This window comes from Anomaloglossus baeobatrachus, chromosome 4, assembly GCF_048569485.1.
Source record: "Anomaloglossus baeobatrachus isolate aAnoBae1 chromosome 4, aAnoBae1.hap1, whole genome shotgun sequence".
In the NCBI taxonomy this organism is placed as follows: Eukaryota; Metazoa; Chordata; class Amphibia; order Anura; family Aromobatidae; genus Anomaloglossus; species Anomaloglossus baeobatrachus.
Genome location: NC_134356.1, coordinates 436,505,660 through 436,577,748, shown reverse-complemented (window position 1 = coordinate 436,577,748; position 72,089 = coordinate 436,505,660). Strand labels below are relative to the sequence as shown.

At 43.8% G+C, this 72,089-nt stretch overlaps 1 protein-coding gene across 1 annotated transcript; it reads left to right on the top strand.

Annotated features, from left to right (window-relative positions):
• The first annotated feature begins 17,637 nt into the window (after positions 1–17,637).
• Positions 17,638–69,278, top strand: NMB (neuromedin B). Its single transcript, XM_075342651.1, has 3 exons — positions 17,638–17,871; positions 65,164–65,327; positions 68,945–69,278. Exons 1-3 carry the CDS (start codon positions 17,709–17,711, stop codon positions 68,993–68,995), a joined length of 378 nt encoding a protein of 125 aa, XP_075198766.1. The 5' UTR covers positions 17,638–17,708; the 3' UTR covers positions 68,996–69,278.
• Positions 69,279–72,089: the final 2,811 nt, after the last annotated feature.

The following is a 72,089-nucleotide window of genomic DNA, read 5'->3' as shown; positions in this document are numbered from 1 at the left end:
CATGGCTCCTGCACCTTCCTCAACAATTTTTGCTGATACTATGCGCCCTTGTTAATCCCTATCCCCCACCATAACTGCTGCCTAGGTGCCGCTTACCGTATGGACCTTGTAGATCTTATTATCCCTTCTGCATATGACTCCTCCTGTACTTCCTCACCTTCCTCTTGGACCAATACCTGACTCCGAATAATGCTTACAGTGTGCTCCATCATGTAGATGACCAGAATTGTCACGCTGAGAATGGCATTGCCAGTGCTAAACATCTTCGTCGACATTTGGAAACTGTGTAGAAGGGTGCATAGGTCCTTGATCTGACACCACTCCAGCAGCGTGATCTGCACCACCTCTGGATCAAGTTAGCCCAGGGTATACGTCATACCGTATTTCAGCAGGGCTCTGCGGTGCTGCCACACACGCTGCAACATGTGCAGATTCCAATTCCTGCGTGTCGGAACATCGCATTTCCGTCGTTTAACCGCCAGACCCTAAAACTTCCGGAGCGATGACAGTTGTTGAGCTGCTGGGTGCGAAGGATGAAAGTGAGCACACAGCAGCGTGCCCGCTGCACAAGGCCATGTAGGCCGGGATGGTATTTTAAAAATTGCTGGACAACCAGGTTCAACACGTGAGCCATACAAGGCACGTGTGTCACATTGCCCTGAAGAAGGGTCGCAGACTGGTTTGCATCATTGTCGCACCCGACCTTCCCTGACTGCTGGTTGACTGTAGACAACCATTGATGAAACTCGGTCTCACTCTCCAGAGCTAACCGTCCACAATTCCTCAGCGGTGTCTCACATTTCCCCTACATTTCAAAGTAAACATTTGACCGCCTGATGGCCTTGAGCTCTGCTGCCAGCATAGTAAGGAGGTGTGTGGGATTCCTTGGGCGCAGTTACAAGGAAGGGTGGCCTGACCACACAGGGTTTGGGCCGAGGTGGAGGACCCACACGAGGTTGAGGAGGCAGAAGCAGTGGAGGAACTTGTACATACAGAGGAAGGATTGACAAACAAGTCGTGGGGACGGCAAGACTTGTACAGCAAACCTTTCTCCATCTCTCACCATAGTTACCCAGTGCCCAGTCAGCAACATGTAACTCCCCTGTCCATGCTTACTGGTCCAAGTATCTGTGTTGAAATGCACCCTGTCACACACAGAGTTTCTCAAGGAATTGGTGAGGTTGTGTGCGACCTACTGTGGTAGCGCGGGCACGCCTTTCTTGGAGAAGGAGTGACGACTGGCCATCGGCTCTTGGGGCACTGCAATGGGCATAAGGTCTCGAAAATCCTCGGTCTCAAAAGGGTGTAAAGGCAGCCTTTCTGTTGCCAACAAGTTGCAGATGATGAAACTGAACCTCTTAGGCATGTCATGCCCTTCGAAAATCATGTCAAACATAGCGAGGGGACTCCAACCACAGTCTCCCTCGTTGCCACTAATTGGGCCACACACACCCCACTTGACTGGCATCAGTTGACCCCCCTTTTGAAAAAGAAAAAGATGCTTTGCATGAAGCACTCTCAAAAATACGCGTGCCTTTCCCGTCCCCTGGCTGACCCAGGGGAAAAAAAGTCCTCTGAGAGCCATGACTTGTTCATCTTGGTTCTTTTCGGAAACACAGCGAGGGGACTCCAACCACAGTCTCCCTCATTGCCACTAATTGGGCCACACACACCCCACTTGACTGACATCAGTTGACCCCCCTTTTGAAAAAGAAAAAGATGCTTTGCATGAAGCACTCTCAAAAATACGCGTGCCTTTCCCGTCCCCTGGCTGACCCAGGGGAAGAAAAGTCCTCTGAGAGCCATGACTTGTTCATCTTGGTTCTTTTCGGAAACACAGCGAGGGGACTCCAACCACAGTCTCCCTCATTGCCACTAATTGGGCCACACACACCCCACTTGACTGGCATCAGTTGACCCCCCTTTTGAAAAAGAAAAAGATGCTTTGCATGAAGCACTCTCAAAAATACGCGTGCCTTTCCCGTCCCCTGGCTGACCCAGGGGAAGAAAAGTCCTCTGAGAGCCATGACTTGTTCATCTTGGTTCTTTTCGGAAACACAGCGAGGGGACTCCAACCACAGTCTCCCTCGTTGCCACTAATTGGGCCACACACACCCCACTTGACTGGCATCAGTTGACCCCCCCTTTTGAAAAAGAAAAAGATGCTTGGCATGAAGCACTCTCAAAAATACGCGTGCCTTTCCCGTCCCCTGGATGACCCAGGGGAAGAAAAGTCCTCTGAGAGCCATGACTTGTTCATCTTGGTTCTTTTAGAAACACAGTGAGGGGACTCCAACCACAGTCTCTCTCGTTGCCACTAATTGGGCCACACACACCCCACTTGACTGGCATCAGTTGACCCCCCCTTTTGAAAAAGAAAAAGATGCTTGGCATGAAGCACTCTCAAAAATACGCGTGCCTTTCCCGTCCCCTGGATGACCCAGGGGAAGAAAAGTCCTCTGAGAGCCATGACTTGTTCATCTTGGTTCTTTTAGAAACACAGCGAGGGGACTCCAACCACAGTCTCTCTCGTTGCCACTAATTGGGCCACACACACCCTACTTGACTGGCATCAGTTGACCCCCCTTTTCAAAATGAAACAGATGCTTTGCATGAAGCACTCTCAAAAATACGTGTGCCTTTCGCCTCCCCTGGATGACCCAGGGGAAGAAAAGTCCTCTGAGAGCTATGACTTGTTCATCTTGGTTCTTTTTTCAAAAGCGAGGGGACTCCAACAACAGTCTCCCTCGTTTCCACTAATTGGGCCACACGCACCCCACTTGACTGGCATCACTTGATCCCCCTTTTCAAAATGAAACATGCTTTGTATGAAGCACTCTCAAAAATACGCGTGCCTTTCACCTCCCCTGGCTGACCCAGGGGAAGAAAAGTCCTCTGAGAGCCATGTCCACATTGTCAGTGGACAGACACGTGTGCTTATCTGCCAGCAGACCCCCAGCAGCACTGAAGACAGGTTCCGAGAGAACGCTGGCTGCAGGACACGACAAGATCCCCAAGGCGTACGTGGCGAGCTCAGGCAATTTATCCAGATTGGAAGCCTAAAATGAGCAGGGCTCAAGTTGCACAATAATGGCATCGATGTTTCCTTGCATATACTCATATATCTGTGTGTCCTCCTCTTTTTCCTTGTCCAGCTCTTTTGTTTTCGCATGAGTATATGTCCTTGTCACTTTCCCATGTGTTTGTGTTGTGTTGTGAGTTGTTTGTCACCTTTTGGACACCTTTGAGGGTGTTTTCTAGGTATTTTTATGTGTTTGTGAATGCCTGCCATTGTTTCCTATGCGGTTCGAGTTCGGTTCGTCGAACGTTCGATGAACCGAACTCGAACTAGACCTCCGTTCGGCGAACCGACCTCGAGCCGAACCGGGACCGGTTCGCTCATCTCTATTCACAAGTTTCTCACAATAGTTGGTAGGAATTTGGGCCCATTCCTCCTGACAGAACTGGTTTAACTGAGCCATGTTTGTAGGTCGCCTTGTTCACACCGGCCTTTTCATCTTTGCTCAAACATTTTCAATAGGATTGAGATCAAGGCTTTGTGATGGCCACTCCAAAAGATTGACTTTGTTATTCTTAAAGGAACCTGACAGGTGATACATGCTGCCGAAACCATGGGCAGCATGTATCAAACACTGACTACGATCACAGCCATGTTTGTTTTTCTCTGAAATGCCTTGGTGTTTCAGAAAAAAACATACTTTTAATAGCCAAAGGGGACAGAGCCATGCTATTAACTTGTCATACAGGCGGGTTCTCGGCAGCTTCTCCCTGCCTGCTGACAGTGACTGACAAATCTCTGGCTATACGCGTGTCAGTCACGCGTCAGGATCCACCTGTATAACTAGTGTCAGCTATACTTGTCTTCAAGGATGTAAAAGGGGTTTCTGTAGCATTCTTTGTGGTTGAAGTTATCAAATGTGTGTAAGGCGCTAATTAAATCTTAGAGGAAAAAAGAATCATACAGGTTAAAAGACAATCTGTCAAATGGTTTCCTCCTAGAGCAATAGCTCAAGCCATTGTTTAAATGGGTTGTCCAACCTTGAATAATTTTTTAACAATCTGTGGAAGGGTAATGTACACAGTGATGGGATTCAACTCCCTTTGACGATTCCAGCGAAGTGGTAGAAAATGTGGTAGATTGCATGTGACCACAAGTATGTGTGCCGCCCCCGTGTCAGCAGCCGAGCTGTTCGGATCCGGATCTGTGGTGGCTCGAGGGTCTCCAGACCCGGAGGTCGTGCGGCCACTCAAATGAAGGGGGGTATTTACAGGGGATGTATTAGAGTTCGTGACGCCACCCGTGGTATGTGGTAATTAGGAGTACCACCGCTGCAGTTGGGAGTACCCGGGGGTGATGGAATGGGGCAGCCAGGTGATGTGACTCTCCACGGGTAGGGGGGAGATTAACCCGGGACTCGGTGATGGTGATGGGGAGGTGCCATTGGGACGGTAAGGGGTCGTTTGTGTACTCACTCAGTCCAATAACACTGACACCGACAACTGTGGTAAACCAAAGTTCTGGACACCGCTGCCGCTTGGAGGGAGCACGCCTGCATCCCGTGCCAGTTGGTGTTGCCTGTTAGTCTGCGGCCCTTTACCCTGTCACCTAGTTTCTCTGGTTGGTCCCTTGAGTATAAAACTGTCCGGGTCTCGCTCACCAGTATGGCTAACTGGGTGAGCTTGCTCTCAGGGTTCACGCTTGGGATTTTCTGGACCGTGTAAGTTATGGTTAAGTTACGGTTATGGTGAGTGGGAGTGCCGTCGGTTGCAAAGGGGGTCACTTGCGTACTCACTCAGTCCATTAAGCTGACATCGACAACTGGATAAGCCAAAGTTCTGGATACCGCTGCCGATGAGGGGAGCTTAGTTTGGGTCCCGTCCCCAATGGTGCTGCCTGGTGATCCGTGACCTGCCCCCTGACACTACACTTTACACTTTACACTACACGTGGGCTTTACACGCTACGATATTTCTAGTAATTGCTAGCGATATCGTACGCAAAAGCACCCGCCCCCGTCGTGCATGTGATATCATGTGATCGCTGCCGCAACGAACATTATCGCTACGGCAGTATCACACGCACTTACCTGGTCGTCGTCGTCGTCGCTGTGACTGATGAAAAATCCCTCCCTCAAGGGGGAGGTGCATTCAGCGTCACGGCGACGTCACCGCGACGTCACTAAGCGGCCAGCCAATCAAAGCGGAGGGGCGGAGATGAGCGGGACGAACATCCTGCCCAACTCCTTCCTTCCTAATTGCGGGTGGGATGCAGATAAGGTGAGGTTCCTCGCTCCTGCGGTGTCACGCACAGCGATGTGTGCTGCCGCAGGAACGAGGAACAACATCTTTAAACAACCATTAACAATTTTTGGTTTTAGGACGACCTCTCCATGGTGAACGATTTTCACCACTTTGGAGGACGTTTAAGGTCGCTGGTAAGTGTTACATGCTGCAATACTGTTAATGACGCCGGATGTGCGTCACTAACGACGTGACCCCGACAATAAAACATTAACGATATCGTAGCGTGTAAAGCCCCCTTTAGTTTACTTCTCTGTTGGTCCCGGTAGTATGAAACTTGCCAGGTCCCGCTCCCCACTATGGCTAAGTGTGGGAGCTTGCTCTCAGGGTTCACGCTTGGGATTTTCTGGACCGTTTTGAGTGGAAAGTCCTATCCCCCTCGTTGCGCTAGTACCCCGATTTTGGAGCGGGTGGGAACAGCTCTTGAAGACTCCGTTCTCCACGGGTAAATTATCTGGGTTGCCTGAAGCTACTCCCCGACCTAGGGTCCACGTTCCACATCATGCCCTTGTCCCAGACCGGTGCAAGGCCGCCGTCTGTCCTCCTCGACAGTTCCGTGCCCCTTGCCATGATCCCCTGCGACCGGGGGTCCACCTCCTCTAGGCCAAGACCACCCTTCTGCGCCTAGAATACTCCTCAGGAGCCCTGATCCTGACCTGCTCTCACTTTCACTTCTCGACCCGACTCTCTCCTTCTGACACCCCTGACCTCTCCCCTCTAACCCCCCAGGTGGGCGACTCTATTCCACTCAAGCTGTGTTTGGTGGGTGTGGTGCAGGGTGTTTCTAGGATTTGATTAGCTGATGTAGGCAACACCATATAGTTAGGGACCCAAAACCGAGCAGGAGGTGGATACTGCACGGGAAGGCAGATTGTGCAATAACCTGTGACGACCTGATAGTCCAGGGGCGTCACATATGCAAATTGCATATTACCAGTTGGTGACGACTGATGGAACCAGCAAGATGTGGAGGCGAATCTGAATAGTGTGTACATTATACACTGTTAGGGGTGCTTTGCACACTACGACATCGCAAGCCGATGCTTGTGATGCCGAGCGCGATAGTCCCCGCCCCTGTCGCAGCAGCGATATCTTGTGATAGCTGCCGTAGCGAACATTATCGCTATGGCAGCTTAACATGGACTTACCTGCCCTGCGACGTCGCTCTGGACGGCGACCAGCCTCCTTCCTAAGGGACGGGTCGTGTGGCGTCACAAAGACGTCACACGGCAGGCGGCCAATAGAAGCGGAGGGGCGGAGATGAGCAAGACGTAAACATCCCGCCCACCTCCTATCTTCCTCATTGCAGGCGTGAGCCGCGGTGACACAGGTAAGCTGATGTTCCTCGCTCCTGCGGCTTCTCACACAGCGATGTGTGCTGCCGTAGGAACGAGGAACAACATTGTACCGTCGCTGCAGCGAAATTATGAAAATGTCGGACACTACACCGATGATACAATTACGACGCTTTTGCGCTCGTTAATCGTATCAAAAAGGATTTACACACTACGATATCGACAGGGAGGCCGGATGTGCGTCACTTTCGATTTGACCCCACCGACATCGCAGCTGCCCTTAGGATTCAATTATGTAGTTAGCGTCTATGTACAGACTAATAGTGGTGGTAAGCACTAGGGAACCAGCTTCACTAACTGTAGGCTTCATTATTATTAAAATTACTGCACACGCCACACAGCCTATGATCCCTCTAATAGTTTCTGGTGTTAAGCACCCTTTTTCATGATATGAGCATAGTGTTTCTAAAATACCCCTGAAGGAGGGGTCGAGTGGATATAAAATAATATGAAGCCAATCATCTCCCGAAGTCCGCTGGGCAGATGACAAGGTTGCTACAGGACTGGAGGACGGTACAGCAACTAAGGAAAACTGAAATGTGAACGAAGGGGATGTTTAACACTAGAAGTCCCAGAAATTTTGAGCTCTCTGGGTTCCAAAGGTAGAAATGTTAAATAACCCCTCTCTGGGACTTCTAGTGTTAAGGGCACAGCCCAATGTATAGCGTGTCACTGTTAGCTTCACATCGGTACTGGTCACGTGTGAAGGGACACGTCAGACCAGGAGAAAATCAAACAGGTATCGGTCACATGTGAAGAGACACGTCAGACCGCGAGGTAACCCAGTTAGCGTCACTGGGAAACCGAGAACTGGTACACACACACACGTCTGCCACTGACACTGCAGACTACCGGTCATGTGCCTAGGCCCTGACCCTCACCATGCCAAGACACAGGTGTACCGAGATACGAATACCTGGTACCAGCGCCTATCCCTGATACACATACACACTAGTAGGACAGGAGCTCACCCTAACTGCGCCGCATTACCAGAGAATTGTGGCGTCCGGCACCGACGACCTAGCCGTGCCTACCACTGTCCTATACAATACACCTGCCACAGACTCTGCAGGATAAGATGGCGCTGGAACCCATGCATACGTGCAGCACAGTCTGCCCACTGAGCTGCAGCCATTGACAATGTAACGCTCGCGCGCCGATGGGCGTGGTTAAGGACCTCTTATAGCCGCCTCCCTGACCCAGGCCACATGGCATGTGTAATGGCGCCAGTTGAGGCCATCCCACGGCCTCCACGTCACCGCTGATGTCACCGCGGCCAATCAGCGGCCACCGCATTACCGTTAACATCACCGCGAGCCAATCAGTGGACGCCGTGTCAGCAATGACGTCACGTGCATGCGCGATAGCGGTATTCCCGCACTTAGTGCCTGGAGAGGCTGCGGGAATCTGCGCATACGCGGTAGCGCTAAATGAGGACTTAGGCTCAGGATGGTACAAGACTCTAGCCACCTCATGCCTGTCATCCAACACCTCGAGCAGCGGACAGGTGGCGCTGCGGACTCAACCAATCCCAATGTGGGAGTCAATGATGGGACTGGACCGGTTCGGGAATCGAAAGGACCCCAAACCATAACACATCTCCTTGAAAAATAACGCACCAAAACCGCATGCGCTTTTGATGAGTCTTTTGCCAGGAGAGGCAGATTTGGTTCAGAAATATCTGCAGTCAAATACTCAATGTGTACACGTAGTCTAATCTAGTAATAAGGCAATGAGTTCCTATAACTTCACCTGAGGTGAGGTCACTGAGTTCAGTGAGTTCACATCGGGTCAGTTCACCTGAGGTCACAGCTGGGGTACCATGGGAACTGCCTTCTGTGATACAATAGCAGGTTCTGCCAAGTAGAAAATATTACCCAATAGTCCAATGTAACAGTAGATAATAGCAGGGACTAAAACATAACTTTTAATCTATACATTAAAAACAGTACCAAAGTGCTTGTGCATAAATTGAGCAAAAACAAAGTAATAGTGGTGCCAAATGGCAACGTATTAGACAAATCTCACCCAGATCTTCTCCATGGGTAAGACTGCACACCGATCCAGGATTGGTCACAGGCTGGAAGGACCAGGGTAAGGCGTCGGGTAATGGTTTAATAAACCCTGTCGTGCCCCGTGAACGGACTTCCGCCCTGACAAGGGCAGCCCAAAATAAGTTGTCTGCCCCGCAACCGCAAACTAGAAAAAAGAACGTCCTCCCGACGCGTTTCCCTCTTAATAACAAGAGTTCCTCAGGGGAGACAGAAAAAAGGGGAGAAATCAGCCTGCAGTGGCAGGGAAAAGAAAAGGAGATCAACCTGCAGTGTATCATTATATCGATGGCTGGACCATATATGACAAGCTTTTCTCCACCCCATTCACCTTTTGTGACTCCCCTATTTCCTCATAGATTGTAAGCTTACGAGCAGGGCCCTCACTCCTCCTGGTATCTTAATTTTGTTATTTTGTATTGTCTCATATTGTCTGTACATATGCCCTCTTATCAACTGCCTTCTGTGGCCTCAGGTGAACTTACTTACGTCACCACTCTCACAGATAGTGTGTCCCTGATGCCGCAGTGATCCTTCATGTTTTCTAATGTGACTGCGCACTGTGACCACAGAGTTGGAATCGGCATGGGACGTTATGTCTATGGATTATGTCGGACCTGCAGGTGTGTTTTGGGGGTTAATAAATTGGAGAAAATATGTGTTTATAAATAAAAGATTTTTTTATCTGTTTTGTGGTTATTGCTTTTTACTTAGCCTATTAGTAATGGGGGTCTCATAGACCCCTCCCCATAACCAACCTTGGGCTTGATGACAGGTGTGATTTTTTTTTTTTTTACAAATCACAGCTGTCATTAACCTTTATATTACCCTGATTGCCATTGCTTCAGAGCAATTGGGATGAGCTGGGTAAAGCGCCAGGACTCGAGCATCTAATGGATGCACAAATTATTTGTGGCTGCAAGCTGCTATTTTTAGGTTGGGGAGGGCCCAATAACCATGGGCCTCCCAAGCCTGAGAATACCAGCTCCCAGCTGTCTGCATTATCTTGGCTCGGTATCAAAATTGGGAGAACTGAATTAAAATTATTTATTTAAATTTATTTAAATATTTTTAAAAAGCTGCATGGGGTCCCTCATATTTTGATACACAGCAAAGAAAATGTAAACATTTGGGGAATGCAACCTCCAGCTGTTTACTTTATCTGCACTGGGTACAAAAATATGGGGGACGCTATGCCATTTGTTTCTAATAATTTATTTTACACTTCTCTTCGGGGACCCAGACAGCTACTAAGAGGGTAATCAATCACAGATGCTGGCACGCTGGCAGTTTGACTGCAACCAATCACAGTCCCAGATGGTGGGAAGCAGTAAATATATGAGATTTAATGAGTAAAGAAGGAAGCAGTGTAACAGTCGCGCGGGAGACTCAATAAGTATAATTGTCCTGCTTTAATCCCCATTTTACCTTTTTTTATCCGGTTGGCCAAACTCGAACAGTGATATGGACTTACCTGAGATATCTGTGTTCGGGGTCCATGCACGAACACTAGGTGTCTGGTATGGACCTCGAACTTTACAGTTCTGGTTCGCCCATCATTAGCTGAGAATAAAGCCAGATAGTGAAGCCGTGTTTGGTCTCCCAACGCAACAAGGGCCCAGCCGGAAGCGATGGCGCCAAAACCACCTCCCTTTTAACCTTATGTTGAAAAGTTATGATCCATCATAGGTTTTGGAGTTTCAGCTACCAGATCTAAATGGAGGGAAACTACATCTATCTCGGGGCGGGAAAGTAAGCGACCGATCAAGGAGTTAATTGCTTGTGCGAAGCAGTGGCCCAGCATTCTCTTCTAAGGCAGGTCACAACATCGTATCGTATTGGAAGAAACCGGAACTCGCTGGCAGCACACACCTCCATCTGGCTGCGCCGCACTAAAGCCTAACATCCAACTGGTAATTGACGTTTGTATCATCTGCATATACATATTGTACTACCACTTGTATATGCATATTTGACCGTAATATATGTATAACCACTATGTATATCGTCTTTTGTTTAGTGTGCCCGTAACATGATTAAATATCTAATTTAACCTTCGGCTGTTCTTTTATCTTGATCCACAAATATACGGTATGTGTCCGTGTTTTAGATTTAACGGTTTCTGGCCCAATATAATCCCATTAACAGACCAGGCTTACGGTATATCTAACAAGGAACTGGTGGCAGTCCTACCTGGTTGGCAGGGCTCTGTTTCACTCGTAGCAGTGAAAGGGCTCTCTCAGCCTGTCAGGGCTGTGAGCAAGTGATGTGCCACACCAGCGGTCGCATGGTCCACCCTCTGTCACTCCATGTCTCCCTGTGCCCATATGGACAGGGGGTGTTATGTAAAACTGTGCCAAGCTGACATTACGTAGCCCCAGGGGGTTTTGGTGAAGGTGGGGAGACTATATCGCGTGACACCAACATGGTGTAGCTAGATATATTAGCTCCCTCTTCGAGATCCAGCATCCTCTCATGAATATCTTAGCTTACAGAAGAGCTAGAAATACTCCATGTAACCATTTACTGCAAGTTAGATCTAAGGGGCACTTTGCACACTACGACATCGCAGGTGCGATGTCGGTGGGGTCAAATTGAAAGTGACGCACATCCGGCGTCGTAGGCGATATCGTAGTTTGTAAATCCTTTATGATACCATTAACGAGCGCAAAAGCGTCGTAATCGTATCATTGGTGTAGCCTCGGTCATTTCCATGAATTGGGAAATACTGATGTTACGATGTTGTTCCTCGTTCCTGCGGCAGCACACATCGCTGTGTATGAAGCCGCAGTAGTGAGGAACATCTCCTACCTGCATCCTGCGGCTCACGCCGGCTATGCGGAAGGACGGAGGTGGGCGGGATGTTTATGTCCCGCTCATCTCCGCCCCTCCGCTTCTATTGGCCGCCTGCCGTGTGGCGTCGCTATGACGCCGCACGACCCGCCCCCCTTAATAAGGAGGCGGTTCGCCGGCCAGAGCGACGTCGCAGGGCAGGTGAGTGCATGTGAAGCTGCTGTAGCGATAATGTTCGCTACGGCAGCTATCACCATGATATCGCAGCTGCGACGGGGGCGGGGACTATCGCGCACGCCATCGCAGCATCGGCTTGCGATGTCGTAGTGTGCAAAGTGCCCCTAAGAATGACAACTTAATCCAAAAACGAAGAGTGGCAAACCAGGAGATCCATCCTAGGGAAGCATTGGTCTATATTACATACCAACGCTTCCATTAATTAACACTAACTAGATACTCCATTGATGACATCGAAGTGATGTAGAAAATTGAAGGATATTTTATTGAAAAGTCACTATCACCTATGCTAAAAACTCATTTGGATCCAAAGGCCCTATTAAAGGATACTTTCCATGTAGCAACTGTCTTACCTGCACCAATATCTCTAGCTGCTCTAATTTTGATACTGCTAGTGGACATCGCCAATTCAAAATGAATCTCCGTATTTTTAGCAACAGCACAAACGTAATTAATTATGCTGTATGCAGTTGTCCCAAAATTTACATAGGACTTCTTGAGAACTGCATGTCAGGGTTAGGGAGTGTGTGAGGAACATTGGCACGGCCAGGAGAGTGGTTTATATCACACAATTAAAAACAATACCACGGCATTCCAGAACCCACTATGATTGTAACCCCAGGTCTTTTAGGGTTTGTGGGATTGATTTGGTTCTTTATTTTCTTCATTTTCATAGTATCATAGTTTCAAAGTATCATAGTTTTTTAAGGTTGAAGGGAGACTCTAAGGGCGGCTTTGCACGTTGCGACATTGCACGTGCGATGTCGGTGGGGTCAAATCGAAAGTGACGCACATCCGGCGTCGCAGTCGATATCGCAACGTGCAAATCCTTTTTGATTCGATGAACGAGCGCAAAAGCGTTGTTATCGTATCATCGCTGCAGCCTCCGACATTTCCATAATGCCGGTGCAGCGACAGGTGCGATGTTGTTCCTCGCTCCTGCGGCAGCACACATCGCTGTGTATGAAGCCGCAGGAGCGAGGAACTTCTCCTTACCTGCCGCCGGCTGCAATGAGAAGGACGGAGGTGCGCGGGATGTTTACATCCTGCTCATCTCCGCCCCTCCGCTTCAATTGGCCGCCTGCCGTGTGACGTCACTGTGACGCCGCACGACCCGCCCCCTAAGGAAGGAGGCGGGTCGCCAGTCAGAGGGACGTCACACGGCAGGTATGTGCGTGTGACACTGCCGTAGCGATAATAATCGCTACGGCAGCTTTCACTATATATCGAACGTGCGACGGGGGCGGGACTATCGCTGCAGCATCGGTAACACATTGTTACTGATGTCGCAGCGTGCAAAGCCCGCCTTAGTCCATCTAGTTCAACATGTAGCCTAACATGTTGATCCAGAGGAAGGCAAAAAAAAACCAATGTGGCAAACAAGTTCCAATGGGGAAAAAATGTCCTTCCTGACTCCACATCCGGCAATCAGACTAGTTCCCTGGATCAATACCCTGTCATAAAATCTAATATACATAACTGGTAATATTAAATTTTCAAGAAAGGCGTCCAGGCTCTGCTTAAATGTTAGTAGTGAATCACTCATTACAAAATCATGCGGCAGAGAGTTCCATAGTCTCACTGCTCGTATAGTAAAGAATCCTCGTCTGTGATTATGATTAAACCTTCTTTCCTCAAGACGTAGCGGATGCCCCCGTGTTCCAGTCGCAGGCCTAGGTGTAAAAAGATCTTTGGAATGGTCTCTGTACTGTCCCCTCATATATTTATACATTGTGATTAGATCCCCCCTAAGCCTTCGTTTTTCCAAACTAAATAACCCCAAGTTTAATAACCTGTCTTGGTATTGCAGCCCACCCATTCCTCTAATAATCTTGGTCGCTCTTCTCTGCACCCTCTCCAGTTCAGCTATGTCCTTCTTATATATCGGTGACCAGAATTGTACACAGTATTCTAAGTGCGGTCGCACTAGTGACTTGTACAGAGGTAGAACTATATTTTTTTCATGAACACTTATACCTCTTTTAATACATCCCATTATTTTATTAGCCCTGGCAGCAGTTGCCTGACACTGTCCACTAAAGTGAAGTTTACCATCTACCCATACACCCAAGTCTTTTTCTGTGTCTGTTTTACCCAGTGTTCTACAATTAAGTACATAATCATAAATGTTATTTCCTCTACCCAAGTGCATGACCTTACATTTATCTACATTAAACTTCAATTGCCACTTCTCAGCCCAATCCTCCAATTTACATAAATCTCCCTGTAATATAAAATTATCCTCCTCTGTATTGATTACCCTGCAGAGTTTAGTATCATCTGCAAATATTGAAATTCTACTCCGCATGCCCCCAACAAGGTCATTTATAAATATGTTGAAAAGAAGCGGGCCCAATACTGACCCCTGTGGTACCCCACTATGAACTGAGACCCAGTCCGAGTACGTACCATTAATAACCACTCTTTGTTTCCTATCACTGAGCCAGTTTTTAACCCAGTTACACACATTTTCCCCTATCCCCATTATTCTCATTTTATGTACCAACCTTTTGTGTGGCACCGTATCAAAAGCTTTTGAAAAGTCCATATACACAACATCCACTGCATTTCCCTGGTCCAGGCTTGAACTTACCTCTTCATAGAAGCTGATCAAATTAGTTTGACAGGATCGATCCCTCATAAACCCATGTTGATACTCTGTCATAAGGTTATTTTTCTTGAGATACTCCAGTATAGCATCTCTCAAGAAACCCTCAAGGAGTTTACCAACCATAGAGGTTAAACTTATTGGCCTATAATTTCCCGGCTCAGTTTTTGTCCCCTTTTTGAATATTGGCACCACATTTGCTATGCGCCAGTCCTGCGGTACCGACCCTGTTATTAAGGAATCTGGGAAGATTAAAAATAATGGTCTATCTATCACAGAACTCAATTCCTGTAGTACTCTGGGGTGTATGCCATCCGGGCCCGGAGATTTGTCAACCTTAGTGATTTCGAGGCGGCGGCGTACTTCCTGCTGGGTTAAGCAGGTAATATTCAAGGGTGAATTTATGGTATCACTGGTCATGTCATCTGCCATGGCATTTTCTTGTATAAAAACCGTAGAAAAAAAGTCATTCAGCAGGTTGGCTTTACCCTCATCCCCTTCCACCATTTCACCAAGACTATTTTTAAGGGGGCCAACACTATCGCTTTTCAGTTTTTTACTGATTCACTGTATGACTATTATTCTAAGGTGTTTATATGGATATTTTATTCTTCTATGCACTGTCACTTTAATTGTCTTATGCTTTTCATTCCTTGGGTCGCCAAATACAGCCAGCCATAAACAGAGCATTTCCAACAGGGGGGCGACAGGGTTTTTTCTTTGGTCACACTACTTCCAAGAACATTGTTTTTGTTCCCCCGAGAGAGCCATTGCGATACTGCCAATGGCTCTCCCTGGGGTGCCTGCACACATCATGCAGTAAAGCCTATGCTTTGTGGTCGTTGTTTCACAAACAAAATATCTGAGCACCCGCGATACTCAGCCGAGCTCCGCAAGTACCCGATGCTTGAAGTAAAAATCAGTACTCCACACGCTTGCTCATCTCTATTAAGGACCTGTAGTGTACTAATTGGCACCTCCCCTTGAAGAAGCGACATAATTGACAAGTGAAACGTGTGTTAGAGCGTTTTTTCTGTGCCTTGCAGCTAGGCGCGTGTATACCTCACGATGGGTAAGATTTGTTGTGCTACTCTTTATAAATGAGGCAGTAATACTGTGGCTAGGCACCTGACATGACCACAAAGGTCCTTTACACTACATAGGGTTGTCATCGTTTCACGGCATACATTATTTGTATGTTTTGAGTGCCATATATTGTTACATACCCATCTTACCTTACTATTATATCACCTTATTGTACGTGTGCTCTATATCTTTCCTTATCACTTCTTTATTGGTATATGTTGATTTTAAGTGTACTTTTGTACCGCCCTGGGGCTCAGCCAGCTGCCGAGCCGCTCGGGTCCGTGCTCGTTGGTGGGTGGCTCGAACTCCTCCTGGACCCGGGGGTCACGTCGCTATGAAGGGGAGTTGACGCTACGTGTAGGGATTTCGGTGGGGAAGGTTCACAGCCGAGGCCGTGGAGTTTAAGGGTGTAAGTTCGTGACGCCACCCACGGGTTGTGGTGAATGCGGACACAACCGCTGCCGTTAACTAGGCTTCCGGGGACGGTGTTAGGCAGCCTGGTGTTGACCCCTCCGTGGGCAGGGACTGATGGTCTCGGGGCCCGGTGGTTGTGAGGTGCGGGCAAGATGCTGTGTTGCGGTGCGCGGCCCGAGGGCACTGTTGTACTCACTATGACAGATACACCGGAGTCTCTGTTAAACCAAAAAGGATGGTGGTCTGTGCCCGCAGCCGACTGTGCTTTGCCCCTTTCTCAGGTTGGTGGTTCCCGCCTTTCTCCTGCACCTCTGTGGTAGAACTTGACTGCCTATGCTTCAGCAACGGTAGTCCGCTCCCCGGCTTGATGTGTGTTGGGGAACCCGTTTGTGCTGGCCTGTGGGATCTCTCTGCCTGTGCGGTGGCTTTCTATCCCCCTCGGTGGGCTGTTGCCGTCTTTCGGGTCTTGGGACGGGAAAGGACCTAAGGTCCAGACCTCAATCAGTGAATTCGATGTGGTCCAGTGGCTTCTGGACCTCGTTCTGGGTCCGAGTATCCCTCCTGGTGCTCCGGTTTCCAGTTGGCTCCCCGGTTCGGTACCGGTGGGCCACTACCCTGTCCCGGTCCCTTACGGTTTCACCAGCCGTCTTCCCGGCTCCTGCAGGCGGCAACCACTGTCTGCCTCCTTGCCACGGTACCAGGGCTACGACCCCGGCACCGGTCAGTGTTGTCGCTGCAGACCTGATGCCACAGGCCTGCTGCACTTGAACTTGAACTCCACTCCACTTCACTGTACTGCCTGCACTGACCGTTTGTTTCCTGTCTCAGGCTCTCTGGACTCCTAGGTTGGCGTGGCCAACCCCCTGGCTCCGCCCCCTGCTGTGACCATTGAACACTGAGAGAGGTGACAAGGGTTTGTAGGTTGGCTGCTGTCACCTTATTAGGGGCTGGTGTTTGTGCAGGGGGTTTACCTGTGACTACCTGGCTAGTCCAGGGCATCACACTTTGATAAAACATTTAGAAATTCCTTTGCTTTTCTTTTCTTTTTTGATTATACACATGGAGTGACTTATGATGATTACTTATTTGTGCCATATTGCCTCATAACTTACTATGAATGTGCCCGTTGGATTTATTGTTGTTCATATTCTGACAATAACCTGACGCTACTTTTTCATTGTTGCTTTGGTCAACAAGGAATCTTTGTACAACCTGTATGGACATGTGACCGCTGCAGTCAATTACTGCCTGTAGTGGTTACTTATTGTACCACGTCTGCAGGCTGTCATTAGCTGCAGTTGTGACATACCTGTCCAGCTGAAAGAGGATGTTTGGAGCCGGCATAGTACTGGGAAAAAACATTCAGGAGGAGAACCCTTTTAATAACCTTTTCAACATTACATTAAATATAACAAATTGCAATTGTACATGATATTTATAAATACTAGCAATTATGTTCAAACGCAATTAATAATATCAATAATGCTAATTCTAATCCCACACATGATCCTATGTATACATTGGTTTACAGCTCAGCTGGCACAGTAGGGGTTACTCTATGTTTTCATCCTTTGGAGTTCACCAGCTGCGCCTGCAGAATGATATCCTATTTCGTTCACACATATTACGTATTAACATCCACCTGCGCACTATAAACAAAGTGCAACTGTGGACAGTGGATGGTTAAATTCTGCACACAGTGCAAACACGTGTGTTATTCCTCACAAGCCTGCTGCCCCCCTCCCAGAGAACCGACTATATAAAGGGACTGAGGGTAGAGACGAGAGATCAGCGCACACATCCCTCAGACTCACAAAGCCCCACAAAAGGCACAGCACAGACATGTCTGCAGTTCCTCTCACTAGGATCCTGCCCATCGGGTTCCTTGCTCACCTACTTCTCTTCTCTTTTGTCTCACTCACTGTCTGCGTGGAGTTCACTGAAGAAACTGGCAAACTAGGCAAAATCAACGTACTTCAGAGAGGAGGCAACCAGTGGGCAATTGGTAAGTAGAACTTTTACGATTCGCGCACACCGAACTGCCAACGCTGACTGTTTACTAGGTTGTAGGGTCAGTACCATGTACCTTAGTACCATGCAAGGCATTGGCAACAAGTCGTTTTTATTTATTTTCTATTATCAAGAGCTCGTATCAAAGAAAAGTAAAATGGCATCATGGCACTGAAAGCTAAGCCCAAGATGTATAGACTTGCAAATGACCTGACAACAATGACCTTTTCAATGGCCTTTTAAGAATATGGTATCACATCCAGGCAGTGGCATGTGTCATGCATGAAAAGAGTCATTCTTGCGTGTACACATAGAGACGGATCCCACTTAAGACTTCAGAGGGGCAGTATTTAATTGGATGAAATGGTCCTGATAACACTAAGCTAAAAGGTCAATGACTTCTAAAAGAGTCAGAGGCATGTTACATGGGGTGATAACACAGTAATGACATAATATGGAGTAATACTATTAGTGAAATGATGAGGAAACAAGAATCCAATGTAAAGTAAATTTAAGATGAACTACCGGTATATGCTTAATTGTTAGTAGTACTACATGATGTCTGAACAAGGAACTGGTGCTCTCCTCGAGAAGACTGTATTCTTGGTAATACTCATGCATCAATGCCCAGAATAATTGAGACATGTATTCTACACCCTGGGGGAAGATATAGAGGCACAGCAGAAAAAGAGAAGGCTTCGTTTGGCAGCCCTGCTTCTACCATGTATTGGTGTAGCTGTCAACTTGCTGGCCATTGTCGAATGACGATCTTTAATGACCTGACAGCAAAAACTATCGGTAAAGATAACTATGTCTATGGTAATGGAACTGATATTCTAAGGATAGGGACAAGTATAGACAAGTATTTTATTCTTGGCAGCTACTGATAAATACTACAGTTGATTAATAGAATGCAGCTATGTATGTAAACAGTATCTGAGACACTCAAAATTATTTTCACATGGAAAAGTTTCTTTAACCTCTATATATTCGAAAAGCAGTGTTGTTCTGACCAGATCTGAAGCAGTTTTTTATTTCTATATCTTGCTTTAAGCTATATTAGATAGAATAATATAATATGTGATAACCAGCATGGATTCATGAAAGATAAGTTGTGTCTAACCAACATGTTGGGTTTCTATGATGAGGTAAGTGCAAATCTAGATATTGGTAATGCAGCTGATGTGATTTATTTGGACTTTGCAAAGGCATTTGATACTGTACCACATTCCAGTCTTGTAATGAAGCTTCAGAAACAAGGACTAGGGGAAACTATAAGGAGATGGGTAAGGAATTGGCTAAAAGATAGGAAACAAAGAGTAGTCATAAATGGTGCATTCTCTAAATGGGCCATAGTCAGCAGTGGGGTGCCACAGGGATCGGTGCTAGGACCGATTCTTTTTAATCTTTTTATTAATGTCCTTGTGGATGAGATTGAGAGTAAAGTGTCAGTCTTTGCTGATGACACCAAACTATGTAGGATATTAAAAACTGACTTTGATAGTACAATATTACAAAATGATCTGGATAAGATGTCAGAATGGGCAGACACTTGGCAAATTAGATTTAATGTTTATAAATGTAAAGTAATGCATCTAGGTTGGAGTAATCCTATAGCTGTGTATACATTAAATGGAAGTAAACTCAGGACTACAGAGCAGGATAAATACTTGCGTATTTTAGTTACAAGTAAGCTGAGCAGCAGCACTCAATGTCAAGCAGCAGCTGCAAAAGCAAACATGATTTTAGGGTGTATAAAAAGAGATCTGAGATCCCGTGATCCCAACGTATTGTTACCCCTCTATAAATTACTTGTAAGGCCACATATGGAATATGGCATCCAGTTTTGAGCTCCACATTTTAAAAAGGATATTCAGAAGTTAGAGTCAGTTAATTAGATTATTGCAAGGAATGGAAGACCTCTTATATGAAGAGAGGTTGAAAAATTTGGATTTGTTTAGCTTAGAAAAAAACATATCTCAGAGGAGATCTCATTTATATGTATAAATACATGTGTGGTCAATACAAAGGAATGGCACGTGACTTATTCCTTCCAAAGACAATACTAAGGATCAGGGGGCACTCACTGCAAGTGGAAGAAAGGCGATTCCGGAAGCTAAATAGGAAAGGGTTCTTTACAGTTAGAGCAGTCAGATTGTGGAATGCTTAACCACAATAGGTAGTAATGACGGTCACTATAACAGCTTTTATAAAAGGACTGGACACAACATTGTCGGTTAAAAATGATTTAATGACAAAATATATAATTGGTGAATGAAGGTTGAACTAGATGGACTGGGGGCTTTTTTCAACCTATGTAACTAAGCTAGGTTTGCATCCAGATCTCTGACTGGACTAATCCTACGAAGATTTAGTCAGTTTAGAAGCAATTCATATCTGAAATATCCTGAAATACAACTTTCTATCCCTTATAATGGAGATATATTTCAGACACCATTTACAATGATTGTGATAGGCAGATACATTTTTACACATGTACTGGACACATGAAGATATATGGTTAAAAACCACGCTGCCTTAAAGATGATAATAGCCAAGATCCTTTTTTCGTGACTTTGTATTAAAATCCTATGCGTTTCAGAGTATTACCTTCTCTTTTTTCAGGACAAAATCACATCTGAGTACGTGTCATAGGGTCTATAATAAAATTGCTGTTTATGTTTCTTAAAAATCACTTAATTTAACCTTACTTAAAGGGAAAATGTCACTAGATTTTTACCACCTAATCCGAGAGCAGCTTAATGTAGAGATGGAGACTTTGATTACAGTGGTGTGTCACTTACTGTGGTACCTGCTATAGCTTTGATAAAATCACTATTTTATCAGCAAGAGATTATTACTTGAGGACCAGTAAATCTGCTGTCATGTACTGTAGTCCTCCATATTCATGAGCTCTGTATAGCATCACCCTTATCACTGATTGGCAGCTTTCTGCCTATGCACAGTCTACGCAGAAAGCTGCCAATCAGTGGTGTGGATGGGGTTATACAGAGCTCAGTATTCAGAGAACAGGCACATTTGCAACAGATAAAGCTTTTATCAAAACTGCACCAAGCAGCCCAGTAAGTAACACATTGCTGAAATCAGGATCTCTGCCTCTACATTATGCTGCTCTCAGATTGGACAGCAGAAAACCTGGTGACCGATTCTCTTTAAAGTTGTAATGATCTGGACTACAATTACTTCCTTCCTTGAGAATGTAATGACTGAACTGCTAAACCTAGAATGACTATTTGCTATGTAGTAAACTGGTATCAGTGCCGATCTAGATTATAGGGGTAAGCAACTACTGTACAACCCCAACTTAATCATTTCAGGAGCCTAATTAAACTGAAACCAATGTATGCTCATCTCCTGCAGCGGCACAGTTACTACGATTTTCCCGGAAAGTGACGTAACCTGTCGTCTTACATGCAGACTGCAGCAAATGAGCAGCTGTTCTCTGGCTGCACCTCAATATTTTGTCAGTACGGAAGTCCACAGTGATGAAGTAGTAAAGTCTACAGCTCACTATCGGACGTTCATTGACTAGAGCCTCATTGTATCACAACAAGTCATGTCACTCTTCAGGAACATCGCTGGAACTGTGCTACTACTGGAGCCTAATGTAGCCCTCAGGCTTAGGAAACTCTGGCTGACCTGATCCCAATGATACGTCTGAAGGTGACGATTTTTGGGTCACCTTCCTAACCCTAGCTCCTGAACAACCCTGGTCTAGTGGTCCCCCTCCCTCCACCCAGGAGAGGGCCGGGACATGAATGGTAAATCCCACATAAATAAACAGATGGGAGAAAAAACAAAAGCCAAAATCATCAGCAATCACTCACAGAGGTATAGACAATATGTGATCGGAAGGAAACTAAAGGAAGGAAGGATATAATCAGACAAGAGTATTTCCACTACACACTAAACAGCACACAGAAGTTCGCCAGCAACTGGATAACAAAACACAAGGACGAGGATCACATAAAGCTATCATTGGCATGGGAGACCAGGCTCCACCATCTTAAAAAGGGCAGAGGCTACTGTGATAGGTCTCCTTCAACATGTGACCCAAGCAGTAATCCACAGGTTAGCAGAAATTAACTCCTGCAAGCCTGATTACTAACAAGAGAATATCTGGTCGACGCCCCAGCCTGTCTGTGCAACTCAAAAGAAACATTGTGTGGAGTGTCTGACTCTGCTATGTGAACAGCGTGAAAAGTAGTCCTGACACTTGGCGAGTTTTGAGCCAGACTACGTGTGACAGTACGACCCCCTTAAGCTTGGTGGGTTTTCAATGCTCACATGCATTATTTATATATCTTTACAAATATTTAACTGTATTATGTCTGTGGCTCTCTTGAGGTTGACATTTGTGGCTTTCATATTATGTTGGGCAGGATTTTCACACAAACTTGACACCCATAGGGTCCATTAGGCACGTGTACTGCATAGTATGATCATTACATTACACATACACTTTGTTTTTCTTCAAAATACCGGTTCTATAAATTCATGCTAAATTTTACATTTGTAGGGATTAACAAACTATATACAATGTGCAAAACAGCTTCATATCAGGACAAGATTTGCTGCATGTTTTAGAATAGTCTGTATTCTATCTAATGAAAGAATTTAAGTGGGAACGGCAGACTATATTCTGCAGGGCAACCATCATCTGAAATTCCACAGTCACATAGAATGCGTCTGAAGCTTAAAGCACCACTATAGCATTTTTTTTTCAGAGCTGGAGTGGTTCTTTAAATCCAAGTTCCCGCCCACTGTCTTATACTCATCTTCCAAGAACTTCATCTTTTTGGCACCACTACTTTTAGATTTACTGCAACCACTTGTGACTCAACTATTGATGGTGGTTTCAGTTCTAGTCTTAGGGGTACTTTGCACGCTGCGACATCGCTAGCTGATTGTAGCGATGCCGAGCGCGATAGTCCCCGCCCCCGTCACAGACGCGATATCTTGTGATAGTTGCCGTAGCGAACATTATCGCTACGGCAGCTTCACACGCACATACCTGCCATGCGACTTTGCTCTGGCCGGCGACCAGCCTCCTTCCCAAGGGGGCGGGTCGTACGGCGTCACAGCGATGTCACACGGCAGGCGGCCAACAAAAGCGGAGGGGCAGAGATGAGTGAGATGTAAACATCCCGCCAACCTTCTTCCTTCCTCATTGCAGATGGGACGCAGGTAAGGAGATGTTCCTCGCTCCTGCAGCCTCATACACATTGATTGATGTGTGCTGCCGCAGGAACGAGGAACAACATCGTACCTGCCGCTGTAGCGAAATTATGGAAATGACCGACACTACACAGATCACCGATTTTCAACGCTTTTGCTATCGTTTATTGGTGCTTCTAGGCTTTACACGTTACGACGTCGTTACTGGCGCCGGATGTGCGTCACTTTCGATTTGACCCCGACGATATTGCAGTAGCGATGTCACAACGTGCAAAGTACCCCTTACTTTTGTTACAATATTTGACCTGTTTAACAGTTTTACTGCTCCACCACCAGCTTCACCTATCCTTGTTTTCTTGATACAGTTACTAAATAAAGATGCCGCTGGTCACCAACAGCGCAACATCTAACTTAATAACTGCCCTTGACACTGGGAAAGTCTGCTCCCAAAGCTCTCACCTTAATGATCAGCAGAATATTGAAGCTTCTTGGCCGGATTATGGAGTAGACCTCGTTACAGTTCTCTATGTCTCCAAGCACTCCTCTCTATGAGCAGTGTAAAGAGGAAACAAAATAACTTGAGCTCGACATCCTTTTAAAGACTGCAAGGCAGCCTAACAGAGTGAGAATAGAGAGTATTCTGTATATGGTGGCAGGGGAGTTGATGTGTCTGGAAGCTTTATGTGTGTCACAAAGAGTAGTTTGTGGGAGTGTATGCATAAGGGACTGTGTGTGAGAAAATGTGCATATGGAGCAGTCTGTGTGAAAGAGTGAGACATGGGCAAGCAGTCTGTGTGAGAGAAGTACATGGGAGAGCAGTCTGTGTGAGAGAGCAGTACATGGGCAAGCAGTCTGTGTGAGAGAGCAGTACATGGGCAAGCAGTCTGTGTGAGAGAGAAGTACATGGTAGAGCAGTCTGTGTGAGAAAGCAGTACATGGGAGAGCAGTCTGTGTGAGAGAGCAGTACATGGGCAAGCAGTCTGTGTGAGAGCATGGGACATGGGAGTGGGAGATGGGTGAGCAGTCTATGTGAGAGCAGTACATGGGAGAGCAGTCTCTTCCATGTCTCACACAAACTGCTCCCCCATGTACCACGCTCTCACACAGACTGCTCTCCCATGTCCCACTCTCTTACACAAACCGCTAGCCCGCCTATGTCCCATTCTCTCATACAAACTGCTCACCCATGTACTACTCTCTCAAACAGACTGCTCGCCCATGTCCCGTGCTCACATAGAATGCTCGCCCATGTCCCACTGACACAGTCTGTGTGAGACAGCAGGACATTGGAGAGCAGTCTGTGTGAAAGAGCAGAACAAGGCGCGAGCAGTCTGTGTAATAGAAATTAAAAACCGTGTTGTGCGCACTAGAAAAGTGATTTTTCTCAAGAAAATTTCTTGAGAAACTTCTGGGAGTTTAAGATTACTGCACCTGCGGTAAAAAAACGCACCAAATCTGCAGGAAAAACGCATGCGTTTTTGCCACGATTTTGCTGCGGTTTTTCCGCAGGTTGGTCCCTGCGGTTTTTTTATGCTGAACAGAAATAAATAATATAGATAATAGCTAGATAATCGATAGATAGACAGATAATGGATAGAGGGAAAGATGGATAGATGAATAGATAGATAGATGAGAAAGACCTATATAATGTCCCACCCCCCTGCATATTCTAAGCTGGCACCCTCTAGTGACTTTCATGTGGCATTAAAGGGTGCCTAGCCTTGTATTTAGCCAAAAAATAAATAAATAATTAAAAAAAAAATGACGTGGGGTTCCCCCTATTTTTTGTAGCCAGCTTGGGTAAAGCAGACGGCTGCAGCCTGCAGACCACAGCTGGCAGCTTCACCTTGGCTGGTAATCCAAAACAGAGGGCACCCCACGCTGTTATTTTACATTAAATAAATAATTTAAAACAAAAAACGTGGGGTCCCCCCCAAATTGGTTCACCAGCCAAGGTAAAGCGGACAGCTGGGGTCTGATATTCTCAGACTAGGGAGGTCCACTGTTATTGGACACTCCCCAGCCTAAAAATATCAGGCTGCAGCCACCCCAGAAGTGGCGCATCCATTAGACGTGCCAATCCTGGCGCTTCGCCACAACTCATCCCGTTGCCCTGGTGCGGTGGCAAACAAGGTAATATATGGGGTTGAAGCCAGATGTGTAATGTCACCTGGCATCAAGCCCTGGGGTTAGTGATGTCACGCGTCTATCAGATACCTGACATCACAAACCCAGTCAGTAAGAAATATAAAATAGACAACAAAAAAAGTTTTATTTGAAAAAAAACACTCCCCACATTCCCTCTTTCACCAATTTATTGATAAGAACAATCAATTCCACGTCCGGTGTAATCCAATAAGGGGGGGCATCCCACGGCGATCCATACCATAGTAACTGTCCCAGTCCATGAAGAACAGAATGTTCCCCATTGGCTGGGAGAGCAATGCAGTGACCTGAGCTAACATCAATAGCCCAGGTCACTGCAGGGGATGACAAGCGCTGCTGTCAGGAGGATAGATGAGATCATTCCTGCTGTGATCATCTCCTGTACTGCTGACGTCAGCGCTGTCACTGACTTCTATGCCCGCCTCGTTGTCAGCAGTATCGCGAGATCCCGTGATGTCACCGCTAGTGACAGTCTTGGGCCGCTCGCGAGACGGGCATAGACATAAGTGAACGCGGTGACGTCAGGCGGCAGGAGATCGTCACAGCAGGTAATGATCTCATCTCACCTCCTGACAGCAGCGCTCGGCATCCCCGCGGCTGCACGCACTGCTGTGTGTCAGTGTCTGCCTGCGCTGCATGGTGACAAGCTGCTGATACTGCGGGCAGACACTGACACACTGCAGGGCTGGCAGCGGCGGGGCTGGAGCGGGACACAGACTGCACGGGCAACCGCCGGACGTCACACGGAAGTGCTTCTGTGCGGCGTCCAGGGAGTGTGACGTATATGTTTACTCTGCTCCGCTTCCTCTTCTGTCATAATGACATCGCTCCCTGCAAATCCGCAGGCAGCGATGAACATTAACGCAGGTAAATCGCGGCTATACCGGGGGTATACCGCACATCATTTGCTACCTGCAGTATACCCCTGGTATTTCGCGATTACATTACAGTGAATGGAGTGAAATTCCGGGGTTATTCCGCAGGTAGCTGCGGAAAAGAAGTGACATGCACATTTTCTCGAGAAATTTTCTCAAGAAAATCTTCACAAAGAATTTTCTTGAGAAAAGAAACGCAGCGTACGCACAGCTATTTTTTTTTCCCATAGGTTTTGCTGGGAAATGTCTGCAGAAAGATTTCAAAGATTTCTCAAGAAATTTCCGCAGCAAAACTGGGGGTAAATCCGCGGGTAAAACGGCCTAGTGCACACATAGCCTAAGTGTACCGCCCCGGCGTCAACAGCCAAGACTGCTCGTATCCGGATCCACTCAGTCCAATAACGCTGACACCGACAACTTGTAAACCAAAATTCTGAGCACAGCTGCAGCAGGGAGGGAGCACGCCTGGATCCCGTGCCCGATGGTGTTGCTTGTTAGCCTGTGACCTTTCCCTTGGCACCTTCTTTACTGGTTGGCCCCTGTAGTATAGAACTAGTCGTGTCCCACTCACCCGTATGGCTAATGGAGTGAGCTTGCTCTCAGGGTTCACGCTTGGGATTTTCTGGACTATCTATTGGGAAAGTCCTATCCCCCTCGTTGCACTAGTACCCCAATTTTGGAGCGGGTGGAGAACGATTCTTGAAGACTTCGTCCTCGTCGGGTGAATTACCAGGACGCTTGAAGCTACTTCTCGGCCTAGGGTCCATTTACCCCATCGTGCCCTGGCCCCTGCCCGGAGATGGCACAAGGCCGCCGGCTGCCCTCCTCGGCAGTTCCGTGCCCCTTGACAAGATCCCCTGCGACCGGGGTTCCAACTCCTACCAGGCTCAGACCAACATCTGCCACCTAGTAACCAAGGAGCCCAGCTCCTGACCTCCTCCAACTGACTTGTGACCTCTCCTCACGAGAGTCACCACTCAACTGACTGCTCCTGACACCCCTGACCCTCCCTAACCAACCCCCCAAGTGGGCGGTCCTATTCCCTTCAGGCTACCCCATGGTTCATCTAGTGGGTGTGGTGCAGAGTGTATCTAGGATTTTGATTAGTTTGTTCTTAGCAACACCAAAGGCCAGGGACCCGTAACCAAGGAGGAGATGGATATCATGTAGAAGGGCAGATTGCACAATATCCTGTGACAACCTGATAGTAAACCTGATGAAAAAGTAAAATCAACTGATCTTCACCGTTCTATTGTAGGATTAGAAGAATCCAGGCCATCAATAAACAAATAGATAGTGAGGGAATACTCAGCTAACATTAATGAATTCAAGTCACCAGGTCCAGATGAATTACACCCCAGAGTACTGAAGGAGTTAGCAGAGGAAATATTAGAACCACTCTTCATAATTTTTGAAAATTCTTGGAGAACAGGAGAAGTTCCAGAACACTGGAGAAGAGCAAATGTTGTCCCCATCTTCAAAAAGGGGAAGAAGGTGGACCCACGGAACTATAGGCCTGTGAGCCTGACTTCCATACCAGGAAAGATCTTTGAACAAATTATTAAACAACATTTATGCAAGTACCTGGATGAGAATGAAGTGATTAACCAGAGCCAGCATGGGTTTGTAGCCAATAAGTCATGTCAGACTAACTTAATTTCCTTCTATGACAAAATCACTGACTGGGTGGATCAGGGAAATGCAGTAGATATAGTATATCTTGACTTCAGTAAAGCATTTGACAAAGTATCTCATACAATCCTTATTGAAAAAATGACCAAGTGTGGAATGGACAAGGCAACTGTTAGATAGATTTGTAACTGGCTTAGTGATCGGAGTCAAAGAGTGGCCATAAATGGCTGCACATCCAGTTGGAAGACTGTTTCAAGTGGGGTACCACAGGGCTCTGTCCTGGGCCCCGTGTTGTTCAACATTTTTATCAATGATTTAGATGAAGGTATTAAGGGTAAACTGATTAAATTTGCTGATGACACAAAGCTGGGAGGAATAGCTAATACTAGAGAAAAGAGAGAGCGGATTCAACAATATCTAAACAAGCTGGAACAATGGGCAGTAACTAATAGAATGGTTTTTAACAGGGAGAAATGCAAAGTCATACATCTTGGCAAGAATAATGAAAAGAGCATATACAGCATGGGAGGAATAGAGCTATCCAAAAGCATGTGTGAAAAAGACTTAGGTATACTAATAGATCACAGACTGAACATGAGTCAACAGTGTGACGCAGCAGCAAAAAAGGCAAACACCATTCTAGGATGTATTAACAGAAGCATACAGTCTAGATCACGTGAAGTCATTATCCCCCTTCACTCCTCTTTGGTCAGACCTCATCTGGAATACTGTGTCCAGTTCTGGGCACCACAATTTAAAAAAGACATCAACAAACTAGAGCAAGTTCAGAGAAGAGTGACCAGAATGGTGACTGGACTGAAAACCATGTCCTATGAAGAACGGTTACAGGATTTAGGATTGTTAAGCTTGCAAAAGAGAAGACTGAGAGGAGACCTAATAGCTGTCTACAAATATCTTAAAGGCTGTCATACTGTAGAGGGATCAGTTTTATTCTCATTTTCAAAAGGAAAGACTAGAAGCAATGGGATGAAACTGATGGGGAGGAGACACATTAGATATTTGAAAAAACTTTTTGACAGTGAGGGTGATCAATGAGTGGAACAGGCTGCCACAAGAGGTGGTGAGTTCTCCTTCAATGGAAGTCTTTAAAAAGAGGTTGGACGGACATCTGTCTGGGATGATTTAGTTAATCCTGCTTTGCGCAGGGGATTGGACTAGATGACCCAGGAGGTCCATTCCAACTCTACCATTCTATGATTCTATGACTCTATGATAAGCCAGGGCGTCACATTAGCAGACTGTACAAAGATTTTTTTTTTTCTCTTTATAGAACATCAAACTGTTCCCTGGCCCTTCTTTCACTTTCATTGCCTACCATATGGGTTTTTTAATCTCCTTTATAGAGATATACCGTACTTTATATTCTTGAGTTGTCCATTTAAATTCAGGCAACCCACTCTCTAAACTTTAGTAACATAATCATATATAGGTGGGTAAATGGCATACACAGCATTGGCCTCCTGGTATAATGAAACAGTAATGAAGGCATTATTCATTGAAGACAGATTCTAAACTTAGCTAACAGTCTTCATGAACATTTATCTTATACATTGTTTGGAATCATCTCAGCTCAGAACTAACCAGGGATAATTATCACAATAAAACTGGTGTTAAATAATACCCTGAAGCATCAACCATGGCAATGTCCTTACTATGCTGTTTCACTGGACTCATGTACAGAGAGAAGATTTTTTTAGTGTACTTTGAGGGACAGATTGTTAATTTGAATATTATACTTAAGATTTTATATATACAAAAAGTTCAGACATCTTTTCTTTAACTTTACCATAGATATTTTTATATTTTTGGACATTACTGCAGCTTGAAATAGGTCACAATTCTGTTATATACCTGGGTGAGTGGATTAGTTCTAGAAGTAATTTATTAATAAAACCTTCTGTAGTCTGAAATATAAATTATTGTTCCTATAATTTTAGGTCCTTTTTGCAAGTTACAAACTTCATAGACTACCACACGACAAGTGATACACATTTACATCTCTACATCACGTCGGGAGGGGTTTAAAGGGCCCTGATATGTTGTTGATTTTGTCTGCTCTGCAAGCAAAATGTTATGCAACACATTAATAAATTATTTAGTGTAAAAAGATTCAGTATAACTGAATAATAGGTGATCTTATTTCGTGATTGACAGCCCTTCTGTATAAATGTAGACACATATGTACAGAGATAGCCGTCAGTCACTAATTAGTAATGCCTTCTGGACTCCTGTGCATACAAGGGATTTGAAATAACAGAACAGTTATACTAAATCTTTTTCCACAAAATATACTATCAAGCTGATCAGGTCCCCTTACGCTATAACATGCTGCCCAGAAATAGAACTGTCTGTAAAATGAAGCCTATTGCAAAACTGCTCCATCTTCATTTTATATTCATTGATAGAAGATAAAAAAATGTTTGTGAAGTGAACAAGGCATTCATTGTTTTAATGGAAAGTGAACACTAAGGGGTACTTTACACGTTCAGACATCGCTAGAATCGGCTAGAGATGCCGAGCGCGATAGCTCCCGCCCCCGTCGCACATGCGATATGTGGTGATTGCTGCCGTAGCGAACATTATCGCTACGGCAGCTTCACACGCACATACCTGCTCGGCGACGTCACTGTGACCGCCGAACTATCCCTCCTTCAAGGGGGAGGTGCGTTCGGCGTCACTGCGACGTCACTAATCGGCTGGCCAATAGAAGCGGAGGGGCGGAGATGAGCGGGACATAACATCCCACCCATCTTCTCCCTTCCACATTGCCGCCGGGATGCAGGTAAGGAGATGTTTGTCACTCCTGCGGGTTTACACACAGCGATGTGTGCTGCCGCAGGAGCGTCAAACAACATCGTACCTGCGGTCGACCCAACATTATGAAAATGAACGACGTTACACAAATCACCGATTTTCGACGCTTTTGCGATCGTTTATCGGCGCATCTAGGATTTACACGTTGCGATGTCATTACCGACGCTGGATGTGCGTCACTAACGACGTGACCCCGACGATATTTCGGAAGCGCTGTCGCAGCGTGTAAATCTCCCCTTAGGGCTAAGAATTTCTGCCAAACTTCATCTATCCAAGTAACCATATCAAACAATTATGAATAATAAGATTGTAAGTCGAATAAAAGTGTAAAAATAATCGTGTGCAGGAGATTTGTTATTAACACCCCAGCAGCATTTGACAACACTGAAAATTTAGTTTCATGCAAAACATTATAAATATGCCTGTCTTAGCAATGATAAATTAAAAATGTCAGTCATTGCAGCTAAAATATAATTTGTAAAACATCACAGTTGTAATATATGTATATTAATCTTTCATGAATTAATGCCGTGCTTGGATAGGAAAACTCCCCACTTGAGCAAACGGCTTCATATATACCTATGATACATTTACCGTAATCCAAATCATTAGACTTAAGGCCCCGTTACACACAACGACGTATCTAACGATATATCGCCAGGGTCACGGATTCCGTGACGCACATCCGGCATCTCCAAATACTCACCTTATCGTCCATCGTTGACACGTCATTCCTTTTTAAAAAATTGGTGATTTTTGAGTACGCAGGTTGTTCGTCGTTCCCGAGGCAGCACACATCGCTTCGGGAACGACGAACTGCAGCTTACCTGCGGCCACCGGCAATGCGGAAGGAAGGAGATGGGCGGGATGTTACATCCCGCTCATCTCCGCCCCTCCACTTCTATTGGGCGGCCGCTTAGTGACGCCGCTGTGATGCCGCACGAACCGTCCCCTTAGAAAGGAGGCGGTTCACCGCAACAGCGACGTCGCTAGGCAGGTAAGTACGTGTGACGGCTCCAAACAATTTTGTGCGCCACGTGCAGCGATTTGCCTGTGACGCACAAACAACGGGGGTGGGTGCTTTCACCAGCGATTATCGCTAGCGATATCACTGCGTGTAACACCCCCTTTAGTGGTCAGGCTGGGTCTTCCAATCTGAGCATGATCCATGAACGCGAACCACGTGAAACCAGAACATTCCAATGAACAAGTCAGGTTAGGTTAGATTATTTAATTAATTATAAAATTAAAAATACTTTTCGTTATCCCAAACCATTAGGGTATTGGAAAGAAACATGTAGGAAAAGCCCTTGGGTCCCAATGAAAACAATTTCCTCATCCAGTTTCCACATCCAACACCAATCACATGTTGGCTGCACAACATTGATTTAAAGAGGTTGTCACTACTTTAACATAGGTCATCAATGTCTAATTGGCCGGGGTCTGACACTCCGCCGATCAGCTGTTCTTGGCGCCAGCGTCGGCAGCAAATGCTCTATTCCGGAGCTGTTCCATCATCTTATAGTAGCCCGGTACTGCACATCCACCCTCTATTGATTTGAATGGGAGTATCACGGGAATGATATGGTAACTAGGAGTAGGGGCACCTACACTGGCCCTCAGACAAGGGACCCTAAACAGTCTCCTAATTGCACAGGTACGCCAGATGGTGGTGAGGTCTGGACCTCCAGTGCAGCCCTGACTCCTGAACAGTCCTGGTCTAACCAACCTCTCTCCCACCCATGGGGAGGGCTGGGACAGGAGTAATGAATCCCACAAATACTGACAGACAAGGGGAAACCAAGACTCAAACTCACTGTAAGCACACACAGGGGAACAATACGTGCTCTGGGAGAAATAAAGTACAGGGAGCAAATAAACAACAAGGATATTTCCACCGCACACTAAATAGCATACAACAGTTCATCAACAACTGGATCACCAAGCACAAAGACCGGTATCGTTGGAGCAAAGCTAGAGCTATAATCAGAATGAGGGACCAGATTCCACCATCTTTTAAAGGGGCGGAGATGGCTGTGATAGGTCTTCAGCAACCTGTGACCGCAGCAACAATTCACAAGTAAGCAGGAACTCCTGCTAGACCGATCAGCAGTGAGCACAAAACCAGTTGATGCCTGGCTTGATAGGGTAGCTCAACAGCACCATGTGTCGCGTCAGACTCTGCGGTGTGAACAGAGTCTGAAGATGAAAAGACACTAGATGAGATTAGAGCAGAACCGCATGACAGTACCCCTCCCTCTACGAGGGGCCTCTGAATCCTCAGGACACTCTGGCCTCGGTTTCTCAGGATGATGGCAATAAAAAGATCTAACCAGGCGCTCTGCATAGATATCTGATGCTGACACTGAAGTCCTCTCCTCAGGCCCATAAGCCCACTAGTGCACCAGATACTTCAGAGAACGACAAGTGACCTGGGAATCAATAAAGCTAGACACCTCAAACTCTAAAGAACCGTCCACCAAAACCAGGGTGGGAAAAGTGGGATTCCCGAACACACGTTTCTTCAACACAAACTTATGAAAGGCATCGTGGATTTTGTATACAGCAGGCAATGCCAAACAGAAGGTCAGCAGGTTGATGAAGGCAGAAATTCTGAACGGACCAATGAAACAAGGTTCTAACTTAAGTAAGGGTATCTTCAGCTTGATATACTTAATGGATAACCACACCCAATCACCCACACACACAGGTCCGGAACAGGCACACATCCACAGTCAGCCACACTTTTTACCTAGTGCCCATGCCAAGCAAGTGCTGCTGAACATTTCTCTATAAAAAAAACAAAAAAAACAACAAAAAAAAAACAAAAAAAAACAAAAAAAACAAAAAACTGAGCTGTGACAAATGTTCAATAAACATGCAACATTACAAGCATGTGAATTGCAGCCTCAAGACTAGAAAAATCCAAGGAGAAAATTGTAGAAAAAATACCCTGACTATAAATAAATAAATTGCAAGTGCTTAATAAACAGGGTACTTAGTATATACATTTTTGCAAAAAGGTAAGAAGCTGTCTCACCTCGTCACGGTGTACCCATCTGAGACAGTCCCTAACCTACTAAAGTTAAAAACATATTCTGTACCTGACTAGTGTCATGTCAAAACTTCAATATGGATGGTAAAGTGGTTAGCTGGGTCCCAGATTAAATACACAGCAAAAAGTGAGAAGCAGGTAATTGTTCAGCCTCAGTATCAGGAGGGCTGCACCCCCAACTTGCATTAAAGCAAGATAACAGACAAAAAAAACAAAAAACTGAGCTGTGACAAATGCTCAATAAACATGCAACATTACAAGCATGTGAATTGCAGCCTCAAGATTAGAAAAAAACCAAGGAGAAAATTGTAGAAAAAATACCCTGACTATAAATAAATAAATTGCAAGTGCTTAATAAACAGGGTATTTAGTATATACATTTTTGCAAAAAGGTAAGAAGCTGTCTCACCTCGTCACGGTGTACCCATCTGAGACAGTCCCTAACCTACTAAAGTTAAAAACATATTCTGTACCTGACTAGTGTCATGGCAAAACTTCAATATGGATGGTAAAGTGGTTAGCTGGGTCCCAGATTAAATACACAGCAAAAAGTGAGAAGCAGGCAATTGTTCAGCCTCAGTATCAGGAGGGCTGCACCCCCAACTTGCATTAAAGCAAGATAACAGACAAAAAAAACAAAAAACTGAGCTGTGACAAATGTTCAATAAACATGCAACATTACAAGCATGTGAATTGCAGCCTCAAGACTAGAAAAAAAACCAAGGAGAAAATTGTAGAAAAAATACCCTGACTATAAATAAATAAATTGCAAGTGCTTAATAAACAGGGTACTTAGTATATACATTTTTGCAAAAAGGTAAGAAGCTGTCTCACCTCGTCACGGTGTACCCATCTGAGACAGTCCCTAACCTACTAAAGTTAAAAACATATTCTGTACCTGACTAGTGTCATGTCAAAACTTCAATATGGATGGTAAAGTGGTTAGCTGGGTCCCAGATTAATACACAGCAAAAAGTGAGAAGCAGGTAATTGTTCAGCCTCAGTATCAGGAGGGCTGCACCCCCAACTTGCATTAAAGCAACATTTCTCTATGTAGATAACAATGTTTACCTTACCTGATCCTCTTAAGGTACCCCAGAAGGAATGACCATTATGCAAAGTACAGAATTGAGGATGTTAACCATAGACAGAGAAGAAAGGAGACACTATAGAGGACTCATGATGGTGGTTATTAATAGCAAACTCAGGAAGAGGAAAGAATGAGGACCACTCCTCCTGGTTGTCAGAGACAAAACAATGCAAATACTGCTCCAAGTTCTGATTCATCCACTCAGTTTGCCCATTAGATTGTGGATGGAAAGCCAATAAGCGAGATAATTTAATCCCCAGACAAGAGCAGAAAGCTATCCAAAAATTAGCGATAAATTGAGTACCCTTATCAGAGATAATGGCAGATGGGACTCCGTGGAACCTGACAATCTCACGTATAATAACCTGGGCTAACGTCTTAGCATTAGGTAGAGATGGTAAGGCAACAAAATGTGTCATTTTGGAAAACCTGTCAACCACAACTAAAATAACCATATTACCAGCAAAAGGAGGCACATCTGTAATGAAATTCACAGAAATATCCATCCAAGGTCTGCTAAGTACACTTAATGACAGCAGACACCCAGACGGATGCGAGTGTGATGGCTTAGAAAATGCACAGGTGGTACAAACGGACACATAGGAGACCACATCCCTCCAGATCTTGGGCCACCAAAAATGACGTAACAGAAGATCTATTGTTCCCTTCATGCCAGAGTGACCTGCCAGGATGGAATCACAATTCTTTCCCAAAACCTTAAGGTGAAGATTCAGGGGAACAAATGACTTGTTTGCTGGAACCCCTGATGGTGCCTTATCCTGGGCTTCTGCAATCTCAAACTCAACCTCAGTACTGAGTGCCGACACCACCACCCCTTTCTGCAGAATGGGCACTGGTTACTTGTGTGGTTCTCCACCTGGAAAACTCCTGGACAAAAGCATCTACCTAAGTGTTTTTAGATCCAGGACAGTAGGGTAACAAAAAAATCAAACCTATTAAAGAATAAAGGCCACCGAGCTTGTCTCAGAGAAAGGTGCTTGGCAGACTCAAGATACAAGAGATTTTTTTTGGCCTGTAATAACAGTGACAGGGTGAATGACCCCCTTCAAGAAGTGGTGCCATTCCTCAAATGCCGACTTAATGGCAAGTAATTGCCTATTACCTACGTCATAATTATGTTTTGCGGGCAAAAATGTCTTAGAAAAGAAGGCATTTGGGCGAAGTTTACAAACTGATGGATCCTGAAATAACACAATTGGGCTGTATAAGTACTGGTGCTGACGCAAAGCATTTTTTTTAGACAGTCAAATGCATGTAAAGCATTCTCAGACTAGTCAGAAAAGTCCGTACCCTTCTTTGTCATATCAGTCAGAGGTCTCGCTATGGCAGAAAAATTCTTTATAAACTTTCTATAATAATTAGCAAAACCCAAGAACGGCTGCAGCACTTTAAGATTTTCAGGATGGTCCCAATTTAAAATAGCCTGCATCTTGGAGAGATCCATCCTAAACTCAGAAGCGGAAATAATATGACCCAGAAATGGTAATTTCTGCATGGCAAATACACATTTCTCAAGCTTTGTGTACAGCTAGTTTGCCCTAAGTATCTGCAATACTGGTTTCACATGATCCATGTGTGACCTATGATCTAGAGAATAAATGCAGATGTTCTCCAGATATATGGTCACAAATCTACCCAACAGGTGAGCAAAAATATCATTAACAAAATGTTGAAACACTGATGGTGCATTGGTTAAACAAAAGGGCATTACCAGATTTTCAAAGTAATCCTCATCCACCTGACAGACCCTGATAAGATTATAGACACCCCTGAGATCGAGATGGGAAAACCACTTTGCACCAGAAATCTGGCTAAATAGGTCCGAAATAAAAGGCATAGGATGTGGATCACGAATTGTAATCTGGTTAAAGGGAACCTGTCACCAGGTTTTTCCCTTATGAACTGCGGCCACCACTAGTGAGCCCTCATACACAGAATTCCAGAATACTGTATATAAGAACCCAGGCGCCTCTGTATAAAGTAAAAAAATACCTTTATAATACTCACCTAGGGGGAAATCTGGTCCGATGGGTGTTGCTGCTCTTGGTCCGGGGCCTCCTCTCTACTGTGATTGCGGTCCTCCTTCTTCTGAGCCTTGAATTGATGACATGTCCTACATCATCAAAACACAGGCTGGCATTGCGGTCCTGTGCAGACACACTTTGATTATTTGACAGGGAGAAATAAAGTAGAGCGAGGAAATAGACAAACAGCAAGGATATTTCCACCGCACACCAAATAGCATACAAAAAGTTCACCAACAACTGGATCACCACACACAAAGACCAGTATCGCTGGAGCAAAGCTAGAGCTATATTTGGCATAAAGGACCAGGTTCCCCAATCTTTTAAATGGTGGAGGTGGCCGTGATAGGTCTTCAGCAACCTGTGACCCCAGCAGCAATACACAAGCCAGCTGGAATTAACTCCTCCTAAACCGATTACCAGTGAGCACTAAACCGCGGTTGATGCCCGACTCTAACACAGTAACTCAACAGTACCAGGTATCATGTCAGACTCTGCAATGTGAACAGTCTGAAGACACCAAGACACCAGATGAGATAAAAGTAGAGCACCGCCTGACAGGGAGGTGGATGTGTGATACCCTGCCATGGCCGCTATCAGAAGACAGGGCAGCACCAGAACTGTGGCCATCCTCTTTAACTACACTGCCTACTGATATGCTCAACATTTTTCTTCTGGGTAAAAGCAAGCTGTTTGATGTATTGGGGTAGCAATGGTTTGGGGTTTTTTTTGTTGTTTTTTTGTTCTTTTTTAAATCAAAGCAAAGTTTTTAAGGAAGTGTTTTAATGCTGCAGTCAACTTTTCTAAAACTGGTGTTCACACACCATCAGATTTTAATATATTTTTTTTATGGCAAGGGGGACTTTGGGCCAAAGAGGAAGGAATGCTTAGCGTTTACTAGATCCATAAAAAACACTTTATAAATATGTTATTGTTTGTCAAATGTTTTATGATTAGATTTTGTATTCAGTATATATTCATTACGCTGGTGAACTTCGTCAGTCATCTTAACCCATTACTTGCCAAATTAGAATTTATTTTTTTTTTATTAAATGACAGATTTTTAATGGAAAAAAAAAATAAAAATTAAAAATAAAAATGAAATTTAAGCAAAATTAATGAATTTAATGCATAAATTAAATGAATTAATTAATGATTAATTAATTTAATGAATTTTAAGCAAAAGATTAGGCGTCCCAAAAAAGGACAATGGTAAATAATAGGTTAATGATATATGGAAAATATATTTGTGCATAGTTTCTCATTACAAAACCTAATACAGAATTTTGGTGTAAATGTAAGATAATTTAGGAGAAAAGTTTTGTAAACTGAATTCAATAATTTAAGTGAGACAGTGACTAAAGACCGCTGAAATCAGAACCATCTTGCTTTTGTAGTCCCTCTGTGCCTTGCTCTGTACTACTGTGCATATTCATTTAGTTTTATTTTTCTATTTGGATTTTAACATGGATCAATAAACCTAAATTTTTATGCATATGACAAGTGCTTGTCTCCTTTGGAATATATGCTTACCTTAATAATTGTATTATAGTGTTGGGTTCTGCTACTGTGATTTCGGATCATTTCCAGTTAGATTCTGTTACAGGACTCCATGCAACATGTAAATCAGTTTACTTCATATGTGTAATCTATGTTGATAGCGTTTGCGAAGGGTAATACATGTTGATGTAATTAAAATGTTACAAAGGCAGGAAATATAAAAAGAGAAAGATTTTATTTTTAAACACTGCATTTTTATACTTGGTATAATCCAAAACCAAATTACCTTAATTTTCAGAGTTCACAGGTTCCCCATCTGTTAGGATGTCCTTCTGGCAGAACTATTGGGACCATTTTTCAAGCATGGCTGGATGAAGTTCAGATGGTTAGATGGTACAGCACATAAAATACCTCTAAAAATAAATATACCATGTTACACATTTTTTCATTATCCATGTTTTTTCAGTTATTTAATTGGTTCAATATCCATGGATTCAGAATATTGACTTCAGAAAGGACCTGACATATCTGCAGACATGGCTGTGTTAGTGTAGATACTTGTATTCACCATGAAATAACAATTCTAGAGAGTCTGCATTGTACTGTTCTTATATTATTCACCTAAATATTCATTAATAAATTGCCAAATGTTTCCATTCCAACTCATACATTTCTAAGAGTATGAATAAGAGGGTCAGCACAAAGCAAAGTTGTATGCAATGATGCTCCAGAATCATTATTAAATTAAGAGTACACATTTTCATAACAAAGATACGTCAAAGTCTTTTGTATAGAATAATAATTGACAACTGGAGTGTTTCTCAATTTAAAATATTACATTTTTTCATTTCAACATACTTTGGAGTCTCTTCGGTTGGGTAATATAGGAAAGATCGGGGCAGTCCATAGCTTGTTAGCCTCTCAACTGAACATTCACAACAATGCTCTTAACATTCCATAATCAAGGTCCAGGTGGACCAAAGCAATGGCCATCTTGTAAAATATGGTACTCCTGTAATGTAATTTTCTTCACTGCAACTAAGACGTATCATGATTTTTCTTATATTATTGTCAGGATATCCTGTCATGACTGAGATGACTATAACCTTTCTTCTTCGATTAGGTAGACCCCTAAAATATATAAATCTAATATATAAAGCTGAATGTGTGTGTGTATGTATGTATGTATGTATGTATGTATGTGTATGTGTGTATGTCCGGGATTGGCATCTGCACCGTCGCAGCTACAGCCACAACATTTTGCACACTCACACTTCTGGACCCCAAGAGCATCATAGGCTATGTTTTGAGGGGAAATTTTAACCCCGCACTTTACAGTTATTCACCAAAAAACCTGCCTCCATTAAAGCGAATGGAGCTGGGAGCCACAGTGCAGCCAGAACTTCAGAAGAATGCGCAGCCACACCCTTATATGGAATGTTGGCGTGTCACAATGCAGCCAGGGAAAGAGACAGACACAGACAGGGAAAGAGGCAGACACAGACAGGGAAAGAGGCAGACACAAACAGGGAAAGAGGCAGACACAGACAGGGTAAGAAACAGACATAGGCAGGGTAAGAGACAGACACAAAGAGACAGACACAGACAAAGAGACAGACTGACAGGAAAAGAGAGGGAAAGAGAGAGACAGGTTAAGAGACAGACACAGACAGGTAAAGAGACAGACACAAACAAAGAGACAGAGACAGACACAGGAAAACAGACAGGGAAAGAAAGGGAAAGAGACAGACAGGGTAAGAGAGGGAAAGAGACAGAAAGGGAAAGAGACAGACAGGGAAAGTGACAGAGATAGACTATTTTGTTAACAGCAGTTATTAACCCGGGCGAAGCCGGGTAGTACAGCTAGTGTGTAATAAACATTAGACATTTTCTAAACTTGGAGAAATCCCTACATCCACCGCATAAACTATTCCAAGAAAAACTATCTTTTACATTTTAAATTAATTATATGGTGATGTACATACTTAAAGAGCCTCGGGTAGACAAATTTATTGCTACATGGATAAAGCTTCATAGCCATCCTGTCCTTGAGAATCCATAATACACCATTGTTCTTAGAAAAGGATTTACAGGAATATCTGCTTATTTAAATATTGCCAAACACCTACAAAAATGAAGGCTGCAGGAACCCTTGGACATCTTCCCCCCTTTCCTTTGGTTCCTTTTTCTGTTTTTGATTCATTGTTTTTATATATATTTTTCTCTTATTAAAGGAGAAAGAAATCCAGCTCCATGAGTGAAATGCTGAGCTTTATTATGCAGAGATAAAATGCAAGGAAATAGAAAAAAATATGAAAAAGAAAAATCAAAGACATGGATAAATAATCCCAATGAGAAATCCATACAGCTGGATTTCTTTTTCCTTTAAGATGATTCCACACGCCACACAGGGCGGTATCCGAGCTCCATATGCAGGACTCTGATTCAGGTGAGCTGGCTGTACGTTTTTCACTATTTTTCTCTTATTGCCAAAAATCTATACTTAGATTTTGAAAATTTTCCAAAATTATCTAAAGACAAACATATTGCTGAGAAAATTTGATGTTGATGCAATGAATCTTTGACAAATCCCCTGATCTTATACAAATTGTAATTTTTTGTATTCATGTCATAAGGTTTACCAGAGCCTTGTTTTATTACATAACATTTCATAAATTCTTCTTGAATACCTCATGCTCCTTACTCTTTATAATATGTGGATCTTCAATATATTATACAGTGGATACGAAAAGTATTTTGACCTCTTTAATTTTTCACTTTTTTTCATTGCAGACATTTGGTAAATTCAAAAAAGTTCTTTTCTTTCTCATTAATGTACACTCTGCACCCCATCTTAACAGAAAAAAAACCCAAAATGTAGAAATTTTTACAAATTCATTACACAAGAAAACCTGAAATATCACATGGTCATAAGTATTCAGCCCCTTTGCTCAGTATTGAGTAGAAGCACCAGTGGCGTAGCTAGTGGTTCAGCTCAGGGGGGGGGGCGAAACATCTGAATGGGCTCCTAACCTGGTAACAACTATAGTATCACACCTTAATAGTGGGTATACAGGAACCTCAGCAGATGACCGCGCTGTTACTGAAAAAAATCTACACAAAGGCCAACATGGATATTCCCGCCATATGGTGACCATATAGTGGTAGATATCAGTCCTGCAGTACATGTGAGACATTATAGTACAGTTATAGGTGGTGACTTACAGCTAATGTTCTTTCTGATGGAGTCATTCACTTGTCTCGTCTTTTCTTTCTGGCTCAGCCCGACATGACAACTTCTCCAGCCAGGGCTCGTCTGCAGAGATTACAACACAAACTCATCTGACTTCTCACATTTCCAGCCCCGCCCCCATCTTTTCCCGACCCGCACAAACCCCTCATCCTCCTGATACCCCAATACTGAGCCACTGCTGCAATATGTGCCCCTATTACTGAACCTGCTGTGTGGTACAATAACAGTGCTCCTCTTACCGCCCCACATACTAATGCCACCGCTGTAGCCCCACATGGTAACAATGCCTCATTTGTGCCCTCTAGATGGTAAAATTGCCCCTTCAAAATTATTATTGCCCTTGGAAAGAGCCCTAGAAAAGTGTCCATATTTTGCACCTAGAATGTAATAATGCCCCCAGTGGGCCTGTGATGGTCACAATGCCCTGATTGCCCCTATAACAATAATGCTTCTTAAGTGTCCACTACTTAACATTTAAAAATGTCTCCTGAGTCTCCCAGGTATGCTCTGCTGCATACATACAGACACACACACACACACACACACACACACACTGCTCTATACATACAGACAGACACACACTGCTCTGCTGCATACATACATACCGACACACACTGCTACAGACAGACACACACACTGCTCTGCTGCATACATACATTCAGACAGACACACACACTGCTCTGCTGCATACATACATACAGACACACACACTGCTCTGCTGCATACAGACAGACACACACACACTGTTGCATTCATACAGACAGACACACACATACTGCTCTGCTACATAGATACATATAGACAGACACACACATACTGCTCTGCTGCATACATACATACAGAGACACACACTGCTCTGCTGCATACATATATACAGAAAGACACACACATACTGCTCTGCTGCATACATACAGACAGACACACACATACTGCTCTGCTGCATACATACATACAGACAGACATACACACTGCTCTGCTGCATACATACATATAGAGAAGACACACAAATACTGCTCTGCTGCATACATACATACAGACACACACTGATCTGCTGCATACATTCATACAGAAAGACACACACATACTGCTCTGCTGCATACATACAGACAGACACACATACTGCTCTGCTGCATACATACATACAGACAGACACTCACGCGGCTCTGCGGGGCCCACACACCTTGCTCTGCGGGGCCCACACACCTTGCTCTGCGGGGCCCACACACCTTGCTCTGCGGGGCCCACACACCTTGCTTTGCAGGGCCCACACACCTTGCTCTGCGGTGCCCACACATGCGGCTCTGCGTGGCCCACACACACAGCTCCGGGGGCCACCATATATGGCTTCGGGGAGGCAAGGGTTGGCAGGGCATACATCTCGTGGGGGAGAAGCCCATACAGTTCACCGGGGCCCATAAATTGGGGGTGGCAGGGCACATACAGATCGAGTGGGGGGGAGGGGTGTCCCACATGCCACTCAGGTCACGGTAGAGAGGGGGCCCACACAGCGCCGGAGGGAAGCGCTGTGCTGGGGGTCGCTGGCTGGCACTGCGCCTCCTTCAACTGTGGGACTGAGCAGCCCGCGCGGTAGCTCCGCCCACAGATGAAGTTCAAACCAGGACGATGCAGCAAATGCTGTGGTCTGCGCGCCTTAAAGGGATGGCAGCGCAGATTCCTGCCGAGGACTGCGGTCCCCGGAACTCAGCCCAGGGGCAGCAGAACTGATGAGGCCGAGTGGGTCCCCCCAGCTCTCCAGGGCCCCGGCATTTGCCCGGGTGTGCCGGGTGCTGACGCCGGCCCTGCCCACGCTACATGTTATCAGGCCCTTATAACATATAGCTCCCCCCAAAACATCCCCTCATTACATATAGTTAGGTCCAGAAATATTTGGACAGTGACACAATTTTCGCGAGTTGGGCTCTGCATGCCACCACATTGGATTTGAAATGAAACCTCTACAACGGAATTCAAGTGCAGATTGTAACATTTAATTTGAAGGTTTGTCAAAAATATCTGATAGAAATTGTAGGAATTGTACACATTTCTTTACAAACACTCCACATTTTAGGAGGTCAAAAGTAATTGGACAAATAAACCAAACCCAAACAAAATATTTTTATTTTCAATATTTTGTTGCGAATCCTTTGGAGGCAATCACTGCCTTAAGTCTGGAACCCATGGACATCACCAAACACTGGGTTTCCTCCTTCTTAATGCTTTGCCAGGCCTTTACAGCCGCAGCCTTCAGGTCTTGCTTGTTTGTGGGTCTTTCCGTCTTAAGTCTGGATTTGAGCAAGTGAAATGCATGCTCAATTGGGTTAAGATCTGGTGATTGACTTGGCCATTGCAGAATGTTCAACTTTTTTGCACTCATGAACTCCTGGGTAGCTTTGGCTGTATGCTTGGGGTCATTGTCCATTTGTACTATGAAGCGCCGTCCGATCAACTTTGCGGCATTTGGCTGAATCTGGGCTGAAAGTATATCCCGGTACACTTCAGAATTCATCCGGCTACTCTTGTGTGCTGTTATGTCATCAATAAACACAAGTGACCCATTGCCATTGAAAGCCATGCATGCCCATGCCATCACGTTGCCTCCACCATGTTGTACAGAGGATGTGGTGTGCCTTGGATCATGTGCCGTTCCCTTTCTTCTCCAAACTTTTTTCTTCCCATCATTCTGGTACAGGTTGATCTTGGTCTCATCTGTCCATAGAATACTTTTCCAGAACTGAGCTGGCTTTATGAGGTGTTTTTCAGCAAATTTAACTCTGGCCTGTATTTTTGGAATTGATGAATGGTTTGCATCTAGATGTGAACCCTTTGTATTGTACTGTTGACTTAGAGACAGATACACCTACTTCACTGAGAGTGTTCTGGACTTCAGTTGATGTTGTAAACGGGTTCTTCTTCACCAAAGAAAGTATGCGGCGATCATCCACCACTGTTGTCATCCGTGGACGCCCAGGCCTTTTTGAGTTCCCAAGCTCACCAGTCAATTCCTTTTTTCTAAGAATGTACCCGACTGTTGATTTTGCTACTCCTAGCATGTCTGCTATCTTTCTGATGGATTTTTTCTTTTTTTTTCAGCCTCAGGATGTTCTGCTTCACCTCAATTGAGAGTTCCTTAGACCGCATGTTGTTTGGTCACAGCAACAGCTTCCAAATGCAAAACCACACACCTGTAATCAACCCCAGACCTTTTAACTACTTCATTGATTACAGGTTAACGAGGGAGACGCCTTCAGAGTTAATTGCAGCCCTTAGAGTCCCTTGTCCAATTACTTTTGGTCCCTTGAAAAAGAGGAGGCTATGCATTACAGAGCTATGATTCCTAAACCCTTTCTCCGATTTGGATGTGAAAACTCTCATATTGCAGCTGGGAGTGTGCACTTTCAGCCCATATTATATATATATAATTGTATTTCTGAACATGTTTTTGTAAACAGCTAAAATAACAAAACTTGTGTCACTGTCCAAATATTTCTGGACCTAACTGTACATGTTGTCAGGCCCTTATAATATACAGCTTCCCTCCCCCCCACACCCATCACCTCATTACATACATGGTATCAGGCCCCCACATTGCACAATGTAATAGCGCCCTCCCCCACACACATCACCTCATTACATACATGGTATCGAGCTCCCACATTGCAGTGTTATAGCCCCCCTCCCCCACACACATCCCCTTATTACATACATGGTATCGCCCCCACATTGCAGTGTAATAGCCCCCTCCCCCACACACATTACCTCATTACATACATGGTATCGGGCCCAAACACTGCACAGTAATGAACACTCTGCCACCTGTCACCACAGTAACGTACGTCCCTTCCTCACTGCATATAATCTTAGATCCTCTCTGCGTCTCAGCCCAGAGCTCCGTGTGCAGCAGAGGAAGAGGGAGGCGGAGTTGGCAAAGGTCCTGGAAGAATAGCAGGGAATCCTCTGCATACAGTGCGCTGCTGTATGATAGGACCTAAACCTCGTGACGCGGCCAAGCCGATATATTTAAAGGTGCAGTGTAACTGATATAGTTATCTGTATTGTAGCTCCGAGTGGGCCCCCTCTGAGCACGGGGCCCGGGGCGACCGCACCCTCTGCCCCCCGCTAGCTACGCTACTGAGAAACACCCTTTTGAGCTAGTACAGCAATGAGTCTTCTTGGGAATGATGCAACAAGGTTTTCACAACTGGATTTGGGGATCCTCTGCCATTCTTCTTTGCAGATCCTCTCCAGGTCTGTCAGGTTGGATGATGAACGTTTGTGGACAGCCATTTTCAGATCTCTCCAGGGAAGTTCAATTGGGTTTAGGTCAGGGCTCTGGCTGGGCCAGTCAAGAATGGTCACAGAGTTGTTCTGTTTCCAAAGAGCTTTATTGAAATTTTTACATAAAAACAAACATCTTACTTAGGATAGAGTGGGGAAGGGATGGGAGGAAGGAAACATTAAAAGGAAACATTTATATCACACAAGATCACACTATATTAAAAATGTATTGGTTAACTGCGCATCTCACCTCAGGTTATCTGTAGTTTTTACTACAGTTTATGTAGTTGTTAGTTTCAGTTATCTATTACTCTTTAAATAAGATTTGTTATGCAATCTTAGGAGAAAGTTTTGACTCAATTAATTAATCAATTAATTTATACTATCTTATTGAAAATTGTAATAATATGCTTATAGAGATTGTAGAAATTAATCTGTTCTCCCTCCCTTCTTTCCATTCCCACATCTAACCTTTTTCACTCCTTCCTTGTCCCTCCCGCCACAGATTTGTTCTGAAGCCAACCCTTTGTTATTTTAGCTGTGTGCTTAGGGTCATTATCTTGTTGGAAGGTGAACCTTTGGCCAAGCCTGAAGTCCAGAGCACTCTGGAAGAGGTTTTCTTCCAGGATATCTCTGTACTTGGCCGCATTCATCTTTCCTTCATTTGCAACCAGTCGTCTTGTCCCCTGCAGCTAAAAAACACCCCCATAGCATGATGCTGCCACCACCATGTTTCACTGTTTGGCAGGTGATGAGCAGTGCCTGGTTTTCTCCACACATACCGCTTAGAATTATCACAAAAAGTTTTATCTTCATCTCATCAGACCATAGATTCTTATTTCTCATAGTCTGGGAGTCCTTCATGTGTTTTTATGCAAACTCTATGCGGCTTTCATGTCTTCCGTTGGGCTACTCTGCCATAAAGCCCTGACTGGTGGACGGCTGCAGTGATAGCTGACTTTGTGGAACTTCCGCCCATCTCCCTACTGCATCTCTGGAGCTCAGCCACAGTGATCTTGGGGTTCTTCTTTACCTCTCTCACCAAGGGTCTTCTCCCATGATTGCTCAGTTTGGCTGGATGGCCAGGTCTAGGAAGATTTCTGGTGGTCCCAAACTTCTTCCATTTAAGGATTATGGAGGCCACTGTGCTCTTAGGAACATTGAGTATTGAAGAAATTCTTTTTTAACCTTTGCCAGATCTGTGCCTTGCCACAATTCTGTCTCTGGGCTCCATGGGTAGTTTCTTTGACCTAATGATTCTTATTTGGTCTGACATGCACTCTAAGGGGTACTTTACACATTGCGACATCGTTAGCATCGGCTAGCGATGTCGAGCGCGATAGTACCCGCCCCCGTCGCACATGCGATATCCGGTGATCGCTGCCGTAGCGAACATTATCGCTACGGCAAATTCACACGCACATACCTGGTCGGCGACATTGCAGTGACCGCCGAACAATCCCTCCTTCAAGGGGGAGGTGCGTTCGGCGTCACAGTGACGTCACCACAACGTCACTAAGCGGCTGGCCAATAGAAGCGGAGGGGCGGAGATGAGCGGGACGTAACATCCCGCCCACCTTCTTCCTTCCGCATTGCCGCCGGGACACAGGTAAGGAGATGTTTGTCGTTCCAGCGGCTTCACACACAGCGATGTGTGGTGCTGCACGAACGACAAACAACATCGTACCTGCAGCAGGAGCGACATTATGAAAATGAATGATGTGACACAGATCAGCGATTTTTGACTGATTTGCGCTAGTTCATCGTCGCTCCACACATTGCGATGTCGCTACCAGTGTCGGATGTGCGTCACTAACGACGTGACCCCGATGATATATCGGTGGCGATGTCGCAACGTGTAAAGTGCCCCTAAGCTGTGAAGTCTTATATAGACAGGTGCGGGGCCGCCACTAGGAATTTCAGGGTCCCATACTGGCAAAACGTTTGGACCCCTTGAGACTCCACCCAGACTCCACCCCAACTTCGCCTCTATCCCTCGAACATTTCATAGTCCCACCAGCCATTCTTGGAAAAACTACTGCATATGTGAGTACACAGGCTGTGTGTGTATATATATATATATATATATATATAATGTATATATATCTCATAGAAGCTGCTGCTGGCTATATACTCAAAACACACAAAAACCTGAGCTGAAGCAATGTTCAGTAAACATGCAACATTAAGCATGTGAATTGCAGCCTTAAGACTAGAAAAAACCAAGGAGAAAAATTGTATGAAAAATACCCTGAATATAAATAAATAAATTGCAAGTGCTTAATAACAGGGTACTTCGTGTATACATTTTTGCAAAAAGGTAAAAAGCTGTCTCACCTCGTCACGGTGTACCCATCTGAGACAGTCCCTAACCTACTGAAGTTAAAAACATTATCAATACCTGACTTGTGTCATGTCAGAACTCCAATATGGATGGTGGCAAGTGGTTAGCTGTGTCCCAGAAAAAATACACAGCAAAGTGAGACGCAATCAGCTGTTCAGTCTCAGTACTAGGAGGGCTGCACCCCCAACTTGCAACCAAGCAAGAAAACATACAAAAAACACAAAAACCTGAGCTGAAGCAATGTTCAGTAAACATGCAACATTAAGCATGTGAATTGCAGCCTTAAGACTAGAAAAAACCAAGGAGAAAAATTGTATGAAAAATACCCTGAATATAAATAAATAAATTGCAAGTGCTTAATAACAGGGTACTTCGTGTATACATTTTTGCAAAAAGGTAAAAAGCTGTCTCACCTCGTCACGGTGTACCCATCTGAGACAGTCCCTAACCTACTGAAGTTAAAAACATTATCAATACCTGACTTGTGTCATGTCAGAACTCCAATATGGATGGTGGCAAGTGGTTAGCTGTGTCCCAGAAAAAATACACAGCAAAGTGAGACGCAATCAGCTGTTCAGTCTCAGTACTAGGAGGGCTGCACCCCCAACTTGCAACCAAGCAAGAAAACATACAAAAAACACAAAAACCTGAGCTGAAGCAATGTTCAGTAAACATGCAACATTAAGCATGTGAATTGCAGCCTTAAGACTAGAAAAAAACAAGGAGAAAAATTGTATGAAAAATACCCTGAATATAAATAAATAAATTGCAAGTGCTTAATAACAGGGTACTTCGTGTATACATTTTTGCAAAAAGGTAAAAAGCTGTCTCACCTCGTCACGGTGTACCCATCTGAGACAGTCCCTAACCTACTGAAGTTAAAAACATTATCAATACCTGACTTGTGTCATGTCAGAACTCCAATATGGATGGTGGCAAGTGGTTAGCTGTGTCCCAGAAAAAATACACAGCAAAGTGAGACGCAATCAGCTGTTCAGTCTCAGTACTAGGAGGGCTGCACCCCCAACTTGCAACCAAGCAAGAAAACATACAAAAAACACAAAAACCTGAGCTGAAGCAATGTTCAGTAAACATGCAACATTAAGCATGTGAATTGCAGCCTTAAGACTAGAAAAAACCAAGGAGAAAAATTGTATGAAAAATACCCTGAATATAAATAAATAAATTGCAAGTGCTTAATAACAGGGTACTTCGTGTATACATTTTTGCAAAAAGGTAAAAAGCTGTCTCACCTCGTCACGGTGTACCCATCTGAGACAGTCCCTAACCTACTGAAGTTAAAAACATTATCAATACCTGACTTGTGTCATGTCAGAACTCCAATATGGATGGTGGCAAGTGGTTAGCTGTGTCCCAGAAAAAATACACAGCAAAGTGAGACGCAATCAGCTGTTCAGTCTCAGTACTAGGAGGGCTGCACCCCCAACTTGCAACCAAGCAAGAAAACATACAAAAAACACAAAAACCTGAGCTGAAGCAATGTTCAGTAAACATGCAACATTAAGCATGTGAATTGCAGCCTTAAGACTAGAAAAAACCAAGGAGAAAAATTGTATGAAAAATACCCTGAATATAAATAAATAAATTGCAAGTGCTTAATAACAGGGTACTTCGTGTATACATTTTTGCAAAAAGGTAAAAAGCTGTCTCACCTCGTCACGGTGTACCCATCTGAGACAGTCCCTAACCTACTGAAGTTAAAAACATTATCAATACCTGACTTGTGTCATGTCAGAACTCCAATATGGATGGTGGCAAGTGGTTAGCTGTGTCCCAGAAAAAATACACAGCAAAGTGAGACGCAATCAGCTGTTCAGTCTCAGTACTAGGAGGGCTGCACCCCCAACTTGCAACCAAGCAAGAAAACATACAAAAAACACAAAAACCTGAGCTGAAGCAATGTTCAGTAAACCCTGTTATTAAGCACTTGCAATTTATTTATTTATATTCAGGGTATTTTTCATACAATTTTTCTCCTTGGTTTTTTCTAGTCTTAAGGCTGCAATTCACATGCTTAATGTTGCATGTTTACTGAACATTGCTTCAGCTCAGGTTTTTGTGTTTTTTGTATGTTTTCTTGCTTGGTTGCAAGTTGGGGGTGCAGCCCTCCTAGTACTGAGACTGAACAGCTGATTGCGTCTCACTTTGCTGTGTATTTTTTCTGGGACACAGCTAACCACTTGCCACCATCCATATTGGAGTTCTGACATGACACAAGTCAGGTATTGATAATGTTTTTAACTTCAGTAGGTTAGGGACTGTCTCAGATGGGTACACCGTGACGAGGTGAGACAGCTTTTTACCTTTTTGCAAAAATGTATACACGAAGTACCCTGTTATTAAGCACTTGCAATTTATTTATTTATATTCAGGGTATTTTTCATACAATTTTTCTCCTTGGTTTTTTCTAGTCTTAAGGCTGCAATTCACATGCTTAATGTTGCATGTTTACTGAACATTGCTTCAGCTCAGGTTTTTGTGTTTTTTGTATGTTTTCTTGCTTGGTTGCAAGTTGGGGGTGCAGCCCTCCTAGTACTGAGACTGAACAGCTGATTGCGTCTCACTTTGCTGTGTATTTTTTCTGGGACACAGCTAACCACTTGCCACCATCCATATTGGAGTTCTGACATGACACAAGTCAGGTATTGATAATGTTTTTAACTTCAGTAGGTTAGGGACTGTCTCAGATGGGTACACCGTGACGAGGTGAGACAGCTTTTTACCTTTTTGCAAAAATGTATACACGAAGTACCCTGTTATTAAGCACTTGCAATTTATTTATTTATATTCAGGGTATTTTTCATACAATTTTTCTCCTTGGTTTTTTCTGGCTATATACTCAATAGGGGCTACATATACAAGAGTCTGCATACAAAAGAGTCTCCAGGCTGTATATATAATAGAGGCTGCATAAACAATACAGGCTGCATAAACAATACAGGCTGCATAAATAAAAGAGCCTGTGTACACAATAGAGGCTGTGGGCTATATACACAATAAAGGTTGCATATTCAATAGAGGCTGTATACACAATAGACTCTGTGGACTATATACACAATAGAGGCTGCATATACAAAAAGGGACTGTGGGCTGTATACACAAAAGAGGCTGTATACACAATAGAGGCTGTATACACAAAGGAGGCTGTGGGCTATATGCACAATAGAGGCTGATTATACAAAAAGGGACTGTGGGCTGTATATACATAAGAGGCTGTATACCGAAAAGAGGCAGTGGGCTATATACACAATAGAAGCTGCATATACAAAAAGGGACTATGGGCTGCATACACAATAGAAGCTACATACACAATAGAGGCTGCATATACACTGTGTGCAGAATTATTAGGCAAGTTGTATTTTAGAATATTTGTTTTATTATTGATCAACAACTATGTTCTTAATCAACCCAAAAGACTCATAAATATCAAAGCATAATATTTTTGGAAGTTGAAATGGTTTTTTTTTAGATTTGGCTATCTTAGGAAGATATCTGTTTGTGCAGGTAACTATTACTGTGCAGAATTATTAGGCAACTTAAAAAAAAACAAATATATTCCCATCTCACTTGTTTATTTTCATCAGGTAAACCAATATAATTGCACAAAATTTAGAAATAAATATTTCTGACATGCAAAAACAAAACCCCAAAAAACTAGTGGCCAATATAGCCACTTTTCTTTATGATAACACTCAACAGCCTACCATCCATAGATTCTGTCAGTTGCTTGGTCTGTTTACAATCAACATTGCATGCAGCAGCCACCACAGCCTCCCAGACACTGTTCCAAGAGGTGTACTGTTTTCCCTCCCTGTAGATCTCACATTTTATGAGGGACCACAGGTTCTCTATGGGGTTCAGATCAGGTGAACAAGGGGGCCATGTCATTATTTTTTAATCTTTTAGAACTTTACTGGCCAGCCACGCTGTGGAGTAGTTGGATGCTATTGATGGAGCATTGTCCTGCATGAAAATCATGTTTTTCTTGAACGATACTGACTTGTTCCTGCTTGAAGATGTTGTCTTCCAGAAACTGGCAGTAGGTCTGGGAGTTGAGCTTCACTCCATCCTCAACCCGAAAAGGTCTCACAAGTTCATCTTTGACGATACCAGCCCATACCAGTACCCCACCTCTACCTTGCTGGCGTCTGTCGGAGTGGAGCTCTCTGCCCTTTACTGATCCAGTCTCTGGCCCATCCATCTGGCCCATCAAGAGTCACTCTCATTTCATCAGTCCATAAATCCTTTGAAAAATCAGTCTTAAGATATTTTTTGGCCCAGTCTTGATGTTTTATCTTATGTTTCTTGTTCAAAGGTGGTCGTTTTTCAGCCTTCCTTACCTTGGCCATGTCCCTGAGTATGGTACACCTTGTGCTTTTTGATATTCCAGTAACGTTGCAGCTCTGAAATATGGCCAAACTGGTGGCAAATGACATCTTGGCAGCTTCACGCTTGATTTTCCTCAATTCATGGGCAGTTGTTTGGCGCCTTTTTTGCCCAACACGCTTCTTGCGACCCTGTTGGCTATTTGCCATGAAACACTTGATTGTTCGGTGATCACGCTTCAAAAGTTTGGCAATTTCAAGACTGCTGCATCCCTCTGCAAGACATCTCACAATTTTGGACCTTTCAGAGCCCGTCAAATCTCTCTTCTGACCTATTTTGCCAAAGGAAAGGAAGTTGTCTAATAATTAAGCACACCTTATATAGGGTGTTGATGTCGTTACACTACACCCCTCCTCATTACAGAGATGTACATCACCTGATTTACTTAATTGGTAGTTAGCTTTCAAGCCTATACAGCTTGGAGTAGGACAACATGTATAAAAATGATCATGTGATCAAAATACTCATTTGCCTAATAATTCTGCACACAGTGTACAATAGAGGCTGTATACACATTAGAGTCTGTGGGCTATATACACAATAGAGACTGCATATACAAAAAGGGACTGTGGTTTGTATACACAATAGAGGCTGCATATACAAAAAGGGACTGTGGTTTCTATCCACAATAGAGGCTGCATACGCAATAGAGGCTGTATACACAAAAGAGGCTGTGGGCTTTATATCCAATAGAGGCTGAATATACAAAAAGGAACTGTGGGCTGTGTACACAAAAGAGGATGTATACACAAAAGAGGCTGTGGGCTATATACACAATAGAGACTGCATATACAAGAAGGGACTGTGGCCTGCACACACAATAGAGGCTGCATACACAATAGAGACTGTATACACAAAAGAGGCTGTATACACAAAAGAGGCTGTGGGCTGTATACACAATAGACTGTGGGCTATATACACTATAGAGGCTGCATATACAAAAAGGGACTGCGGGTTGTATACACAATAGAGGCTGTATATACAATAGAAGCTGTATACACCATAAAAGGTGCGGGGTGTATACACAATAGAGGCTGTATACACTATAGAGGGCGCAGGGTGTATACAAAATAGAAGCTGTGGGTTGTATACAAAATAGAAGATGCATATACAACAGAGGTTGTGGGGTGTATACACAATAGAGGCTGTATACACCATATATATACATATATTGTGTATACACAATAGAAGATGTATGTACAATAGAGGGTGTGGATTGTATACACAATAGAGGCTGTGGATTATATACTCAATAGAGGCTGCATATACAAAGTCTACAGGCTGCATGCACAATAGAAGCTGTGGGCAATATACTCAACAAAGGCTCTCTACTGCATACACAGTACACAGTATAATAGAGGCTGTGGATTGTATATATTGTATACACAGTACCATACTGTATACACAGATCAACACTATATACATACTGTAATACAGGATATAGTGTGTACCTGTATATACAGTATGGTGCTGGATGAAGCCAGGAACAGAAGGAAAGATACACATACAGATCATATTCACCATCCTGGCACGCTCTGCAGTGATTGGAAGATCTTCTTCTTCCGGAGAGCTCTTGTTTGTACTCTGCATGGCAGCCTATTTAGCACATGCATACTACAAACCTCATTGTGGGCTCTGGTCGCCATAGGGTACTGCACTCCACTTAGGGTGTGGTGCTGATCATGGATCCAAAGGAGGTCGTTACTGGTTTCATCATACACAACCACACACACACATGGGTTGCCCCTTCCCCACTGGGGACTGGGCTAGGGTCAGGTACCAAAGGGGTCGCCTACAGTGTGGCATTCACAGGATGTCATCACAACAGGGGCCCCAATCCACTAGCTTAGGACCTGGGTGTGGGGACGAGCAGCCACTTGGGGGAATTAGGAGTCAGACACACAGTAATTTAGAGAATTCTCCAGCAAGTGTGACAGCGAGCGGACGTCTTTCCCGGTAGCTCCTGTGGAATATAGGAGTTTAACGGTCGCTGTGGAGGATACCTTGTCAGTTCCCCCAGGACCAGCGCTGTTCAGGCTGCAGCACCCTAGGGTGGTGTAATTTCATGTTACATCACCAGATTCTGCCGGACGGAGAGGTTCCATGCTTCTTCAACCACACAAGTTTCCACAGCCAGGTGGCATACAGGACTCCCGGGACTCAATCACAGTCAGACTCAAGGGGATCCCTGCTACTGGCATAGGGAATAGTACTCTACCTAATACGAAAGGGACTCTAAGTACTTCAAGCCACAGGGACCCATACTAAAAAGCCGGTGAGGAAGGGCCCACAGACTACCGGACCGGTTCTGACCTCCTACGGATCCGGGATCGACCTGAGCCCATAACGGCAGTGACCAGTGCGACCGGGCTGGTGACTAAAGTTGTGAGTAAACTACACCCTGGACCCGCAGAGACTGTGTTGGCTCGTCCTTACCAGCGTCACTGCCCAACGCTGAGGCGCCAACGGCCATTAAAACCCTCATCTTCCACTTGGGGCCCGCTCCGCCTGTGGGGAGTGACACCATCCCGTCTGCTATAACATCTGCCCCGGCGAGGAACCCAGCAGCGGCGGGTACTACCTGGCTGCATACCACAGGTGGCGTCACGACAAACGTCTCCTCAACACCCCACTTTCCCCACCATTTACGGTACGCCTCAGGGCAACAGAACCGGGCAAGGCCACCCATGATAACGCCTGACCCGACCTGAAATGGCCCGGCAACGAGTAGGTTAACTACCTGCCCCATGGGGCGCTACATTTGGAGTCACGAATAGGATATCATGCCCATTAAATCGGATACTGTGCACCTTATGGACTACCTAGGTCTGGACTGTTTATTTGAAAAAGTTACACCTCAGTGGTCATTAGAAGACAACAAGTGGCCAGGGTGTGCCCGCCCTTCATGGGTTGGCGGGAAAAAGTGGTGTGAAGGCCTAAGCCACCCCCTTCCCACGGTCCAGGAGCAGAAACGAAACTAACAGAGAATGTGGGCAGAACAACCTCTTTTTGAGACTGGAAAAAGAAAAAAAGAGAGAGTCAAGAGTCGGAGAAGCACGAGAGTGGACGTACCAGGCCCACTGGAGGTGCAGGGTGTCAGTCATGGCATACCCTGGCAATCGAAGGAGAAATGTCAAATGAAGGGTCTGTGGTGGAGGAGTAATTAGGAGTGGTAAAGTAATTACCTCGGCGTTATGATCCGGAACCATGGAAGATCACAATGTATCATTGGCAAAAAAGGTGACAAGAGCATTGGCAACTAATCTGGCCGCCATCCCCTTACTAACCATCAACACTAGAAGTAGCTGAGGGGTGAACTATCATCCTATGCACCGCGAACCCAGCCGGAGAACTAGCTGTCCTAAAAGAAGGAAGGATGAATAACTCTGCCTTAGAAATAGACCGCCAAAGGTATAGCAAGCCCCCCACATTCAAAGACTACGGTGATATAGGAAAATACAATACACAGATGGAGGATAGGATTAGCAAAGGTGAGGCCCCACTAACTAAATAGGAAAGGATAGGAAAAGGGGCTGATGGTGGCAAGAGAAAAACCCTACAAAACACCAAATACCTGATAGTACAAAAAGGTCCTCAGATCGCACGATCTGCACTCCGTCTTATATCAGGTGCTCTTGTCAAACCAATGAACAGAAAACAGGAACAATTACAAATTCAAGAAGCAACAAACACATGGACTTATAGGAGCAATACTCCAAACATAGCTGCAGGGAGCATCCCAGCAAATCAACAGAGAGGGAAGATTCCTGCATGCAAATAAACTGACAATAACCACAATAATTGACAACCCAGATAAGAACAAAAGAACAAAAACAACATAAGAAAGAACCAAGCACTTATCTGGGTTAGAAGTGGTCTGGAGCAAGATGAAAAGGCTGGTGAAGTACAGAACAAATGATAACCGGCCCAGACAGCCAGGAGACCAAGGCTTAAATAGGCAGAAAGTTAGCAATAGAAACGCCCATTGCTCAAGAACACCTGGTCTCTGTCAAACCATTCCTGGCCACAAGAGGGAGCCTCACGGCAGCAACAGTATAACTGACATTCACAACACCACGGGGCCCGGGCCCCTACACCTTCACCGTGCCCGGTACAGCATTAATGGTTGTAATGCCTGGATGGCAGCCCTGGACAGGTGTGTACCTTTCCAAATCAAGTCCTATCAGTTTAATTAAACACAGCTGGGCTCCAATTAAGGAGTAGAACAATCTCAAGGAGGCTCACAAGGAAATGGACAGCATATGACATAAATATGAGTGTCTGAGCAAAGGGTCTGAATACTTATGACCATGTGATATTTCAGTTTTTCTTGTTTTATAAATCTGCAAAACTTTCTCCATTTGTTTTTTTTTTCTGTGAAGATGGGGTGCAAAGTGTACATTAATGAGAAAAAAATTAACTTTTTTTGAATTTACCAATAGGCTGCAATGAAACATCGAGTGAAACATTTTAAGGGGTCTGAACACTTTCCGTACCCACTATATATATATATATATATATATAAAACAACATTTTTTTTATCAAAATACACTTGATATGGCATTATTTCATTCTTTCCAAGACCCCTTGCCCTGTCTTGCTTCATAGTGACAGTTCTGCCTTGAGCTGAAGATGAGAGTAATCTAAATCCTGCTTTACACCATACGATCCAGCATACGATATCGTATGCGATCGTACACGCCCCCGTCGTATGTGCGGCACATTCAATTTGTTGAACGTGTCGCACAAACGAGTAACCCCCTGTCACACGTACTTACCCGTCCATACGACCTCGATGTGGGCGGCGAACATCCACTTCCTGGAGTGGGAGGGACGTTCAGCGTCACATCGACATCACGCGGCAGCCGGTCAATAGAAGCGGAGGGGCAGGGATGAGCGGGACGTAAACATCCCGCCCACCTCCTTCCTTCCGCATAGCCGGCGGGAGCCGCGGGACGCAGGTAAGCTGCTGTTCTTCGTTCCCAGGGTGTCACACACTGCGATGTTTGCTACCCCGGGTACGATGAACAAGCTGAAGTTCAATTTTTAGGAATTGAACGACATGCATGCGATGAACGTTTTACCGTTCAATCGCAATCGCACGTAGCTGTTACATGCTACAATGTAACTTACGATGCCGGATGTGCGTCACTTACGACGTGACCCCGCCGACACATCATAAGATATATTGTAGCGTGTAAAGCGCCCTTAAGGCAAATTGATTAATAGAGACTCGATGCCTGAGAAACAGTTGAGCAAAATGTGGTTTTTAGGTGGTATATAACTAGAAACTAGAGTAAGGTGAGACCAGATTCAAATCTGGATTGAATATATGCTAACAAAGGATGAAGGTGGCGCAGACAAGTCGTAAGTCATAAGAAATAAGAACACCATATTAATTAGATAGATAATATCAATAATGTAGATATTTGAAATAATATATGTGCCCAAGAGGCTGGCTGCTCTGTATTGTTTACCCAACATTCGCAACAGATGATAGCAGATTTTTCACAAGAACAAAGCCATGTCAATGCCTCTTATTAAAAGCTAGGAATGTGCTAATATATTCTCTCTATTTCCCAATCCACAACATGACCTTTCATTTTCATTTCACTTCCTTGTTCAAAATCTAGTGATGTGGCGAGTATTAATGTAATTTTTCATTTACGGCTCTTCTATACTCATAAAGCATTAATGTTGTTTCATGATGTTTTTATTCTTCAATCTTCATAAATTATAATTGTTTGAATTAGTATGCAAATTGTCCTCACATAAAAATATGGTGGGAAGCTCAGGGGTGGACATATTATATTGTGGCAATCTTTGCAGTCGCACAAGGGGTTCCAGGGTTAAGGGAGCCCCCTTTCTACCTCCAAAGCAGGTAACAATGTGTATTATGATGAGGTGTTAGACTGTAAAAGGGGCCCATATACCGTTCTTTTATAGGGGCCCTCTTCTTTCTGTTTTCTCTCCTGGATAAGATGCATTATTTTTCTCCAGTTAGAAGGAAAAAAAAAGGTTCAATCTCCAGAGGTAAAAAGGTGGTGGGGGGGGGGGTTTACCATGAGAATTGTGAGTTTGTAGAATAGTCACCCCGGTATCTTACAGCGGAAGCAGTTGGCTTAAAAAAAAACTTTGATATTTTCTTAGCACAAACTAACATGAACCCCTATGTAATTGTATATTGTTCTTGTTCTCAACATCGATCCAGGCTGAGTTCCACTTGGGATTACTAAGGAAGAAATTTCCTTTTCATCTACATCCTATCCTGTCCTGCGGTTAAACTTTATGGACATGTCTTTTTTTTCAGCTGTACTGTGTAATTATGTAACTGTTATAGAGTTATTTTTATATGCATATTAATATCTGTAAGCAGATTTCCTTGCATTTTTTTATTATTGACTTTTTTATGTGCATGCTACAATTCACTCATAAACTGAGAGACAAAGAAGACTATCTCCGAGGGCACATTTACAGGATAAAGGTCATGTTTTGTGACTTTCATTATAATACAGTTTATAGTCTTTTATAGGAAATAAATATCTTCCAGGAAATAAAACTACTAGAAACCTAAAGTTGTACACTCTCTTTTCAGCTTTGAAGAATTGCACTGCCCTGTAACCTTTTTAATGCTTTAAACATTTACATTTTGTTTCCATTAATGTGCTCACGGTAGATCAGAGACCCCCTTAATACGACAGCTGGACATGAGCAGACCCATGGAAGTTCAAGTTCAATGGGTTTGAATGTGACCCGAACTTGACCTCGGACCCCGAACCCCATATAAAACAATGGGGACTAGTGATGAGCGGACTCACAGATACTCGGAATCAGCGGGTTTAACCGGGTCAAAAAAACCCCCGGTTCAGGCCTGAAATTAATCCCGGATATCTAACCAGACATCGGCCCCCATATAAGTCTATGGGAACCAGAATCTGGCACTTTAAAATGGTGGTAGAAGGGATAGGGGGGTTGGAGCAGACACGTTATGCTTACCGAGTCTCCGCGCAGCTCTAAAGCTACTTCTGGGGCAGCTCATTATCCTTCATACATATTCACTGCTTCCTCCGCCCACCGGCAGTCCCTGTGTCTCTGATTGGTTGCAGTCAGATGCACCCCCACCCTGGGTGACAGAATGTCTGACTGCAACCAATCAGAGGCACTGTGGGGGCATCTCTATTGCTGTACAAATAAATGAATAAAAAAATGGCATAGGGTTCCCTTGTATTATGATACCCAGGACAGATAAAGCATACGTCTACAGACAGCATCCCCCAGCCGTGTGCTAATCTTGACTGTGTACATAATAAGTATTATATACACAGTCTGTGTCAAAATAAGAGGAACCGGATGCAGCTTTTTTTTTAAATTATTTAAATAAATAATTTTTTAAAAATAGAGTGCGATACCCCCAATTTTGATACCCAGCCATGGTAAAGCTCGACAGCTGGGAGATGGTAATCTTAGGCTGGGGAAACCCATGCTTATTGGGCCCCCCCAACCTGAAAATAGCAACCTGCAGCCACACAGGATTGTCCCATCCATCAGATGCGACAATCCCGGGAACTTTACCCTGCTCATCCCGACTGCCCTGATGCAGTGGTAATCGGCGTAAGAAGGGGTTAATAATAACCCACAGCTGCCACTAAGCCCTAGACTAGTAATGGGAAGTGTCTAAGAGACCCCCATTACTAATTTGTAAGTGAAAAGAAATAAATACAAACATCGAAAAAATCCTTTCTTTGAAACAAAATACAAAAACCCCCACCCTCTTTCATTTAATGGATGTGATAACACTGGACGGCTATAGGATGCTATTTTTAGGCTGGGGGTCCAATAAGCATGGGTCTCCTCCTGAGAATACCAGCCCCCAGCTGTCGAGCTTTATCATGGCTGGGTATCAAAACTGGGGAGACCACACTTTTTTTAAATTATTTATTTAAATAATTTTTAAAAAAGCTGCATGCGGTTCCTCTTATTTTAATACACAGCCAAGATAAGCACACGGCTGGGGGTTGGAGCCTGTAGCCGTATGCTTTATCTGTGCTTGGTATCATAATATGGGGGGACCCTATGCCAATTTTTATAATTATTTATTTTTACAGCAATAGAGATGCACACACAGCGCCTCTAATTGGTTGCAGTCAGACATGCTGTCACACAAGCTGGGGGCACATCTGACTGCAACCAATCACAGACGCTGGGACTGCCGGTGGGCGGGGGAAGCAGTGAAGATGTAGGAAGCTAATGAGCAGCTCCGGAAGCAGTTACAGCCGCACCGGAGACTCGGTACGTATAGCGCGCCTGCTTTATTCTTCAATTTTTTTATTTTTTATTACCCAAGTTGCTGAACCCAGATAATTACCTGGAGCTCCCTGAGAACTCTGGGCCCAATGCTTGGGCACTTTTGAACCCGCGTGGAAACCGGACTTTTACAGTCCGGGTCCGCCCATCACTAATAATATAAAAATAGTTTATTTGAATAAAGACTCCCTCATTCACCAATTCACCAATTTATTAATCAAAAAGAAATCCTTGAAGTTTCGATGTAATCCAATGTCCCATGACACCCAACAAATCCTATGGAGCCCAGACTACTGGTTAGTGGCAGGCATGGAATATCTCATGCTCATAAGAAATTCCATGCCTGCCACTGACCGTTCGGGTTCGATCATCCCGAATGATAGCATATTGTTTAGACAAAATCATTTAACGCACCACTCTAGCATTTTTTTTTTTATTTCACTGCTGGAGTAATGCTTTAAATCAAACTCCCCTGTCTTACACTCACCCACTGGTGTCTTCATCTGTTATCCGCGCCACTCCCCTCTGTCTTCTCCAGTTTATGATCTGCCGGCTGCTCCAGTGTTCCATGGAGCATGCCAGAGGTTACAACTCATTACATCTCTAGGAGAACTTCATTCTGGTCCTTATAGACTTGCATTGATAACTTGTGATGTAAGTTCTAACTTCTGGCCAATCAGACGTTGCAAACACAAGATGGCTCTACGATACTGGAGCGGCGCCGAAAAAAAGTGAAAACCTCCAAGGCAGTGCCCTTTAAAGCCTCCCTGTTTGCTTATGTCTCAAAGATCATTTTAACACTAGAAGTCCCAGAAATTTCAAGTGTCAAATGACTGATGATAAACTGAATAGAACTAACTAGAAACTAAATGGCTAAACTCAATGGAAAACAACAACCTCCTGTGGTGCGACAGTAATGGCCTTAATTATAGAACAAAAGATGGTGATTATAGGATGTTAGTAAAATCCTTCAGGTCATTTGACCCGTCTCTGGGTTCCAAAGGTAGAAATGTTAAATGACCCTTCTCTGGGACTTCTAGTATTAAAGGCAAGTAGTGTTTTATTGACCATCATTGTTACTAACGGCTAGTTCATTTAATATACCACGATTTCCTGTCTTAAGGAACATTTATTTTCATTAATTTTATGTTTTCATTTTTCATTATGCATTTGTTTATACATATAGTAGCAGAACAAAAAACACCCAGGGTGCATCACTAAGAGATATCAGGCAAACCCATACCCCTCCTCTCTTTTTAGACCTTCATTCATACTTGGAAGGGTGGTAGACCTCATATTTATAAGACAGTTTTATATATTTTGAGGGCAAAATGCTGCAATGCTATCAATGATTACACATCTCGTGCTGCACCTTGTCCATTACAGATTATTCTAGAAAGAGACATAATATTCTTGCCATGGACAATTTTTGTTGTTACCTTCCTTCATTACTTTTTACTTTTTCATCAACATATCCCTATGTAGGCTTATTTTTGAGGGACGAGTTGTAGTTTGAAAAGACACCATTAATTTTACAATACTGGAAAAGAGGGAAAAAATTGCTAGTGCATCAAAATGGTGAAATAGCCCACATTTACCCCATTCTTTTGGGGGTTTTGTTTTTACAGTCTTCATTGTGCAGTAAAAATGACCTGTCAACATGATTTTGCAAGTCAGTATGATTATGCAGAAATGTTTTGGGGGTTTTTTTTTCTGTCGATGGAGCAGTATGGGGGCTCGTTTTAATACCACTAAGGATATATATGACATTTCAAGCAAATTTTATTGCATTATTTAGCAGAGTGCAGCAACTAAAAGACAACAATTCTGGTGTTTTGATTTATTTTTGCTATGGCATCTTACAGGTTAATTTTACACATATCAAATATATTTTTTTTATTCCTAGATTTTGAATCTGGGAAAAGAAAGATGATTTAATTTTTTTTTTTTTTTTTTTTTTTTTTAAATGATTGCATATTTTTTTTAGTCCCTTATGGCAATTGAAACTACAAGTGTATCTTTGCTTGCTCTATATACTGCAATAACACAGTATTGCAATACTGTATATAGAGAAAATGATGATCCCCTATGCAGCTCCGCTATATGCTCACCTCTTGAGCCCATATGGGCACTATAGGACATACTATTATTGATGCAAATAAAGTCACCAAAAATTAAATGCCTTATGGTCCATTTAAAAAAGTTGTTCAGTGATTATATATTGGCCTGATACACAGACTGACAATTTATAATTGGGACAGAACAATTGTTATTAAGATCGTTTTGTTCCCATAGAGTGTCATCGGCAGCACATCCTCTGTGTATGGGCCAATGTGCTGCTGATAACTATGACTTCTAAGTTGAAATAAACTAACCAATCACTCAACGAACAAGCATATTTCTTGTTCATCTGGTGATTGACAGCATTTTTACATGACAGTAAAGGGTGCTTTACACGCTGCGACATTGCTAACGATATATCGTCGGGGTGACTGTGTTTGTGACATCCGGCGTCATTAGCGACATCGCAGCATGTAACACCTCTGAGCGACCTAAAACGATCGCAAAAGAGGTAAAAATCGTTGGTATTGGAGAGGCTGCTCCAACACCAAAAATCATTGACAGGTGAGTAGCGAGGTTGTTTGTCGTTCCTGCGGCAGCACACATCGCTATGTGTGACACCGCAGGAACGAGGAAACTCACCGTACCTGCGTACCGCCGGCAATGAGGAAGGAAGGAGGTGGGCGGGATGTTTGGCCCGCTCATCTCCGCCCCTCCTCTGCTACTGGGCGGCCACTTAGTGACGTCGCTATGAAGCCAAACGAACCGCCCCCTTAGAAAGGAGGCGGTTCGCTGGCTAGAGCGACGTCGCTAGGCAGGTAAGTGTGTGTGACGGGTGTTAGCGATGTTGTGCGCCACGGGCAGTGATTTGCCCGTGTTGCACAACCGCCGGGGGCGGGTATGCTTATTAGCGATATCGGTACCGATATCGCAGCGTGTAAAGTACCCTTAAGTGATCTTTTTACAAAAGCTCATTTTATGATTGTCGGCTCATCTAAGTGTACCCTAGTTCTGAAACCTAAATTTTTCCTAGGTCCGTAAGTGTCATGACAATCAATTGTCACTTCTCAATAAAGGCCGCTTTACACGCAACGACATCGCTAACGAGATGTCGTTGGGGTCACGGAATTCGTGACGCACATTTGGCCTCGTTAGCGACGTCGTTGCGTGTGAAACGCACGAACGACCGTTAACAATCAAAATTACTTACCTAATCGTTGATCGTTGACGCATCATTCCTTTCCTGATTATCGTTGCTGTTGTAGGACGCAGGTAGTTTGTCGTTCCTGCGGCAGAACACATCACTACGTGTGACACCGCAGGAACGAGGAACATCACCTTACCTGCGGCAGCGCACAATGAGGAAGGAAGGAGGTGGGTGGGATGTTCGTCCCACTCATCTCCGCCCCTCCGCTTCTATTGGGCTGCCGCTTAGTGATGCCGCTTTGACGACACACGAACCGCCCCCTTAGAAAGGAGGTGGTATTCCGGCCACAGCGACGTCGCTAGGCAGGCAAGTATGTGTGACGGGTGTAAGCGATGTTGTGTGCCACGGGCAGCAATTTACCCGTGACGCTCAACCGACTGGGGCGGGTACGCTCGCTAGCGATATCGCTGCGTTTAAAGTGCCCTTAAGGGTGTAGGGGAAGTGCATGAGGTAACAGGGTGAAAGAGACTACCTTCTGTCTTTCAGCCTATATGCAGTGATCTCTACTGACTGCAGACATTTGGAGTTAAACTACAGTAGCAGGATTGAAATATACTCTGACCTTGGAGTTACAGACAGTTGTTAGCTGTCTAACACAGCTGGCACCTGATGCGTATGGGACAGAGACTCTATGCACACGTATCAAGATTGTCCATTTTAGAAATCCTTTTTTGATCAAAGGTTGTCCAAGTGCACTTTAGCTTTAGCACAGTAGCTGCAGCACACATCGGGTTAATTAACCCGATGTGTACTGTAGGAGAGCAAGGAGCCAGCGCTAAGCGCGGCTCCCTGCTCTCTGCACATGTAGCACAGCGACGTTATGATCGCTGCTTCTGCTGTGTTTGACAGCTAAGCAGCGATCATAACAGCGACTTACAAGGTCGCTGTTACGTCACCGAAAATGGTGACGTAACAGCGACGTCGTTGTCGCTGTCGCTTAGTGTGAACCCAGCTTAAGGTGTCGTATTCATTTCAGTCTGTGCATAGTAATCAAGTTATCAAGCATCAACAATGAATGTCACATCATTTATCTCACCAGGGCATTTTATGGGAAAGAAAAGTCTTCAGGACACATATAGACTGAGTGAACAAGATATGGAAGAATCCGCTATCTTCCCTCCTCGTACTATGGAAAGCATGAGAGCCAAGCTTTTACAAGAGCAGCGCAGAGCACCATCACCCATTCAACTTCAAGGAGCACAGGTAACATGGACACATAAGTGTGGTTATTTAAAATCATTGAAATGTTTAAGCAGTTGCTTTTATGGCTGGAATTTACACAAGAGTAAATTAAACAAATAATGAAGGTCAGTTCTCTTTCCCAATCATCGAATGTATTAGAGTAAGTTGTGATGTGGCAGAATATTTCCCACCCTGATCTTGCAGCAAAAAATATATTAATAGTTTCTCCATCACAAATTACATGTGCTTTTGCATTACAAATTAGATGCTGCAGATTCACTATGGAAATCAGCCTTATATATTAGGCCCCTTTCCCATTTGCGCATAAAATAAGCACTTGTGACACTTTCAATTTTATCCATCCGTGTGTACGTGTGTCATGTGTGTGCACCGTCCATGTGACATCTGTGTGACACATATTAAAAAACAAACTCACAAAAAGATCAGATAACAAAATTTGATATAAGAACAATCTTTATTTATCAATAAAATATACATAAGAAAAAGAGGGGATGTAGCAACAGGGAGGATACACAAGGTGGCATACCAGAGCAGCTGGGAGCAGAGATATGTGCAGCGTTATGAAAAGAGTCACCAAATAACCTTATTATAAGGAGAAGGGAAAGCCAGCATGTATTGATGAAGTATATTCAGGCCAAATCCCAAGATAAGACAATACAAAAGGCATCCAATGGTGACAATTAGGTATTAACAATGAGCACACATACTCACAGCTGGAATGGCGCCAAGTCCCATCCGACGCGCGTTTCAGCGTCAGCCTTCGTCAGGGAGGGGGGCGTGCCTAATACCTAATTGTCACCATTGGATGCCTTTTGTATTGTCTTATCTTGGGATTTGGCCTGAATATACTTCATCAATACATGCTGGCTTTCCCTTCTCCTTATAATAAGGTTATTTGGTGACTCTTTTCATAACGCTGCACATATCTCTGCTCCCAGCTGCTCTGGTATGCCACCTTGTGTATCCTCCCTGTTGCTACATCCCCTCTTTTTCTTATGTATATTTTATTGATAAATAAAGATTGTTCTTATATCAAATTTTGTTATCTGATCTTTTTGTGAGTTGGTTTGCATGATTGTATAGATCAGAATATCCATTATATTTGTGAATAAGTGGGTGGTGGCATCTTTTTTCCTTATACTAGGAGACCACCTTATCATATTTAATTCCCATTATATTCACATCTTGCCAAAGCTGATTTTTGGTGTCACATATTAAAAAACGTCTGACACTGAAATTAATGCTTCTTATCTGCTAAAGATCTGCAAAAAGAGATGGATAGAAATAGCTACATAGATTTTACAGCTATTAACCAAATCAATAACTAAAAGAAAAACGATGTGAGAGTCCCTACCATTTTTGATAACCAGCAAAGATAAAGCAGACAGCTGGGGGCTGAAAATATCAAACTGGGAAGGTCCATGGTTATTGGGGCCTTCACAGCCAAAAATACCAGCCTACAGCCGCCCCAGAAGTGGCTTATCACATTTGATGCACCAATTTTGGAGCTTTGATTTGGCTCTTCTTGCCTTAATGTGGTGGCAATTGGGGTAATGGTTATTGAGGTTGATGTGAGTTGTCTAGTGTCAGTTGGCATCAAGCCCTGATGTTAGTAATGGAGAGGTGCCTATCATACACCCCATTACTTACCCAGTAAGTAAAAGAAAAAAAAAAAACACAAAAAAATTACTCCCCGACTTTTTCCCTAGTTCACCAATTTAAATAAAAATAATTATAATAATAATAATAAAAAAAACAACAATCCAGGCAGGTCCAACGCAGTCCAGGGATTGCAATGTAGTCCAGGGAATCTGACGTAGTCCAGAAATGGAAACCTAAAACACATAATAGAAATAAAAGAAGAGACTGTTCCTCAATCACCAATTTATTTGAAAGCAAAGTTCCCACGTCCAACATAGTCCAGGGGCTCCCACAACATTACTTGATTACATAGACCAAAGGCTCCATAGACTTTGAGCAGCATCACTCTCGGCTCAAGATGCGCTCTGTGAGACCTGGCAACTGTGAAGAGCGGTGACGTCAGGAACGCCGTTGCTCATCACTCTGACGTTCCCTTGAGAAAGGTTCACACTTCAGAACCGAAACATTGCCACTGCTATTGCGGACTAGAAAACCCACTGTATTTTGTCATACTGCTTGGTGTGCCTCCTACATTTATTTTTTTATCTGATTTGTTTCTTTTTTTTGCCAGGGAGGCTTAACACTCACTTTCATCTAGTGCTGCTCCTTTTTTTTTTTTAGCTATCTATGACATTTGATTTGGAAAATGTGTGGCATTTCCACAAAGAAATGATATGCTGAACTTGTATAATTCTCCAGAATGTTTGGTTGTATGGTAGAAAACTTCTGCTACATGTAGAAGGTGTTCTCAAAGCACATGTAGTATACTGTAATGTGCTGAGGATGCGCACAATAAAACACTTTTTCACCACATTCAGAGTGCCATCATTTTTATTTATTTTTTTGAATGATGAGTTGATCTTTTCATCACTACCATTTCTCTGTATACAAGAGTTTTTGATTAACGTCTTTTTAGTTAATTTTTGGGGAGGTGGAATGACGCTCCCAAAAAAAGCCAGCACTAGGGAATTATTGTGCAATCTATTGTTTGCTTATATTTTGTGTAGCATTGTATTTAGCTCATCAGTGACACACTGACAGTTGTATTAGGGCATGTTCACACATCAGGTTTTTGCTGTGCGGCACAATCCGGCGCTTTTCTGAAAAACCAGATGCGGCAACAGCTGTCGCCGCATCCGTTTTTTCCCCCATAGACTTGCATTAGCGCCGAATTGTGCTGCATGGCCTTGCGTTGCGTCCGTTTTTTGCCGTATGCGGCATATTTAGCCGGTCCGGAGGCCGGATAAAACTTTGCATGCTGCGTTTTTTGCTGCAGCGACAAAGACGCATCGTGCCGGATCCGGCGCAAGGCGGCACCATTTACAATGCAAGCCTATGGATGCCTGATGTGGCGTCCTGCAGCAAAAAAACGCATCCGGCCATGCTCAGTATCAAACCGGATCCGGCAAAAAACGGACAGGCCGCATGGAAAAACTTATGCAACTAATCCGTTTTTTTCGCCGCATCCGTTGCATAGGTTTTTCAGCCGGATTCGGCCAGACAGAAAAAAATTGATGAGTGAACTTAGCCTTAGGCCTTGCATCTCACGAACGGGGACTAATAGGGGTATGATAATGGCAGTCCTGGGGGATTACACTTCACTCCCAGCTCACATGGAAACCCATAGTCACACTGCGATCACTATAGACCACAAAATGTGAGGGATTCAACAGCTAGGATTAGTTATCTCCTCCCTACATTACACATTGGTAGACTTTTGAATGGATTTTGAAAATACATGACATAATTTAAGGAAACCCAATAGATTTTTCTACAATTATCACAATTTACTATTTAGCTGTAGGCTCTGAAAGGTTACAGTAAAACCTGACCTTTTGGAGCATAGGAATGCTTCAGTATGATATTTCCCTGCAGGGGGTGCTATCATTTTTTAAATAACTTATGCTAATATCCTAATTGCTAAATGTCTACTTACTATATTGTCTTTTACTAATACTCTCCTTTTTATCTTTCAGCGAATACTAAGGAAACTCCTGGAGCAGTATTTTAAAATGTCCCAGAAGTAGAGAAGATATTTATTTCTTGTACATATAAAACATATAAATATATTTGTGCCTGAGATCCCGAACTTATTTCAGACATTCCAAAGGCTATTGTTTACAAATAAAAAGAAAATACTATTGAAAATGGGAGTGTTTTCATTCAGAATCCTGCATTTCTTTATGTTAAGTGATAACAAGTAGTTCCTTCATGCTAAACAATATGTGTAGTATACGTTATGCCATTTTACACAGTGTTCTATCAAAGCAAATCTATAAATAAAAGGTGTTCTTTGCACACAACGTAGAACATCATTCTCTCTGTACTCATGTAATGTTTTCATGTATCACGCATCCAAGTGCTGTGGAACGATAAGGAATGGAAATGAAACATGTAAGATATATAGGTAGACTTTGGTGTAGAAAAACTACCTGAAACATTGATTTATTTTCACTACAGTTTTATTGATCCTTGTTTTCCCGGCAGCGACATCACATCCAGAGTGCAGACAATGCAGTAATTCTATTCTACTGTATAGGCCATGATCAAAAAGGGAAGGTTATTGGGTGATGGATTCTTTTTCATGTTTAGTTTCTGCCTAGGATTTGGGGGGTGTCAATGGCTGAGGTTTTCTAGCTAAAATATTTTCATAATCAGCAACCAGAATCCCTGCGATTACAAATGTTTTTTCACCCACACTCAAAAGACATACTGATAAGGAATTTTGCTTGTGAGCTCCAATGCGGACAATGATGATGTCTGTAAAGTGCTGTAAAATGAATAAAAATTAATTCTTAAAATAATAAGTTTAGAAAATGTCCAAAAGAGAGCCTCAGCACCACCAATGAATAATATAAAAACCACTGTGCCAAGTATCTAACAAAACATTGGAACAACAATTGATACAAAAAGGCACCAGGGTTCAGGATGATAAATAACAACTTGGCATGGACCTTGATTAGTGCGAATAATATAAATTTTATTATACATGGGGTGAAAAAACAATCACATTTAAAAACAGACATACAAAATACTGTTTCCTGCATGGTTCAAACCTGGCACATATTCAATAATTCAGGGTAAACATATATAATCCAAGATGGAAAATGGACTCTGTCCCCTAGGGAACTCTAAGTACTCTATATATGCATCCCATATACAATCAAGTGTGCCTGCATTGCACCTACTGGTTTTGAAAAGCCCGAAGACTACCACCAAGTAATATAAATCACAGCTGAAATAGCCAGATTTAAGTCTAAATAACGACTATACAGGATTACCCAGGCAGCAATGCAAGGTTCAGGAAACTCAGTACAGGACCCGACGCGTTGCGCCAGTCAAGCTGGCTTCATCAGGAGAATATGGAAAATGATTTCCATACACAAAGCCTAAACTGCAGTGTATAGAAGTCATTTTGCTGCTCACAGTCAATTTTCTTTCACTTTTTTTTACTGAGTGTTTTCCCTCAAATTATTAGCCTATGTTACTTTCTGCAGGTTGTACCAAATAAAGCCTGACATTAGTGTGGACCAGAAGTCAGTCTCTATGCATTTCTAGATGCAGGCCAGACATTGAGGGTTCCAGGAATTGACAGAGGGACTTGTTCTGTTTGCTGTGTCTCTCAGTAATCACTCAGTGCAGATCTTCAGGCTCTTTATTAGGTGGTATTGTCAGCTATTACATTTCTCTGCTGCCTGCACTCTGTCTGCAGTACCAGCAAGTTCCCACTTGCTTGTGGTGCACACATACAAGTAGTGAGACCCCTAGAGGCCATACAACATATACATATTGCTACATCCTTTCTCTTTAAACAAGAACAATCAAACTTAATAAACACAACAGTTAATCTGCCGAAGTAAAAGATAATTACAATATATACAGGTAGATATAATCCTTGAGGTGCGCAGGCTTTCTGATCATTCTGCCCGCCCTAGTAACATAAGAAGAGTCAATGTCCACCTCTGGTAGTTGTTCCAATTCTGGTAATGTGCCTTCTGAAATTGAATGTCTCTGGTTAACAGTCCTCACCCTAATGATCAGCAGTCACTGTTGGTACTTGGCTTGGACTTACATAGTTACTTAGGTTGAAAAAAGACCTAGGTCCATCTAGTTCAACCTTCCTCCACCAGTTCTACATTTAGTCACTAAGTCATTTATAACCAACAATGTTTTGTGTACTGAGGAAATCATCCAGCCCTTTTTTAAAAGCTGTTATAGTATCTGCCATTACTACCTCTTGTGGTAGGGCATTCCACAGTCTGACTGCTCTAACTGTAAAGAACCCTTTCCTATTTAGCTGTTGGAATCGCTTTTCTTCCACTCGCAGTGAGTGCCCCCTGGTCCTTAGTACTGTCTTTGGAAGAAATAAGTCATGTGCCAGTCCTTTATATTGACCACACATGTATTTATACATATAAATGAGATCTCCTCTGAGACGTCTTTTTTCTAAGCTAAACATATCTAACTTTTTCAACCTGTCATCATATGGGAGGCCTTCCATTCCTTGTAATAGTCTAGTTGCCCGCCTTTGAACTGACTCTAACTTCTGAATGTCCTTTTTAAAATGTGGAGCCCAAAACTGGATCCCGTATTCCAGATGTGGCCTTACAAGTGATTTATAGAGGGGTAACAATACGTTGGGATCACGGGATCTAATCTCTCTTTTTATACACCCTAAAATCTTGTTTGCTTTAGCAGCTGCTGCGTGACATTGAGTGCTGCTGCTCAGCTTATTTGTAATGAAAATACCCAAGTCCTTCTCCTGTTCTGTAGTCCCGAGTTTACTTCCATTTAATGTATACGCAGCTATAGGATTACTCCGTCCTAGGTGCATTACTTTACATTTATCAACATTAAATCTCATTTGCCAAGTATCTGCCCATTCTGACATCTTATCCAGATCTTTTTGTAATATTGTACTATCCAGGTCAGTTTTTAATATCCTACATAGTTTGGTGTCATCGGCAAAGACTGACACTGTACTATCAATCCCATCCACAAGGTCATTAATAAAGAGATTAAAAAGAATCGGTCCAAGCACAGATCCCTGCGGCACCCCACTGCTGACTATAGCCCATTTAGAGAATGTACCATTTATGACTACTCTTTGTTTCCTATCTT

What these genes read in the sequence shown, in the direction of transcription:
- NMB (XM_075342651.1), top strand. Translation starts at nt 17,709, where the DNA reads ATGTCTGCAGTTCCTCTCACTAGGATCCTGCCCATCGGGTTCCTTGCT. An exon ending in AGGCAACCAGTGGGCAATTG is followed by an intron (nt 17,872 to 65,163) that starts GTAAGTAGAACT and finishes TTATCTCACCAG; the next exon opens with GGCATTTTATGGGAAAGAAA. An exon ending in TTCAACTTCAAGGAGCACAG is followed by an intron (nt 65,328 to 68,944) that starts GTAACATGGACA and finishes TTTATCTTTCAG; the next exon opens with CGAATACTAAGGAAACTCCT.